This window comes from Triticum urartu, chromosome 6A, assembly GCF_056163025.1.
Source record: "Triticum urartu cultivar PI428250 chromosome 6A, HENAU_Tu73, whole genome shotgun sequence".
NCBI classification, from domain to species: Eukaryota; Viridiplantae; Streptophyta; class Magnoliopsida; order Poales; family Poaceae; genus Triticum; species Triticum urartu.
In genome coordinates, this window is record NC_141878.1 from 195616993 (window position 1) to 195689081 (window position 72089).

Below are 72089 nucleotides of genomic sequence, written 5' to 3' on the forward strand. Positions count from 1 at the left end.
AACATTGAGATACCTGGTTTTTAAATTCTAGTAAATCGAAAACTCATCTAAAATTCATGAAACTTGCTATGCTATCATGGAGCGGCATCAACATGCCGTGGTAAAATTTTTGTCCCATTTGGGGCAGGTTTGGGTATAAGTTTCTCACAAACCAGAGCTTCTCACAACAAGCCTGATGGTTTCGGTAGGGAACGTCCCATCTTTGGGGACGAAACGATATCCGCTTCCTCTTATTGCTTTCAAAAATTTTCTAGTGTCAACATAGAACAACAGGAGTGTTGTGTTAAAATTTGGAATTTTCCGGGGTTCGTTTGGACATTTTTATACATTAACTGGTCTTTCTAGGCATTTTATGTGCATAATTAAAATTTGAACTACCTGCACATGCTCCAGTGCATATAAATTGGTTGGAAAATCAAACCTGTGTCCTTGGGTGCATGCTTAGGTCACATTAAAGAAATGGGAATGAATTTCAAACACCAGGGCACCGTTGATTGCTGGCAAAATGTTGAGATACTTTGCTTTTAAATTCTAGTAAATCCAAAACTTATCTGAAATTCATGAAACTTGGCATGCTATCATGGAATGGCACCCGACATGCTGTGGTATTTTTTGTGTTCATTTTGAGAGAGCTTCCACTTTAATATCTCAAACGTTTATATAATTCAAATCGTGTGCGTTCTTTTAACCATTCATGTGATGCCACGTGTCTTTGTTTTAATGGCTATAGGAGGTCCCGTGCGGACAGCTGCTTGACTGAACGGGAGGCGTGCGAGTGGAGTCCGGTGCGTAGGCTGACCGAGAGGCATGGAAGCTATCCTCCAATGCGCAGGCTCACCGGGAAGCATGCGAGCTGTCCGCTGCGTAGGCTCACTGGGAAGCGAGCCCATTGACTTCTATGGCCGCCCGCATTCCTCTCCATTAATGGTGCTCGAGCCGTTGTTTAATATGGGCGGCCTTACTATTCGTCTCCCATTCCCCTCCCTCCCGCAGACCTCCACCAATGCCATGGCACAGAATGATCATCTACCACTAGTCTTCAAGTTTGCTGAAGTCGACTCTGAGCCGGAGGAGATAGAAAATAAGGAGGAATGGGGCCCCATGGACGTGGCTCTGAACGAGCTGGCCGCGGTGGTTGCTGCCCCGCTCCCGTCCCAGCTCCCATCCCCGCGCCTGTGCCAGGGACCATCCTCGTAGCATTGGCAGGCTGGTCGCCGAGCACTATCGCAGAGCTGGAAGCTGCAGGCGTCAGGGAGGTCTCCGCGAACCCACGCGAGCTCGTGTACATGCCAGCGCCAGCGCCCGTGCCCGTGCGCGCCCCTCCACCCACCGTGGCGCCGGCCCCCGTGCGTTTGGCTGCACCTGCCACGCCCGTGCCCCTGCCCGTGCGGGCCCCTCCACTCACCGCAGCGCCAGTCCCCATGCTTTTGGCTGCACCCGCCGCGCCCGTGCCTGTGCGCATGCCCCCCTCAGCGGCATGGGACGCTACCATCAACCGCTACCTCTCAGCGGCGCCAGTTGTCGTCCTTCCGCGCCCCACCCGTCTATCGCACGACGACATGATGTTTGATTTACAAGTGAAGAACATTTTGTGCTACCTTGAAGACTTCAACAACGGTGTCTTGGAGGACGACAACGATAACGACGGCGCGCACGCCGCCTCCCTCGCCGCCGGAAATAGTTTTTTTGGCTTTTAATAATGTATCTCGAATTATCTATCATATGAATATAAATTCGCAGTGTGACTGAATGAAAGATATGGTTTGAATGAACTTGTGTTTTTCTCTCTTAATGTACAGACTTATCAAACAATTTTCTTTTGAAAATAATGTTAATGGTTTTTAAATATAAAACACTCATCGCGAACGTTTTAGTTAGAACACCCGTATGAAAACTGACAGCTTCCCCAGGAAGCCAAGGGAAAATGTGCCGTGCAGGATTTGTGCAGCTCTTGACGGTAGCTTCTCATAAATGGTAGTAACGTTGTGTCAACAGCAGCTGGATCGCCTTTCACCATCATTGGATAGTTTTGTCCAAGGATGAGCGAGTTTTCTCCAAGACTATCAATATTGAACCAGGGAGAAAGTGTTGGCGCTAGCACGCTAGTATCCATCCCGAATACCCTACAACGGATGTTGGAATAGGTCCGGAGAGTGCGACCATGCGAGACAACACCTGCTTCCTTAGTAACACCAACAATGCCTTGTATACAGACAAGAAGAGGTGATCTATCGGAATAAGTTGCCAGGCGCCACTGAGTATATGGGTCCTACTTTTCCTCATGCTCGTGATCATCACCATCGTCATCTCCCCCTTGGTTATAAAAAATTTCAAGTATAGGTGGTGGAATGTTCACAGGATCTTGGAAACACAAGAAGTTTAATTAGTAAAGGGAAACTAGCTAGCTAACCCGCATGCATGTGGATGAAACAACTATAATTATGCTGGAAGGCAGAACGTACTGAAACCATAAGGATTCTATGCAAAAATAGTGCCACGAGTGGTGGAAGCAAACACAATACCCTCGTATTGAATCGCATCATAGTACTCATTCGTGTACAAAAATTGATTTTTGAGCAATATCCATCGAGTCGTGGAAGCAAGGACGACAACAAGCTTGTCGGAGATAGCAACAACTTCATAGTTTGTGTAATCCCAAGAGCGGTTGGGAACTCGACAAATTGCTATCTTCCATAGACGACAGTCACCATGACTGTATTTGAACGTACATAGAATACCGGTGTGCTCAACTTTAGGGCAGTCTGAGATTTTTGGAAGTGGAACCCGGTGACGAGTGTACACATTCACACGTTCCTACTCGCAGTTGTACCCAATATAAACAACACAATCTTTGTGCCTGCCCAAGCCTTACGCTCAAGCGATGGCATCTTAACATCACACGTATCATTATCAAGCGGCATCAACTTGAACAAGGCGAGGCTTCTGTCATCCCCGCATCAATGATCAGGGTCACAGCGAAGAAGATAGGGGAGATCAAACTGCTCCTGGACCCTTGGGTTGCTTGTAATGATGTTATTAGTTGAGTCGAGAATGGTCTTGAACGAACCTGCCATGCTAGCCGAGGTGATGACGTCGCCCCGATCAATGAGTTCCTCCACCACGTCATCTTTCAGATCAGGGCAAGAATAACGGGGTCGTTTCCGGCCTGTTCCCTCCATGGAGAAGATGATCGAACGATGGCAGAAGTAAGGGTGAAGGCAAATGGAGGGAGGAAGAGCGTGCGACAATAGTTCCAAATCGAGAGGGAAAGGCGAAGAGGCGATGGACGGTTGCCATGGTACAAGAAAAGGCTAGTGGGGAGCGAACCGTTGCCACAGAGGTCACACATTGATGACAAGGCCAAGTGAACCGCATGTCGTATATCACACACACCTTGATCTGGTTGACCGTTTCTTTTGTGTTGCCTAATCACAAATAGCTCATCCGAGTGAACTGTATGTTGTATATCGCACACACCTTCATCTGGCTGCCCGTTTCTTTTGTGTTGCCTCATTGCAAACAGTTAATTGAACTGAGCCGTATGCCCTGCATCACACACACAACTAAAATCTGAACCGTGTTTGATGCATCCGTCATCGCAGACGTTTTGCAACTTTTTTGATGGTTTTTTACACCACCGTTTGCGATTATTGCATCACACATAGTTTCGTCGAAGGGTCTCTGATCATAGTGTCATTTTAGCAGCATCCTATAGTAGTGTAATGGGAGAATTTCATCCCGGAGTTGAGCTCCAACATGAGGATGTAAATCGGCAAATGGAAATTTGAATCATCATACATTACATTTCCAAATATATAAACTTAATCGATGATGACATCTAGACATTTGTATCCTTCGTGAAGGCCACTATAGCCTAGAAAAAACACATTGTTTTGAATGAAATTGGACCTTATGTTGGTTGTATGGATGAAGATTAGGCCACACCGCACACCCAAAAATTCATTAAAAAAGAATAGTCTAGTTTAGCGTGCAAAAGACGTTCCATTGGTGTTTGGAAACTAATGACCTTGCAAGGGAGTCTATTAATAAGATAGAAAGGAGTAAGAAATGTTTCATCCCAGAATTTAAGTGGCATGCATGCATGCACAAAAAATGACAAAAACAAGTTGAACTATATGACGATGTTTTCGATTAGAAAAACCATTATGTTGATGAGCACAAGGGCATTAAACATGATACGATATACCAATGTGATTCAAAAATTAATCTAACTAACTGTATTCACCTCTAAAATACATGATGCTGAAAATCATGAAATCTCCAAAATACATCAGATTTATTTTTCAACATATATATATATATGTGTGTATAAATTTGTTGAAGTCATTAATAATCTTACATAGAATTTATTTCTACCGACTGAAGGTGTGGCAGGACCCGATGCATCACAGAAAATGAGCTCCAAAGGAGCGCTAGAAACACTTTTGAAATAAACCATAACTTTATTCATTGGAAATAACCAATACATCGTTTATGAGGATCATTACAATTTCATTTAATGGCTCCTTAAACCAATCAGAACTTAAGGAAAATCTAGCTAATCTAGCAAGGTCGTGAGCAACTATATTTGCTTCTCTATTTCAGTGTTCAAACCTAGTAATAATAAAATCATAGGCAAAATGAAAACAATCATAAAAAAATTGCCGCTGCCACACCCGCCGACCATCCTCCATCTTTCATGGCATCAACCACATCCAGATTGTTAATAATAAGGTGATTGCATCTTGTCCTTTGCGCAAGCAAAAGATCAAGTTTGAGGGCCAAAGCTTCAGCTGTTAGGACATCCGCACAACAGTCTATCTTCCCATTCCCCCTAGCGATAAATCTTCCTTTGTCGTCTCTTAGGACTGCCCCCATCGTGCCCTAAGCAGGTCATGGTCAAAAGAAGTATCAACATTAAGTTTAACAAAATCCACTAGAGAGCCAGACCGGCCCCGTCTTTTCATAGAAGGCTTTGGAGAGGAGGCAGTTGAAGGAAATATGCCCTAGAGGCAATAATAAAGTTATTATTTATTTCCTTATATCATGATAAATGTTTATTATTCATGCTAGAATTGTATTAACCGGAAACATAATACATGTGTGAATATATAGACAAACAGTATGTCACTAGTATGCCTCTACTTGACTAGCTCGTTGAATCAAAGATGGTTAAGTTTCCTAGCCATAGACATGAGTTGTCATTTGATTAACGAGATCACATCATTAGAGAATGATGTGATTGACTTGACCCATTCCGTTAGCATAGCACTTGATCGTTTAGTTTGTTGCTATTGCTTTCTTCATGACTTATACATGTTCCTATGACTATGAGATTATGCAACTCCCGTTTACCGGAGGAACACTTTGTGTGCTACCAAATGTCACAACATAACTGGGTGATTATAAAGGTGCTCTACAGGTGTCTCCAAAGGTACTTGTTGGGTTGGCATATTTTGAGATTAGGATTTGTCACTCCGGTTGTCGGAGAGGTATCTCTGGGCCCACTCGGTAATGCACATCACTTAAAGCCTTGCAAGCATTGCAACTAATGAGTTGGTTGCAGAATGATGTATTACGGAACAAGTAAAGAGACTTGCCAGTAACGAGATTGAACTAGGTATTGAGATACCGACGATCGAATCTCGGGCAAGTAACATACCGATGACAAAGGGAACAACGTATGTTGTTATGCGGTCTAACCGATAAAGATCTTCGTAGAATATGTAGGAGCCAATATGAGCATCTAGGTTCCGCTATTGGTTATTGACCGAAGACGTGTCTCGGTCATGTCTACATAGTTCTCGAACCCATAGGGTCCGCACGCTTAAAGTTCAGTGACGATCGTAATTAGGGTTTTTGTGTTTTGATGTACCGAAGGTTGTTCGGAGTCCCGGATGTGATCACGGACATGACGAGGAGTCTCGAAATGGTCGAGACATAAATATTGATATATTGGAAGCCTATATTTGGATATCAGAAACGTTCCGAGTGAAATCGGGATTTTACTGGAGTACCGGGGGGTTACCGGAACCCCCCGGGGGTTATTGGGCCTACATGGGCCATAAGGGAGAAGAGGAGGGCCGGCCAGGGCAGGCCGCGCGCCCCCTTCCCCTAGTCCGAATAGGACAAGGAAGGGGGGGCGCCCCCCTTTCCTCTTTCTCCCTTCCTCCTTCCTTTTCCAACAAGGCAAGAGGGGGGAGTCCTACTCCCGGTTGGAGTAGGACTCCTCCAGGCGCACCCATAGGGCCGGCCGCACCTCTCCCTCCTTTATATACTGAGGCAAGGGGGCACCCCATGACACACAAGTTGATCCTCGTGATTGTTCCTTAGCCGTGTGCGGTGCCCCCTTCCACCATATTCCACCTCGGTCATATCGTAGCGGTGCTTAGGCGAAGCCCTGCGTCGGTATAACATCATCACCGTCATCACGCCGCCATGCTGACGAAACTCTCCCTCAACGTTTTGCTGGATCGGAGCTCGAGGGACGTCACCGAGTTGAACGTGTGCAGAACTCGGAGGTGCCGTACGTTCGGTACTTGGATCGGTCGGATCGGGGAGACGTACGACTACTTCCTCTACGTTGTGTCAACGCTTCCGTTGCCGGTCTACGAGGGTACGTAGACAACAATCTCCCCTCTCGTTGCTATGCATCACCATGATCTTGCGTGTGCGTAGGAAAATTTTGAAATTACTACGTTACCCAATAGTGGCATCCGAGCCAGGTTTTATGCGTTGATGTAATATGCACGAGTAGAACACAAGTGAGTTGTGGGCGATATAAGTCATACTGCTTACCAGCATGTCACACTTTGGTTCGGCGGTATTGTTGGATGAAGCGGCCCGGACCGACATTACGCGTACGCTTACGCGAGACTGGTTTTACCGCCGTGCTATGCACACAGGTGACTAGCGGGTGTCAGTTTCTCCAAATTTAGTTGAACCGAGTGTGGCTACGCCCGGTCCTTGAGAAGGCTAAAACAACACTAACTTGACAAACTATCGTTGTGGTTTTAATGTGTAGGTATGAACGGTTCTTGCTCAGCCCGTAGCAGCCACGTAAAAACTTGCAACAACAAAGTAGAGGACGTCTAACTTGTTTCTGCAGGGCATGTTGTGATGTGATCGATATGGTCAAGACATGATGAGATATAAGTTGTTGTATAAGATGATCATGTTTTGTTGAAGTTATCGGCAACTGGCAGAAGCCTTATGGTTGTCTCTTTATGCATAAGATGCAAGCGCCAAATAATTGCTTTACTTTATCGCTATACGATAGCAATAGTTGCAAGAGCAATAGTTGGCGAGACAACCATGTGACGACACATTGATATAGATCAAGATGATGGAGATCATGGTGTCATGCCGGTGACGATGGAGATCATTACGATGCTTTGGAGATGGAGATCAAAGGCACAAGATGATGATGGCCATATCATGTCACATATTTTGATTGCATGTGATGTTTTCTTTTATACATCTTATTTTGCTTAGTTCGATGGTAGCTTTATAAGATGATCTCTCACTAATTATCAAGGTACAAGTGTTCTCCCTGAGTATGCACCGTTGCGAAAGTTCTTCGTGCTGAGACACCACGTGATGATCGGGTGTGATAGGCTCTACGTTCAAATACAACGGGTGCAAAACAGTTGCACACACGGAATACTCAGGTTAAACTTGATGAGCCTAGCATATAACAGATATGGCCTCGGAACACTGAGACTGAAAGGTTGAGCGTGAATCATATAGTAGATATGATCAACATAGTGATGTTCACCATTGAAACTACTCCATCTCATGTGATGATCAGACATGGTTTAGTTGATTTGGATCACGTGATCACTTAGAGGATTAGAGGGATGTCTACCTAAGTGGGAGTTCTTAAGTAATATGATTAATTGAATTTTAATTTATCATGAACTTAGTCCTGGTAGTATTAGCATATCTATGTTGTAGATCAATAGCTCGTGTTTAGCTCCCCTGTTTTATTTTTGATATGTTCCTAGAGAAAACTAAGTTGAAAGATGTTAGTAGCAATGATGTGGATTGGATCCGTGATCTGAGGTTTATCCTCATTGCTGCACAGAAGAATTATGTCTTTGCTGCACCGCTAGGTGACAAACCTATTGCAGGAGCAAATGCAGATGTTATGAACATTTGGCTAGCTCAAATATGATAACTACTTGATAGTTTAGTGCACCATGCTTTAACAGCTTAGAATCGGGACTTCAAAGACATTTTGAATGTCATGGACCATATGAGATGTTCCAGGAGTTGAAGTTAATATTTCAAGCAAATACCCGAGTTGAGAGATATGAAGTCTCCAACAAGTTCTATAGCTAAAAGATGGAGGAGAATAGCTCAAGCAGTGAGCATGTGCTTAGATTGTCTGGGTACTACAATCACTTAAATCAAGTGGGAGTTAATCTTCCAGATAAGATAGTGATTGACAGAATTCTCTAGTCACCATCATCAAGTTAGTAGAACTTCGTGATGAACTATGATATGCAAGGGATAACGGAAACGATTCCCAAGCTCTTCGTAATGCTGAAATCAACGAAGGTAGAAATCAAGAAAATATCAAGTGTTGATGGTAGACAAGACCACTAGTTTCAAGGAAAGGGCAAAGGGAAGAAAGGGAACTTCAAGAAGAACGGCAAGAAAGTTGCTGCTCAAGTGAAGAAGCCCAAGTCTGGTCCTAAGCCTGAGACTAAGTGCTTCTACTGCAAACGGACTGGTCATTGGAAGCGGAAATGCCCTGGATGTCTAGTGGATAAGAAAGATGGCAAAGTGAACAAGGGTATATTTGATATACAGGTTATTGATGTGTACTTTACTAGTGTTTATAGCAACCCCTCGGTATTTGATACTGGTTCAGTTGCTAAGAATAGTAACTCGAAACGGGAGTTGTAGAATGAACAGAGACTAGTTAAGGGTGAAGTGACGATGTGTGTTGGAAGTGTTTCCAAGATTGATATGATCATCATCGCACACTCCCTATACTTTCGGGATTAGTGTTGAACCTAAATAAGTGTTATTTGGTGTTTGCGTTGAGCATGAATATGATTTGATCATGTTTATTGCAATACGGTTATTCATTTAAGTAAGAGAATAAATTGTTGTTCTGTTTACATGAATAAAACCTTATATGGTTACACACCCAATGAAAATGGTTCGTTGGATCTCGATCGTAGTGATACACATATTCATAATATTGAAACCAAAAGATGCAAAGTTAATAATGATAGTGCAACTTATTTGTGGCACTGCCATTTAGATCATATTGGTGTAAAGCGCATGAAGAAACTCCATGCCGATGGACTTTTGGAATCACTTGATGCTTGCGAACCATGCCTCATGGGCAAGATGACTAAGACTCCGTTCTCCGGAACAATGGAGCGAGCAACTGACTTATTGGAAATAATACATACTGATGTATGTGGTCCGATGAGTGTTAAGGCTCACAGCAAGTATCGTTATTTTCTGATCTTCACAGATGATTTGAGCAGATATGAGTATATCTACTTGATGAAACACAAATCTGAAACATTTGAAAAGTTCAAAGAATTTCAGAGTGAAGTGGAGAATCATCGTAACAAAATAAAAGTTTCTACGATATGATCGCAGAAGTAAAATATTCGAGTTACGAGTTTGGCCTTCAGTTAAAACAATGTGAAATAGTTTCATTACTCAGGCCACCTGGAACACCACAGTGTAATGGTGTGTCTGAACGTCATAACCGTGCTTTATTAGATATGATGCGATCTATGACGTCTCTTACTAATTTACCGCTATCGTTTTGGGGTTATGCATTAGAGACAGCTACATTCACATTAAATAGGGCACCATCTAAATCTGTTGAGACGACACCGTATGAACTATGGTTTGGCAAGAAACCTAAGCTGTTGTTTCTTAAAGTTTGAGGTTGCAATGCTTATGTGAAAAAGTTTCAACCTGATAAGCTCAAACCCAAATCGGAGAAGTGCGTCTTCATAGGATACCCAAAAGAAAATGTTGGGTACACCTTCTGTCACAGATCCGAAGGCAAGATATTCGTTGCTGAGAATGGATCCTTTCTAGAGAAGGAGTTTCTCTCGAAAGAAGTGAGTGGGAGGAAAGTAGAACTTGATGAGGTAAATGTACCTGCTCCCTTATTGGAAAGTAGTTCATCACATAAATATATTCATGTGACTACTACACCAATTAGTGAGGAAGCTAATGATGATGATCATGTAACTTCAGATCAAGTTGCTACCGAACCTCGTAGGTAAACCAGAGTGAGATCCGCACCAGAGTGGTACGGTAATCCTGTTCTGGAGGTCATGTTACTTGACCATGACGAGCCTACGAACTATGAGGAAGCGATGATGGGCCCAGATTCCGCGAAATGGCTTGAGGCCATGAAATATGAGATGAGATCCATGTATGAGAACAAAGTATGGACTTTAATTGACTTGCCCATTGATCGGCGAGCCATTGAGATTAAATGGATCTTCAAGAGGAAGACGGACGCTAATAGTAGTGTTACTATCTACAAAGCTAGAATTGTCGCAAAAAGGTTTTCGACAAGTTCAAGGTGTTGACTACGATGAGAGTTTCTCACTCGTATCTATGCTTAAGTCTGTCCGAATCATGTTAGCAATTGCCGCATTTTATGAAATCTGGCAAATGGATAAACAAAACTGCATTCCTTAATGGATTTATTAAAGAAGAGTTGTATATGATGCAACCAGGAGGTTTTGTCAATCCTAAAGGTACTAACAAAATATGCAAGCTCCAGCGATCCATCTATGGACTGGTGCAAGCATCTCGGAGTTGGAATATACGCTTTGATAAGTTGATCAAAGCATATAGTTTTATACAGACTTGCGGTGAAGCCTGTATTTACAAGAAAGTGAGTGGGAGCACTACAGCATTTCTGATAAGTATATGTGAATGACATATTGTTGATCAGAGATAATGTAGAATTATTCTGCAAAGCATAAAGGAATGTTTGAAAGGAGTTTTTCAAAGAAAGACCTCGGTGAAGCTGCTTACATATTGAGCATCAAGATCTATAGAGATAGATCAATACGCTTGATAAGTTTTTTCAATGAGTACATACCTTGACAAGATTTTAAAGTAGTTCAAAATGGAACAGTCAAAGAAGGAGTTCTTGCCTGTGTTACAAGGTGTGAAGTTGAGTAAGACTCAAAACCCGACCACGGCAGATGATAGAGAGAGAATGAAAGTCATTCCCTATGCCTCAGCCATAGGTTCTATAAAGTATGCCATGCTGTGTACCAGACCTATTGTATACCCTACCCTGAGTTTGGCAAGGGAGTACAATAGTGATCTAGGAGTAGATCACTGGACATTGGTCAAAATTATCCTTAGTGGAATAAGGATATGTTTCTCGATTATGGAGGTGACAAAAGGTTTCTCGTAAAGGGTTACGTCGATGCAAGTTTTGACACTGATCCAGATGACTCAAAGTCTTAATATGGATACATATTGAAAGTTGGAGCAATTAGCTAGAGTAGCTCCGTGCAGAGCATTATTGACATAGAAAATTGAAAAATACTTACGGATCTGAATTTGACAGGCCCGTTGACTAAACTTCTCTCACAAGCAAAACATGATCACACCTTAGTACTCTTTGGGTGTTAATCACATAACGATGTGAACTAGATTATTGACTCTAGTAAAGCCTTTGGGTGTTGGTCACATGTCGATATGAACTATGGGTGTTAATCACATGGTGATGTGAACTATTGGTATTAAATCACATGGCGATGTGAACTAGATTATTGACTCTAGTGCAAGTGGGAGACTGAAGGAAATATGCCCTAGAGGCAATAATAAAGTTATTATTTATTTCCTTATATCATGATAAATGTTTATTATTCATGCTAGAATTGTATTAACCGGAAACATAATACATGTGTGAATATATAGACAAACAATATGTCACTAGTATGCCTCTACTTGACTAGCTCGTTGAATCAAAGATGGTTAAGTTTCCTAGCCATAGACATGAGTTGTCATTTGATTAACGGGATCACATCATTAGAGAATGATGTGATTGACTTGACCCATTCCGTTAGCATAGCACTTGATCATTTAGTTTGTTGCTATTGCTTTCTTCATGACTTATACATGTTCCTATGACTATGAGATTATGCAACTCCCGTTTATCGGAGGAACATTTGTGTGCTACCAAACGTCACAACGTAACTGGGTGATTATAAAGGTGCTCTACAGGTGTCTCCAAAGGTACATGTTGGGTTGGCGTATTTCGAGATTAGGTTTTGTCACTCCGATTGTCGGAGAGGTATCTCTGGGCCCTCTCGGTAATGCACATCACTTAAGCCTTGCAAGCATTACAACTAAATGAGTTAGTTGCAGAATGATGTATTAAGGAACGAGTAAAGAGACTTGCCAGTAAAGAGATTGAACTAGGTATTGAGATACCGACGATCGAATCTCGGGCAAGTAACATACCGATGACAAAGGGAACAACGTATGTTGTTATGCGATCTGACCGATAAAGATCTTCGTAGAATATGTAGGAGCCAATATGAGCATCCAAGTTCCGCTATTGGTTATTGACCGGAGACGTGTCTCGGTCATGTCTACATAGTTCTCAAACCCGTAGGGTCCGCACGCTTAAAGTTCGGTGACGATCGTAATTAGGGTTTTTGTGTTTTGATGTACCGAAGGTTGTTCGGAGTCCCGGATGTGATCACGGACATGACGAGGATTCTCGAAATGGTCGAGACATAAAGATTGATATATTGGAAGCCTATATTTGGATATCGGAAATGTTCCGGGTGAAATCGGGATTTTACCGGAGTACCGGGGGGTTACCGGACCCCCCCCCGGGGGGGGGGGGGTTATTGGGCCTACACGGGCCATAAGGGAGAAGAGGAGGGCCGGCCAGGGCAGGCCGCGCGCCCCCTCCCCCTAGTCCGAATAGGACAAGGAAGGGGGCGGCGCCCCCCTTTCCTCTTTCTCCCTTCCTCCTTCCTTTTCCAACAAGGCAAGAGGGGGGAGTCCTACTCCCGGTTGGAGTAGGACTCCTCCAGGCGCACCCATAGGGTCGGCCGCACCTCCCCCTCTCCCTCCTTTATATACTGAGGCAAGGGGGCACCCCCATGACACACAAGTTGATCCTCGTGATCGTTCCTTAGCCGTGTGCGGTGCCCCCTTCCACCATATTCCACCTCGGTCATATCGTAGCGTTGCTTAGGTGAAGCCCTGCGTCGGTAGAACATCATCACCGCCATCATGCCGTCGTGCTGACAAAACTCTCCCTCAATGTTTTGCTGGATCGGAGCTCGAGGGACGTCACCGAGTTGAACGTGTGCAGAACTCGGAGGTGCCGTACGTTCGGTACTTGGATCGGTCGGATCGGGAAGACGTACGACTACTTCCTCTACGTTGTGTCAACGCTTCCGTTGCCGGTCTACGAGGGTACGTAGACAACACTCTCCCCTCTCGTTGCTATGCATCACCATGATCTTGCGTGTGCGTAGGAAAATTTTGAAATTACTACGTTACCCAACAGCAGTAACAAAGTTGGCCGTAGGAGCTAGTATCCTTGTAGATATGTGGCACTCATTCTGAGTTGTCTTCTTGTGCACCAATTTTCTTCTTTCCAACCACAAATACCAGGCTGAGATGCCAATCATTTCACACACATTCTGATGATTCATAATACACAATTCTTGTTCTGGCAGAAGAAGTAAATACTCCAACACCGCCTCACCAGCACCATCAACTTCATAGGCTTTATCAATAATATCATCCATCCCTAACCTTTTCCAAACCTCCCTTGCTTTGTTGCAGAGAAATAGCAGGTGCTTTCGTATCTTCTAGACCAACTGAGCATGAAGGACAAATGGGCGAGATTTTCATATGTCTATTTGCAAGCGTAACACGACATGGCAGAGTGCCATGTAGCTTACGCCAGATAAATATTTTAACCTTTATCAGGCAATATAATTTCCATATCATAGAGTACAATAAACACTAGTTGAAATAGTATAAGGGAACTGATGACTCTTTGCCTTTTTACAGGCATCACAAACTGACTCCTAACTTTTATTGAAGACTGGGAGACCGTTTTCTCTAAGAACTTTGTCTACCACCATATACGAGGGATGCCCTAGACGCCTATGCCACCACCGAGAGGAAGATGGTTTGCTTGCTTAAAGAGCTTGCCGCCCATGAACAGACGGATTACATTATAGGGGATATAGTCCACCCCCTACTCTGAGCGTGTAGCAACACCTTCCCCATTGACGGTGTCCTGGACTAGGGGGTACTCACCACGTCATCTCCCGAACTATTAGATTGGGCCGAGGACCCCCATGGCCGTATACTCATGGGCCAGTTCGGACAGCTGCCGCATACATGGAAGATTCCACAAGACTTGGTGATCAAGACAAGGACTCCTCCCCACCGGCGTATTCGGCTAGGGCTCTTGTTATCCTAGGCCTCTGGTGTATTATATAAACCGAGGCAATCCTAGTCGATAGATATATACAACAATCATATCATAGGCTAGCTTCTAGGGTTTAGCCTCTACGATCTTGTGGTAGATTAACTCTTGTAATGCTCATATCATCAAGAACAATCAAGCAGGACGTAGGGTATTACCTCCATCAAGAGGGCCCAAACTTGGGTAAACATCGTGTCCCCCGCTTCCTGTTATCATCGATCCTAGACGCACAGTTCGGGATTCCCTACCCGAGATCCGCCGGTTTTGACAGCGACATTGGTGCTTTCATTGAGAGTTCCGCTGTGTGATCGGCAAAAGGATCAATGGCTCGCCCGCAGGTCAACTGCGACACCGGCTTCTTCGTCACCGGCTCGGCCGGTCACCTTGGCTGGACCGAGGACTGTGTCCTACCTCCGATCGTCATGTTCGGATGAGGGACTTCATCAACATCAACTCCGATCTCTATCAAGATCATGGAGGAATCATCCAGGGAGCCCGGGGGCTCAACGTCAACATTGCCCTCGGGCGACCGTGCTGTTTTTCTGGACAGCGAACTCGTATCCGCCGTCACTGCCTCCTTGAGCGTCGGTTTGATGATTGCTTTGGTGAAATAGTGCGGAAATACGTCTACAACAGCCATGCAAAATTTCGTCGAGTTCCAATGGAGGAATCTCCAACAATCTACGATATACCGGAGCCCTGTCAAATCTGGACGGGAATCAGGACGAGTTTAGGGCGTGGTCTCCAGAGCCCAGCTCGAAGGTCCTTTGGAAGATCCACCCGTTCATCTACTACGGAATTCCCATATCTACCACCCCTCCAAATTTCAGCTCAATCCGACGGTTCAAACTCTGGGAACCTTCCGATGAGTGGACCAATTTTCGGACCTATTTTCTGCGTGAATACGGATCCGACCCGAATTCATGTTTCTTTATGAACGTGATATTGGACAACCTTTTTAGAGGAATTCTCTTCTAGGGTATTGTGCGTCGTTTTTAAACACGTGCCCGTAAAATTTTAAGCCTTCCCTGAGGTCATCTTCATCATCATGCTGGTGTCAAACCAGTCCAGCAATATTGCTCCAAGCCTGTCGACCTGCGCTAGACACGTCATCACTTTGTTGAGCCAAGCTCAACTTCTTCGGATCATCATCTCGGCAAGCTGAACAAGAGTTTGCATCACGAAGGATAAATCATCACCAACATCGCCTCCCCACGGATTACACGGAGCAAGCACACCGACATCGCCGCACGGTCACTTCATCAAGCCGGCATTGACCACGTCACGACCTGCATCGGCAGGGCCGTACTGTTGCTTCTTCAAGCCGGTGTCCATCATGCCGACCTACTTCGATTCATCGGCTGACATCGAGGCTTCGACATCTCGGCTGGACCGGGGGCTTCGCCATCTCTTCATCAACCTACTCAGGAGACTTCGGCGTCACTAGCCGACCAGCTCCGTCACGTTAGCTCGACCGAGGGCTTTGCCTCGGCAAGCCAACCTTTGCCAGCATCGTCATGCCGTCGCTTTATTGCCCATCAGGCAATGGGTGTGCGGATCGAGTCCCAATTTTGGGAATCACCTTTCTTCGGATTGCTACAACAAATAAACCATGTGCTATTAATCCTAGTATTTTTTTGCTTGTTTGGGTTTATTTTTCCCAAGGAATTATTACTCCGGTTTGTCCATCATATGTACACAGGTCTATCAAATGGTGGCCACGGCATTAACGACGGTCGCACGGTGGTTCGGTCAGTTTCCGTACATAGTCCGGCGAACGCCGCATCCGGAACTCGGACCGACCTATGAATTCAGGCTTTGCCACGCCTTTACCGCATCACGCCGACGCCCTGCATCGACATTGACTTCGGCGCCAGGTCATATTTCTTTTATTACTCACTTTGCATAAATTATTCATTATGCAATGATTTTTTTTAAAAAAATATTATTATTACTATTATCTCCGGTTTGCACTATTTTTTGTGCACAGGAAAATGATCTGGATTGGGCAGTATCGTCAACTCGACATACTTACATACCACGTCACCTCGGCTGGACGGGGGGCTTCATCAACACTTCATTACCCCATGCCGGGGACTTCGGCATCACTCTTCCAGCCTGCATTGACCGTGCTATGTCACCACTTTGGAGTGCCGAGCTCTTTGCTCCGCCACCTCGGGACCGGCTTGGGGGATGGAACCTTGTCCCACATCAAGCTCGGATCACGTCATCAATACCAAACAGATTAACCAGCTAAGTTGCCTTCATGCTCAAAGTTTTAAATTTTTAACTTGTGTTCGGTTCGACCAAGCATTATACTTTTTTGGGAAAAAGTTGCTTGTAAAAAATTTCCTTGTCAAAACTTTGTTTGTGACACACAAATTCAAACACCCCATTTACTTGGGGGCTTCCTTTATGAAGACTTTCCTCTTGCAAATGATTGCACTTGTACGGCTTCGTTCCTTGTTCATGTATTACGCCACAATATGCACCATGTTGACTTAAGCGATTTGCAAGCTGGGTTGCCTCGCTCCTGTATTTACCCCTACGTTCCCGATTGTTCGGCTAGGGAGTAAAGGGAGCACCTCTGCGATTGTCACGATCGGGTCATCCGAGACGGACCTCGGGCTAGGTGAAGCTGAAAGCTAGCGCTCTTATTGTTTTCAATTATGGTCGGCACACAACGGAACTCATGAGTACAAAAAATCTATTGCACAAGTCTCATAGTAGCAATGAGCAATTGAAGAAAGGTATCGGTGGGGGTACTATTTTCTTCAAAGATGCTTCTTACACTTCGTCAGTAATATAGTATAAGTTCCCTGAGCGCGCTTTGTCTGTTACAGCCTTATGGCCTGATTGCCTAGTCATTGGAAACACCATCGATATTCTCGACATGTGGAGTACATAACACTCTTCGGCCCTTGACCGAAGAGGGAGAAGCCGACGGTCGGTTAAGACGCGTTTAAAGTTCGGGTGAACACAGATATGATATAAGTACTTTGATACATAGAATCATTATACATAAAATTCTTTTACCCAAGTCACTTGGGGGATCTTAAATTTATATGAGTCGTTTTATAATAAGTGTTCTTCTTCTTAGTCATTGCAAAGTTTTATTATTATTATTATTATTATTATTATTTATCACTCCTTTTTTCGACACGAGTGTGTGGTCACTAGTCGGGGAGCCTAATTTCTCTCTCAAAGCCGCTAGAGTTTAGTTTGCCAAACTGGCCTAATGAGAAGTACTCCGTCTTCGGGATAGGAGGTTGAAGCCGTAGGCTAACCCGCTTGAAGTCTTGAGATAGGATGTGTCATGTTAAAGCATGACAGAAACACTTTTTTCTACAGTCCAATTTTCGGATTGGCACCAGACACTTCATCTTGTTCGGACGTCAAGTTTTTACTGACGTTTTTTGGTTTTCCAAGCTTATGGCACTTTCAAACTATTAGTGTGCTTTCAGCACAAGTCTCGCAGTGCAACGCCGGACACCTTTAGAGATTCGGCAAAAACACTCTCGAATATTGCCATATATGCATCGGTTTCAAATTGTGTCTTCGGTCAATAGTTGGGTTGCCCGGCTCCTGTGCTTACCTCCTACATTCCGCTTTGTTCGGCTAGGTGTGCAAAGGGAGAACCACTGCGATTGTGCTTCCAGCTCGCATGGTTAAGCATCTCAGTGGAGAAAGTCGAAAACTGACTGTCACAATAGGCGTAAACTGGTCAGCGATCCGATGACTATGTTAAATGAGGGGCCATTCATAATATTGGCCGAAGTGTTTACGGCTGGACCTCGGATGTCGCCGAACACTAACCGGGGTTCATAGCTAGCTTCCCCGGTTTAAAGCTCCTATGACTAAGCGAAAGTTATAAATCCCGCATATTTGATTGCCTCATTTCCGCTAACACAACCGCCTTCGGGCACCGAGACGTCTGCTAAGGGTTGTTTTGTTATTGTGGAAACACCCTGCGTAGTATCTACCAAGGGGTAGAGGCCGACGATGGGCCACTTTCAACTGATAAACGGTCGCAATGGAGTCAAAATAATGATGTAAATTACTTGGATACATAGAATCATTACACATAATCTGTGATTTTACTCTGGATATTGATCCTTAATTCGACCACCCGTGCCCACATTAAGGCTCGGGGCTATTGGGCTTTGCGCTCATTATTTACAAATATTAAAGGGGCACATCGATCCTCTGATCTGGTGTTGCCACCCGACCAATGTCTCGGGGGCTACTGCATTGCCTATTCAATGCAGAAAATTCAAAGGGCTCAGTGTTCGGCTTGATCGAACTATGGGAAAGCGCGTCTTCGGACAACAATAAGTACCATCTGGACCTATCTGGCATCAAGCTAATATATCACGGCGACTTCTCACGACCCTCTCTCAGAGGCCTGTTCGCCGATCACTATTATCTCTAATATATTACACTGCGTTTTTATTCCTATGTATGCTGCCGAGCTAGGAGCTGATCCTCAGGCCGATTTCGCGCATCGACCTGAGTCTCACGGGCTACTGGGAACAGCGGTTTTATGCTTGCCTTCAGGTGCATCTCGGGTTTTAGACTGATACACACCTTGAGGGCTACTGGATATACATCGGTAGAGAATAAACTGCACCGGTTAAAAATATTCACAAAAAATCAGCCCGCGGTCGGGGTGGTGCACCACCTTGGAAGTAGTCCGACATAAAGCTCGGGTGCTAGCGGCTAGCTCCATAGAGGGCATTTCCGGCATTAAGCTCGGCTAAACTCCTTCAACTTTTTTGGACCAAGATGATCTATGACATCTTGGATATAGTACGGCGTTGGAGCTTGGACACAGTCCAGCGTTGGAGCTCAGATACATTTGGTGTTGGAACTCGGAAGCAGTTCGACATTGGTGCTCGGCTGCAAAAGCTACCTCGAATATAGTCCGGCGTTAGAGCTCGGACGCAAGAGGACACTGCCTCCAGGGAACAACTTCAAACCCGAGGTGTGGCATAAAAATAACAAGGCATTGATAAAGGCCGAAACTTAAAGGGGCTCCTCGGATACCCGACGTGTAAACTCGTCGAATGCATTTCGGCGATCCTCAAGATCGAAGATGAGAAGATTTGTTGAACCAGTTTTCAAGACCGACAACCGAAGATGAAGAACAGTTCAGAAGAATCGAGGAGCGTCCCTGACTTGAAGACCGGTTCAGGGGGCTACTGACAGTGTCCTGGACTAGGGGGTACTCACCACGTCATCTCCTGATCTGTTAGATTGGGCCGAGGACCCCCATGGCCGTATACTCATGGGCCAGTTCGGACAACTGCCGCATACATGGAAGATTCCACAAGACTTGGTGATCAAGACAAGGACTCCTCCCCACTGGCGTATTCGGCTAGGGCTCTTGTTATCCTAGGCCTCTGGTGCATTATATAAACCAAGGCCAGGCTAGTCGATAGATATATACAACAATCATACCATAGGCTAGCTTCTAGGGTTTAGCCTCTACGATCTTGTGGTAGATTAACTCTTGTAATGCTCATATCATCAAGAACAATCAAGCAGGACGTAGGGTATTACCTCCATCAAGAGGGCCCGAACCTGGGTAAACATCGTGTCCCCCGCCTCCTATTACCATCTATTCTAGAAGCACAGTTCGGGACCCCCTACCCGAGATCCGCCGGTTTTGACACCGACACCCATCACTTGATCTTTAACAGAAATAAATTCTGGCCAAAAATCTAGGTAAGTGAGGTTATCTTGGGTAAGTTTATGGTTATAAATAAGATTATTTTGGATGTGGATGAAACATGTAAGACATTCTTGAGATATAAAGGATGATCCTGCATAGGAAAATGTGTTTAGCCAACATTAGATATTTCCATACCTGCTCCGTTAACCACATGGACTTGATCATTGCCTGTGTATTGATCATGTATTATGAGCTATCTTTGTTCACCCGCGATGTTGCTGCTTGCCCCGGTGTTGGCATACCAATTAGTATCCACAACATAGGATTTTGCCACTGTGTCCGTCGTCTTCTTCAAGGTTACTGGTGGTGTTAGAAAGAGGTTATCATCCTTCTCTAGTAGTGGTACGCTTTGTGGCCTTCTTTGCGACAAATCTGGCACTTCTCTTCAGTATCACCCCCGTTGTTGCCTTGACATTCGCCTCCAACATGATAGCCGCTCCCACCCTGGTAGCCACCACCAGGATGACCACCGCTAGGATAGGAACCGTTGTTGCCTTGCTTCATTTTGGATTGGTAGCTGCTACTGCTACCACCATCAGGATCATCATAGTCACTGCCATTATTCCAGTGTGGACCCCAGTAGACGCCCGCCCCCCTTTGTTGGCATGATTGGTAGATTATTTGCCCGCCTAATTTTAGGCTTCAGGGTGCCCTTTTGCTACAATAAGTTTCCCGTACAAATTGCCAAGGGACAAGGACAACTAATTTGCATGACTAGTCATTGCAGAGATGGTGAAGACAGAAGGATTATAGTTGTTGTCCAGCCCCGCAAGGATTTGTGAGATCAGATCATCTTCATCCACCTTGTTCCCGATGGTTTCCATCTCATCTGCTATTCTTTTCATCTTGGTGAAGTATGCAGTCGCCGTCATCTTCCCCTTCTTTGTATTTGCGAGCAAGGTGCGAAGTTGAATTTCTCAGGCACGAGATTGAGACGAAAGCATCACTATAAGGAGCTTCCAAAGTGGTGTAGAAAATGTGATATGGGAGACTTGAGCGAGGATCTCTCGGGAGAGGGATCTTGATAAATCCAAATTTCATGCAACGGATTTGATACCTTCTTTGTGCCAGATTTATCCGGCTCCTGGACCTCCACCTCGTTCCGGTGGTGTCGTCGAGGTAACCAAACATCCTTGTGCCTCTGCTCTGCGGGGTACCTAAGCTTTCCAGAGAAGGAAATTATTTGGGTGAGGCACTCCATGACCTACTAACTCAAGGGATTGGTATATAACAGGAGAGATTTACGGAGGTCGGTTCAAGTTGTGCGAGACTTGATCCCTACGATAACTTACAAGAGATAGGATCAATTTGTACAACAACGTGAACTGGATTACATCAATTCCAAGATGAATACAACAACGTACACACATGGAAATACTGTATAGGTATTTCAACATCACATTTGCAACACTCTGAACATTTGTATGTTGTAGGATGAGATTATCCGACACGGTAATGGCCAAGTTGTAGGATAAATATTTGGCCTTCAACATTATTAGAATGTGTTGGAAAGCAACGACAAGTGGAAATCGAGGAATGATGACGCTCCTCCAATGCATGGGAAGTCATGGAACATTTTTCTTCCGAGATGGACGATGGTGAGGAAGATGGTGGTGATGGAGAGGAAAGAGTACCTAGAAGTCCCACTCCATCATCTAGGATGGGTTGGCTTAATGGAAGGAAGGTGTCAATGGAGATGCTCAAGAGATAAGGAGAGGTTGAGGCAATGAAAAATAAGATCGATGAGTTTATGAAGTCGGGGAATAAGTTACTGGATATACGACCCTTAGCTCGTTTGGCTGCAGTGTAATTAATGATTTAATTTGTTATGGCTTATCTTCCTATTATTCACTTGTTTCTTTCTTTCTACCACTAGGCCACAAGATTAAGATGCAAATATAATCCTTAATCTGATTAAATGCAATAGAGAAGTAAGAGACAATGTACTTTGATAATTATCTAAAAAATCCACTATCTATGACATGTCAAGTTAAGAACCAGTACATTAGAGTAGTGTCGGTGCTACATGTTGTATATGATGTCAAGTGACATCACAAAAGTTGGATTAGCAGCACTAATACACCTATGCCTACGTATATGCATGTGTACAGGGAACATATCCAGTGATACAGATGTTTCCCATGCTACGATGCAATGACAACCAATGAATTCATATCGGACGAACAAGATTGGTGTGGAAGCACCCCTTATCTAATGTTTAGGAACCACCCTGAGAAAGTGAAATATTGCGAAGGGATGTTCTAGTCCATGGCACATTTATATTTGCATTCTTATATTTGGTCTTCTTCTCATTCCAGGTCCTTCCCCATTCTAGTTCCTTCTACCAAATCGCTTTCCTATGGAAACATGGAAGACGAGGAAGAGCGACCAAAAAGCACATGTACAATTTGAGCTATCTATTTCTGTTTTAGTCCAAGTTGATGTCCGTTTCTCCTTTTGTTTCTCAATCTTGCTCTTCAATGTCCATGTTACTCAAATGAAGGCGTGCATGCAACATAGATTTCAAATTCACATATTATGTAGTTGCTCCACTCGATGCGGTGATAGATCACGAGGACCTATGCGGGGACTGTGATATTGGTGTTGAATCTGTTTTGTCCAGGGCTAATAGGGATGCCTCTAGATTTTTTTGTTTTCATCTAATTTTGACCAAATTTTAGGTATTGTTGGTATCCATGCCATAAAGTAAAAAAAATCTGAGAAGTGAAGCATCTTTTAAGGGACTGTATAGAAAAGAACATCAAACGTTGCATCCTATCCCTTCATTTATGCTTTAACGGGTGCCATTGTTCCATGGCATGGTAGCATGGGCAGATCGGTAGCACCTGATATGCTCTTCACATATACATAGCTTTGACATCACTTGCTTTGACTCCTAGTAGCACCGCCACTGCATTAGAGTGATTCAAATCATGCGGTGTAAGGAACGGGTGGAAGGCAAACGAGGCGTCTGACGCCAACGAGTTAGGGCATGTATAATGGTGCTATCTTAGGAGTGCCATGTAGAATAAATAATGAGGTGGAGGAGAGAGAACTCATAAGAAAAGACTTATCTTCTCTTATTTAAGATAAGACAAGAAATGATATCTTAGCATAATATCTGTCACCACGTTTTTAGGTTAAGAAATGACTCATTGTAGACATCTTTTTTGTCATCTCTTAATTACATGCAAGACCTAAGATAAGAATATCTTATCAACCATTGTACATGCCCTCCCACGGAGTTGGAACGAAACATGTGCAATTTATCCCAAAAGGAAATGGGGCTGTAAAAAAAAACCTCCCACGGGGGCTCGCGCGGATTCCAAGGCACCCTGCGGACTAGGAGCGGCGGCCGCCGGAGCCCGCAGGGGGGAGCCGGGTAGGGCCGGAAGGGGGAGCTTTCCTCTGAAGCAGACGAGGTTGAGGTGCTGCTGCGCCCGTGATGGAGGCAGGAGGATTCGATGTCGGTGGGATCGATTGGGTTGCAGGGGACCGCGACACTCCTTCAGGTAGTCCGTACTTAAATCTGCAGAATCTGGCGGACTTCAGTGGATGCCTGTTCTCAGAGTTGATTACCTAGTGTCGATTCTACCAGCATTAGTCTTATGCTACTATTTCGAATTCTTAGGGCTATGATGAAATCATGTTTGCTGCTCCAAAATTATCGAGTTTTAGTAAACAAAACAATTTGAGACACAATAGCCTGTTAGTTGTCGAAACAAGATAGTAACTGGATTTGAGAACCTCAACGATTGAAAATGTGAATACATTCAGCCAGATAGCAGCACCCTGTTAGTCGTTGAAATGCGAGTTTCTTCTTTTTAAGTTTCATTAAGGCTCTATTTTCTAAGTGCTATGATGATATTTAAACTGCCAAAACGTCTTACATTTGTTTACAGAGGGAGTACTTGTGAACGAGTAATTTGTATGCTGAACACAAACACACCGCATCACCATTCACAAATCTTGATTATACCAGCAGTTTCCGAAGCTAGTTTTCACTGGAAATTTGTTTAGTTTCCCACAATATTCTTCGGAATTATATAAGCCAAGTCATCTTTTAGGCCATGTTAGTCGGTAATGGGCTTTTCGTAGGGAACATGTATCAACTGAACCAAAGATAGACAATCTTGCATAAAATATTTGAACTGTTGAACTTTACAAAATTACAACGGGCCCTTCTCTGATAGTTACAATATACAGTATATATACATAATTGAACTACTGATCTAAGAAATACGTTAATTGCCTAAGAAACGGATACCGAATATTCCGTCTCTAAACTTACTTTCCTGTGTTCCCTACTGCCAAGTGCCAACACTCTATTAGCTATAGCGAGATCTGAAGCTGTTTTCAGATAGCCTCTCTATCTTCTTTGGAAGTTCAAGACTTTGATGGAGAAGGCAAAAACGAAAGCGAAGAGAACAGTGAATCCTACAACACCGGCAGCCATAAAACCTACGTAATCATGCCTGAATCCAAAGAATCTGTGGATGAAAGCGTTCACTTGTTCCCCATCCTCCAGCGTAACGTCTGCAATGTCTCCATATTGTGAGGCAACAAGCCCGTAGAGTGTCCATGCCACCGGGCATGCCCATGAGTACCACCTCCACCATATTGGTATCCTCTGCAAGCCAGACAAGACACATATAGTTTAGCATCGGCAGTATGGAGAAAATGTACAGGTTGGTTCACTACAAATAAACCAGTCATGGGACACTTACTGGTCGGGGGACTAGGAAACCGGCAAAGATATTCCATACTGCATAGAATGCAGTTGCGACTATGGCAGCAATGTCGCTGTTTGGCGTCATGGCGACTGCCATCATCCCATAAAATGTGAAGTACAGGAAAGTGAAGAACATGAAGAAGATGTACCAAAAGAATTTGATAAATGCCCAGTCCAAGCCAATCAAGCTGTAAACAATCAGACCATAAATAATGGTCTGTAGGAAGACATGTGGGATCTCAATGAAAACCTGTTGAATGGTTAACATCATTAGATTTTGTAAAAAAAAAGTTGAAGGAGCAAAAGTTCAATCTTTTCGTTTCAAATATTCTGCAACGACCATTACCTGTGCAAAAGCATAGGGTAGAGCAGAGTACATGCCAGCAGCTTTTTCTCGGTAAAAAACTGTTCGCTCGACATCGACAATAGGTTGAACGCATTGGCCATTCTGAATTCCAATGAAAATAACTGCTGCATACATGGAACCCAAAGAATTGAACAGGTCCTGCCTCTTGCCGCTGAAAGTAAAGATGAAGTACATATAAGTTTCTTTCTCACGCTGTGTCATTATGGATCAGTGTCAGCTGGAGTTGTTAGCGAAGGTACTTACATTTTCTGTCCTAGGTTCAAAAAGATGGTGCCAAAGATGAGAGCGATAACCGTCGTGAAGAATATTCTAGTTGCAGTGTATGATGGATTTCTCCAATAGGACTTATGCTGCTTCCACAGGCAAGCAATGCATTGTGTGAAGAAGGACTGTGCATACTGTTTTGGGAAGTACAGGTCCGTCGATCCACGTGGAGGTGTGCTTAGGTCACTTATCAAAGCTTTGTTCCTCCTGACATGATGCATTTGAATCAGTGAAATGATGGAGAAGTATACAAACATACAGAAACAACGCTCTGAGACTGCAACATACCGGTATAGGTCAGAATTCATGTATACTTCGGCAAAGTTGACACCCAAGGCATCTTCCTGAGCTAGGGTGGTCACTTCTAACATCCAGGTTGCAGGGTTGTATCCATCCTTGATTTTCTTCACACCTTGTATTCCCTACAGTTGGGGCACCAAGCAAGGTTATCATGCATGCCATAAGCTGGAAATCGGGTGCTCTGTTCACCAGATCAGTAAGGAGCCTCACCTCAAAGTAATCGATCAGATGGCATGAGTTGTGCCCCAAGGGGCCGACATAAATTTCTTCTCCTCCCCGTTTCATCAGGAACAGCTGTAAATATTCAAGAATAACATGTGAGTTCTCACATGAGACAATCAATACTTCTACAGATCACACAATTTCCTTGTCCTTACTGCAATTTACCTCATCAAAAGCTTCAAATATGTCGATGCTGGGCTGGTGGATGGTGCAGACAACTGTTCTTCCTGTGTCTACTGTGTTTCTGACCGCCCTCATCACGATGGCAGCTGCCCTTGCGTCCAGTCCAGAAGTTGGTTCATCCATGAATATGATGGAGGGGTTGGCAACAAGCTCAACAGCAATGGTGAGCCTTTTACGCTGTTCGGTGGATAAACCATTCACTCCTGGCAGTCCCACCAATGCTCCCCTCAGTGATGTCAGCTCGACGAGTTCCATGACTTGTTCCACAAACATCTGAATTCATGAAATGGACTCCAGAGATCAGTTGCAGTGTGCATATTAGATGAGCTACTTATGAACTAGCAGAATAAAGGTCATTCAACTTACTTGTCTTGCTTCTGAGTCTACATCAGGGGACAACCGGAGCCACGCCGAGTACACGAGGGATTCATAAACGGTGACATGTGGAGAATGGATATCATTTTGCTCACAGTAACCAGCAATCCGGGCAAAAGTGTCTTGGTTCTTCGGGTATCCAGAGATGCTGATGTCTCCTTCAATGTAACCGCCAGTTTTCCGTCCCGCCAACACATCCATCAGAGTGGTCTTTCCCGCCCCGCTGACGCCCATCAATGCTGTAAGAACTCCTGGCCTGAAAGCTCCACTAACACCTTTCAGGAGCACTAGCCGGTCTTCAGTAATACCTTTGTCTTTCATTTCCTGTCAAAGATTTGTGCATCACAATTAGTATCTGTCATTAGTGCCAGCTGCCGCTGCGTTGAACCCGGGATAGAACTTCTTGGTTATGCTTACCTGAGGCATGTCCACAGAATATCTGATATTGTCGAAGGTGATTGACAAGGGAGTAAATGGAAGTGCCATTCCCCTCTCCCTGGTGTCAGCGCCAGTGATTTCTCCTCCTCCTGCATTTGTTACACTTGTCACAATGATGCAACGGTGGAAATGTGTTCCTTGATGCAGTCTATGCAAGAATTTCTACTGACCGTTGGAAGGTGAATTCTGGGAATTGTTTCCAAGAAGCAGCAACTCTACATTTTCTCCGGTGCGGTTCACATGCTTCTCCATCAGTTCCTCTTCAGAAACAACATTTTGGCCCTTTCCAAGTGCTGTGGATAGAAGAAGGATGTCAGCGCCAACGTAAGATGTTAACGATGCGCGAATCAATGCATTTTACGGCTGGGGAGAAGGTACTCACGGTCAAGCAAGTCGAGGAACACAATGAAGAGTACATTGAAGAGCATGATGTACCCAAGTAAGGCACCAACACCGATCCAGTACCAGTTTGGATCGACAAAGATGCCGCGCGACTTCAAGACTTGTACGCCTAGCGTGTCATTGCTGTCTGTCGGATCAACAACCTGTGCAAAGATTGGCATTTTTTTTTATTATCTGTCTGAAATTCGACTGATCAAGGGTCCAGGAGACGCTGCATTACCATCCTCCAGCTATGCCCAAGGAACTCGTTCACCGCTATGGCGTTCTGGGCATACATCAGAGGGGAGCACCAGTAGCCCCAAATCCACCATGCCTTGATGTTATCTGCAGAAATGGAACTCACAACTCAGCATGATCTTCTTGACAGTTGAAACTGCATGAACAGAGGCTGAATGGAGGGAGATTCGACATACCTCTAGCTATCAAGAAGCCGCCGAGAACCAGAAGAACAAGCTGAGCAAACGACCCAAACGTGTCTGCAACAACCATATCCCTTCCTAATGCAGCAAGAACCCGGAATAGACCCGATGCCATCTGGCTGATCAGCACAAGCAGCAGGTAATGGCGGAAGAACCTTTCGATGTTTGGATCGAAGCCAATGACATAGTAAGTCATGCAGATCCACACGGCACATTCCAGGAATGATATCGGGATCTTGAGCAGCCATGTAGGCAATCCATACGCCCATGATGGATAGAAGAGCAGGTCCCTCTGCTTGTAGAATATAGGCAGCTTTGCAATGCTCATGGCGAGCTCGGCGAATCCATTGAACAAATGCGTGACCAGGCCGAGGAACATCGCGCCCATGTAGATCACTCCATCCTCGACTGAGTCCCGGTGCATCTCCGTACGCAGGAAGACAGTCATTGCGATGGTCCCAAGGATTATGAGCTGGTACAAACACATAACATTCATCAGACATCACTATCCGAATTCAGAATTGAGGAAAATTTCAACAAGCGGGATGCATACCTGAACTATTTTAAAGATGTAAACAAACGAGTTCCTCTTCATCAGCAGCCACTCCCTAGAGACGCATGCCTTCAGAAGCTCCATCTTGCTGATACCGAACTTGGAAGTCGTGAGCGCAGCAGGGTGGTTCCTGGTTCGATCGAACGGCACCCTGAGCTCCGAGCCCATCTTACGGCCAACATGGAATGCTTTGAATGCCTCCGTGAAGTCGTTGACCGAGATGTATCGGTATGGCTCGTCACTTCGGCACCAGTACTGGTGCTGATCCTTCCTAGATGTTACCTGTGAATTCATGATAAACACGGTCAAATTTTGAGTTCCTAGTCCCAACGTGCAGCACAGAGAGCTCTTGTGTATCACATACTTCTTGCAAGAAGTCTGCAACACCCTTCCTCTCAGGGCATCTGAATCCGACGGCCTCAAAGAACTCAAGGACGCTTTCTCGAGGACCCTGGTACACGATTTTCCCCTCGGTGAGCAGAACAATGTCATCAAAGAGCTCGTATGTTTCAGGCGCAGGCTGAAGCAACGCGATCAATGCCGTGCCACCGAGGATGTGGACAGATTGCCTGAGGGAGTTGATGATCTGGTACGTTGTGGAGCTGTCCAAACCGGTGGAGATTTCATCCATAAACAGTGCCTTTGCTGGCCCGACAAGCATCTCGCCTATTTAAATTTCAATGATGTTAGAGATCTGATTTCACTGTCATGATCAAAAGGGCATCATTATGCGCATTTATTCCTTCACTGCATATTGCATATACCTGTGGTGACACGCTTCTTTTGTCCTCCTGAGATGCCTCTGATCATACCGTCCCCAACCATTGTATCTGCACAGATTTCCAGACCCAAAATCTGAACGAAAAATGCAAGTGTGTCAGCGGCATATGCATTTTTTTGGCTTATTTTTCATGTTATGTATGGTGCTCACTTTGAGGATGTAATCTGTGATCACGCTCTCTTGACCTTCCACAGAGATGGCCTGTTTGGATAGAGGAGCAGAATAACTTAGTAACTGTAGTTTGTTTCTATTTACTTCAGAAAGGCAATACCGTTTACTTCTAAATAAATAAGGTTCTTGATTCACAGTGTATATGCAATAACTGCTCACCTTCATGTAGACATCAATGTCAGGATCTGGCTTGATGTTGGCTTCTTTCTCCCTTCTTGAGAGTTCAGTAAGCATGTCTGCAATTTGAAACCACGATAAGAATCACTTTGCAATTTGTGAATAGCAAGATATCCCTTTTTCCAGCTCCCATGTCACTTACCGTAACGGGTTCCGACTCCTTGACATCTCGCAGAGAAGGCCAGTGTCTCCCTCACCGTCATTTCGCCGATGTGAAGGTCATGCTGCCCGATGTACGCTGATGTCCTCTGGGGGACAAATTCATGCATGTCATGCCCGTTGTAAGTCACTCTCCCTGACACCTGAACATTTCCAATTTTAAATTCATCATGTTACAACTTACATCTCTATATCTTCCCTGATCATATTGCAAATTTCTGTATCGAACGAAAAACAGAGTACTCAGAATCACGAAAGGATGTGAAGATGGGGTACCTTGAGAGTTGAGTCCAGCTTCCCTGCCAGGGCCAGGAGTAGACTAGTTTTTCCGGACCCAGGGGGGCCAAGCAACAAGGACATTCTGAAGAAACTCCACACGATTAAAACATGGAAAGAACTGTGAGATGATGCAAAACAAACAGGCCCGTGACCTCTCGCTCACCTGCCGGGTCTTACGATTCCGCTGATGTCATGGATGATAGAGATGGGCCTCTTCCCGCTTGACACGATGCGCAGAGCACTCAGCACATTCTGAAGGATTGAAACAAACAAGGATCAGAAGCTGAAGTCGGAACCACTCGGCGTGAACTTTGTTGGGTTCTCCCATTCCATGACACTGAAGGATCATGAAGCTGCTGCGCCGAAGATGCATACCATGATTTTGTTGGAGAAGAAGTTGATGAACGTCGGGATTCCCCGGTTGCCGACGTAGGCCTCGGCGTCGATGTTGAGGTTCTGGAACCGCACCTCGATCGTCGGGTTCTCGATCCCAACCCTGCCAAGCACATCAAACATCAGCGCCCGTCGTGCCGAGAGAGAAATGGATGGACAGAGCTACAGAAGCGAGGTGATGAGCTGAGCTGAGACGCACCGCTCCATCCGGTCGCGGAGCTTGAGGAGGAAGCGCTCGTTGTCCTCCTCGGCGGTGCGTATGAGGCGCTCGATGAGGTTCTTCCTCTCGTTGAGGCCGAGCCCCTGGATGTCCACCTCCTGCCCGGCGCCGCCGACGCCGGCGACGGCGCCCGGGAGCAGGATGCCCTTGCGCATGCGGTCGTACGTGGGGAGCTTCTCGATGGCCGCCCAGCGCAGCGCCTCCTCGTCGTCCTCCTCCCTGGCCGACCGCCCGAAGGCGTCGCTCCTCCCGGACGTCCCCCGCCACGACGACGCCGTCCGCCGCACGCCGCTCCCGCCCCCCGCCGAGCTCCCCATCCTCACGATCTCCATCGGCCCCTCCTTCAGCCGCTAGCCGCCGTTGTTCGTGCTGCTAGCTGCCTTTATTCTTGCTTTGCTGATGCTCTCGTGGAAGATGCGCACGAGAGGGTTGGAAATGGCTCCTCAGTGGCTGATGACTGACTGACGGACTGTCTGAGGAGAAGGTGCCGGGGCACGAGCTATATATGCCCGCGCCCCCGCGCCGTCGGCTTGCCGGCGAACGCGCGGTTTGCTGGCGCGATTAGGGCGTCGTGATCGAGAGTACGACTACGTACCAGGGTGGCGGGCGTGGAATCGCATGGGTCCTTGTCGTTCGGCTCTAGTCTCTAGTCGGTCTAGGCTCGAGCGTGCATGGTTTGACCCGCCCAGCGCATGAACGGCTTGACCCGTTCAGGTCGCCTCTGTCGGACGGAGGCTGCCGTCCAGCCCGGACGCGGCGTCCACCCGTGGCTGTCCATCGGTGGATCGGAGGGATTCTGTACGGAGATCAGGGAACTGGACTTTCAAGCCGGCGGGCCGGCCGGCTGTGTGGCGGTGGCTGCTGCAGGTAAACGTCGGTTAGGGGATGCTTGTTTGTGACGTTGGCTAGCCACTCTCTTGATTTCACATTACTAGAACGAAATGATTCTCAAACATGTATTATCACCAAAGTTAATTTTCACAAAAGTGACCTTCACACTATTCATGTAGATGATGATGTAGCTACTAGTTGCTTTGCTTAGGTTTTCTGTTGTCAACTTGGCTCCTTCCCTTTTAAGAATTTGGGTGTGCCCCTCCATTTAAAAAAAAAAACTTAAAAAGGAGACATACAACCTATTATTGACAGAATTATTGAAGACATCTCTGGTTGGTTAGACAGGAATCTTTCCTATAGGGGTAAACTTATCCTCCTCGACACGTGCATTGCTAGTATTCCTACTTACCTTATGTCTATCATGAAGTTTCGTAAGTGGGCCACTGATGCCATCACTTCCCAAATGTCTCATTTCTTCTAGGGCAAATTGGGCAATCATCATAAGTACCATCTTGCTTGTTAGGGTTTAATCTCCAGAAGAAGAAAAAAAGAATTTGGGGGTATGGGTGTCCCTAATCTTAGGGATTTTAATTTGGCAATGTTGGCCTTTTGGAGTAAGAGATTGTTTGATGGTAGACCCAGTGATTGATAAAACTTCTGGAGTATAAGTATGCTACTGACAAACCACATTTTGTCGGACAAACCTAGACAGGGGTCTCCTTTTTGGAAAAGTATCTCTTGGGTTTTTGCTTCTGCAAAAAAGCTTTTACAAGTGGAAGATTGGTGATGGGCAAAGTATCTCCTTTTGGCATGACATTTGGCTTGTTAATGCTTCTTTGGAAACCCAATTTTGGGATCTATTTGCGATTTTTCAACAATAAAATGCTTCTGTTGCCCAAGTGTGGGATGGTACTTCTCATAAGATATCCTTTAGGAGATGTGTTGATGAAGTACTCATGGGTCAGTGGTTTGATTTGCTTAATTTGGTCAAAATTGTAGCTCTTACTTCTGGTAGTGATGCTCCCATTTAGTTGCTTCAACCTTCTGGTTCCTACTCAATTAGATTCCGAAATTGGGTTCCTCTTCCGAACTGAGAGATGCTATATGGAAGATTAAGGTTCCTTATAATATACTTCCTCTGTTCCAAAATTCTTGTCTTAGATTCGTCTAGATACGGATGTATCAAAATTCTTGTCTTAGATTCGTCTAGATACGGATGTATCAAAATTCTTGTCTTAGATTCGTCTAGATACGGATGTATCAAAATTCTTGTCTTAGATTCGTCTAGATACGGATGTAGATGTATGATACATCCGTATCTGGACAAATCTAAGACAAGAATTTTGGGACAGAGGGAGTACATGTTTTGTTGTAGCTCATTATTAATAACAAGAGTCTACTCGAGACAACTTGGCTAAACATAGACATGTTGATGATCTGACATGTGTCTTTTGTAATGAGCTAGAATCGATCCATCATCTACTTTTTTGTTTGCATTGTTGCAAAAAAATATTTGGAATGTGATTGCTGATACTCCCAATATCTCAATTTCAATTCCTAGTCTTTTGATGACCTAGTTCCTTTCTGGAAACAAAGAAAAACACTATGAAGTTGTTAACATCTTTACTGTTGCTACCTTGTGGGCTTATGGCGTTTTCGTGATAATTTTGTCTTTCAGAGTCGAAGGTGGCGAAGTATGAAATGCATCCTGGCTTCGGTAGGCGCACTGGTTTGACTTTGGAAGGTGCTCTACGTCGGTGCCCAAGCTACGCGGCTTCTTGAGTGTCTCCGGCTGCCTGGTCATCGCTGTAGGGAGCTGCTTAGGATAGCTTGGCACTGATCCATCTATCTTAGCCCAAGACTTTAAATTCCTCCATGTTTGCAATAATTTGTCATAGCTACTTTGTGTTGTGACCGAGTGAAATGTTTATGATGTTGGATACTTGGCCTTGAATTTTTTAATAAAAAATTGGGGCAGACGGAAATGCCCTTTTTTATTAAAAAATGCATTGTGGCGGGACATTGAGGTGTAACCGAATATTTCATTGCGTTTCAATAAATTTGAAAAAAATTGTTATAGAATGCAACATATATATAATGTTTGAGAAAGTCGCAAATGCACGTGTTGCAAATGCATTTGGAGCTGCATTCTACTCCATTGGTCAGCGGCTCGTCGTTGCCGCGACGGACCGGCTCACTCGCACCACGTCCTGTCCCGTCATGCACCCTGGTTCCGTCGCTAGGAAGTAAGTAGTGCGCGCGTACGTACGAGGAGTCTAACAGGTCACGTCTCCACTGCCGTCCCCCTCGGTGCACCGCGCCGCGTCAGCAGTTCACGAGCGGCCGGTCAACAAGGGCCTGCGCTTCTCGACGCCACGAACAGGACAATCAGGGCGGCAGACGTATGCATGGTCCGCCAAGGTAGATCAAGTCACGGCGCCTCACTTTCAAAAAAAAAAAAAAAGTCACGGCGCCTCCGGTCCAGTCAAGGATGGATAGCCCGCCGGCTCTCGGATAATTGGATGTAGTGCTGCTGCTGGTGTGATTCTTCGAACGAGAGTGGTACACCGAGATATCCGGGTACTGGTTGCAGTGGACCTCGACGGTCATTTCGCTTGACGAGAAAAACTTGTCTCTCCCGCCCGCCAGACTTGTACTACTCGTACTATCATCCTCGTTTACTTACTTCCGCCAAGAAATGATTTATTTTTTGGCGGGAAGAGAAATGACATTGCATGGAATATAATATACTCCCCCTAAAGAAATACTCCCTCCGTTTTTAAATATAAGTCTTTTTAGACATTTTAAATAGACTACAACATACAGATGTATGTAGACATATTTTAGAGTGGAGATTCACTCAATTTACTTTCTATGTAGTCACTTGTAGGAATCTCTAGAAAGACTTATATTTGGGAACAGATGAGTATAATATAGAGAGTGTACCATGCATTGATCCACCAATCAGTGTTGTGTTTGAGATCCGTGTTTTTTAGGTTTGGTAAATTGTAAACCACACAAAACAGAATATAAAAGGACAGATGCTTTCTAAAATTTCGTTGTGTATCAATAAGTTCAGTCTCAGACAACCACATGGTATGTGTGGTAAGAGCATATCCAGCCGCGCCCCTAATAGTCCTCTCTCAGGCGTTTTTTCGGTGCTGGCGAAAATCGATCCAGTCGCGTCCTCATGAACCCGTTTTTCGTCGGTTTGGGCCGAAATTGGCGCCGGCGGACCCAGGCCGAACCGGCGCGCTGGGGGCGCCTGGGGCCGAACGCGTTTTTGGCGCTAACGGGGATGGGCCTGTCGCGTCAGTGAGACGCCGCTTCATCGTCCTCATCGCCTCGGTTCCCGCGGGAATCAATGTCAAGGCTGGCCAAGCCTGCCGCGCTGCTGCGCCGGTCAGCCTCCATTGATGTCTCACGGGCGGCGCAGTGAAGGCGCCATCGACACGTGTCCCGCCCGCTCCCACCACGCGTCGCTCGGCATGCAGGTTCTCGCCGCCCGGACCCGGCTATAAAAGCCGATCCTCCGCCAGTGAACGCCACAACTGCCACATTTCACCTCGCATCGTCACACAAAGCAGCACACTCCCTCCTTCCCGCGGACGAGCAAATGGCTAAGAGGTTCCCAAGCGACGGCGCGACGGCATACGGCTTCGGCCCCCGCCATCTCCAAGAGTCGGAGGCACGCCTCCTCTACGAGGCCGAGTATCCGGCGCCCCCGGATATGCGTGTGCCGGGGTCGTGGAAGCTGAGCGCCGGCGGCGTCCCGGTGCCAGTGGTGCCCGAAGGGGCGGCACGGCGGGCCGAGATCGCCCGCATCCGCTCGTCGCTGATGGAGGAGCAGCGGAATGAGTCAAGGTACGCCGCCGACAGCCACACGCTGTGGATGATGTACTTCAAACGCCGCCGTGAAGACCAGATCGCCTCCACCAATGGCATCATCCACCACGGACGCCTCAACGCCGACGGGCGGCGTGACTGGTGGGGCGTGCCCGGACGCACCCTCAAGGCCGTCCTCGACCACATCGAGACCGGCAACACGCCGCGCCTCGAGTACCCGCCGCGGTCGTCCTTCTCTCGCCTTTGTGGCAGCTCCTGGACGCCGCGGCGAATGGAGCCGGGGACGTCCTCGTCGTCGGGCTGCGGCTCGCCGGCGCTCCGCCCCGTCAAGCCAAAGCCGGAGGGTGCGCCACTCCGGCGCCGCACCCGCAGCGGCGCCCTCGTCATCAACGAGGGTGCCCTCCCCTCCCCGCGCTCCCTCTGCCTGGTCTGGCCGAAGCCCGAGCCGGGGCTGCTCCCCGTGAAGCCGGAGCACGCGTACATGGTGGCCCCCGACGACGACGACGCCCTCAAGTGGGTGAGGGAGGATTACGTCCGCAAGCAGGTGCTCCGCCAGCGTCGGGCATACGCGGAGCTCCAGGCCCGTCGCCTCGGGCGCGAGGAGGGTGGCGTCATCGTCCTCGACGGCGACGATGAGGACGAGGCCGGGCCATCCAACCCCCCACCGCGCGCCGGCGACCCTGGCCAGGGGTGCAGTAGGGACGGCGGTGGCTCAGGCGGGGCGTGCGACGACGACAACGGCGGCGGCTACTACACCCGTTTCTACAGGCTTCTCGGCATGTAGATGGCGAGCGGCGACCGCGGCGAGCAAGGCTAGGCGTAGTTTGACGTAGTAGTAGGCGTAGTTTGCATGTTTTATCTGTTTTTGTACAAATTTCAATGAAGTTTCACCGGGTTTGTGCCAGATCGCTGAGTTTGTACAATTTTGTATGAAATATCGCCGAGTTCGCGCGATTTTGGCGGCGATCTAGGGGCGTCGACTGGGAATGCAATCGCCCCCACACGTCAAGCAAGCGTCGGTTCGCCTTCAGACGGCTCTTTTTCGGTGTCCTAAGGGGCCGAACGGCTGAAGATGCTCTAAGCAACTTCATGTTTGTGAAATTGATGCATGCTGCTTTAATTTTGGTGGTGAGAGAATAGATAATAGATAAAATACAAAAGGCGAAAAAAAGTTCAGTCTCAAACAGATGTATTTGTTTTTGTTGGTACACTTTAAAATAATAAAACTTTGTGTACCCGGAAACAAGATTAATTTTATCAAAAAATAAAAATATAGCACGGAACTCAAAGTAAAGGTGAACTGTAGATAAATGCATGGTACTCCCTCCATTTTTATTTACTTCGGATATTAGCTTTCGTCAAAGTCAAACTTTGTAAACTTTGAAAGTGTTTATAGTAAAAAAAAATTAACATATGCAATAACAAATCAATACGTCCAAGGCGTCGAAAGCATTACGTCCCCTGGCAACTGCATCCGCTCCCAACCCCTGCGTCGCCCCGCTAGGGCGACTCGGGCGGCGCCCAAACCCTAGCCGCCGGGGGCGCGCACGCCCGCCTCCCCTTCCTCCGTCACCGTCGGGCCACGCCTGGGGGCCGACGATGGTGGTGAGGGACTCCCTCTCTCCCGCGTCCCAAGGGTGTTGCGGGGCCCCTACATGTGTGAAGGCGCGTCCAATCCAGCGGAGCGACGGCGGTGGCCAGCCCAGCCTCGTGCTACGGCGGCTACAGGCGCGTCGGGCAGCTCGGTCACGGGCGGCGGCGTGCGGCGGCTGGTCCGGTTCGAGCGGCGGCGCGATGCGGCCGGCAGCGATGGCTGGCTATGTTGCGGTGGCGTGCCATCTGGCTTCGGATCGACGGTGGCGTGAAGGGCATGGTGGACTGCTCGGCGGCACCTCTGGTCAGATCTGTTTTGGCCGGTGCAGCCGGCGGTGGTGGTTATCTCCTCCGTCGGAGGTGGTCGGCCTGAGATTGTGTGGTCGGATCTCGAGATCCATCATCCAGTCCTGGTTGTGAGTCGGGCAGACATGGTTGCCGATGAAAACGAGCCGGCGGTAGGTGACGGCGGCGTTCTGCGTCGTTACCTTGATGAAGCCGTCGTCGTGTAACTATTGTTGACCCACTCACGCTACTCCGGGGGAAACCCTAGGATCTAGTTTTTCAGATCAGACGATAACAGTACTACGGCGTCGTTTCTCTCTTGGGGCATTGTTTGTGGAGTAGCGCTAGAAGACAGAAGCAAGAGGTGGAGCGGCTTCGTCTTGAACGGAGCTTCGGTGAAGATGTCAAGTCATGCTTGGCCGACAGGTGCTACGCTGTGTCATGCCTGTTCGGCAGGTGCTATGCACGACAGATCTTCCGGAGTCTCCGCGTTGGGTTGGACGAGCGCAGGGCGGTGGCGCCGACGGATGGCCGGACTGGCAAGGATGATACAGATCTCTCTCTCTCTCTCCTGAAGATGGGACAACAGTTCGATGATGATGACGACTTTATAAAACGTGTGCATGTGGTGTATGGTTTAGGTATGTTGCACCAGTTGTTGGTTTCGATACATTATATGGATGGATCGGCGACGACTCAGTTTTAAATATAGAGGGTGAGAGCACTCCACATTATCAAGTTTGTAGGTGTGAGTGGTGGCTTCGGGTGGCTTGATGTATGTTCTTGTCAGACGTATGTGGAATAATTAATAAAAATGGTTGTATGCATTGATTGATGTAGAGACTGGGGGTTTAACCTCCTTCTCTACAAAAACAAATCAATACCATTAGATTCATTATTGAATATACTTACACGTCATATAGATTTGTTATTGTAAATGTTCATATTTTTTCTATAAACTTGTTCAAACTTTGTGAAGTTTGATTTCAATCAAATCTAATATGCAGAGTAAATAAAAATGGAGAGAGTATTTCTTAGCATGGTAAAAGAATCAGTATTTCCTTCTGCTATGTCTTTCACTCCAATGCTCCATCGCTAAGAGGACATCTCTACCGCAGTTACATCCAAAGATCATGCAACTACACCTGCTCAGCTACAAGAAAGACAAGAGCCGAAGAGTACATCATCCTCAAGTCACTCCTCCTCCTCCAAGAAAGAAAGCTAGGGTTCCTACCTCTCGCCGACGCCGACGCAGGTATGCCTCCTCTCCGGTTGCCCTAGGGCCATGGAGGCGCGTTGGGTCATGTCAAGGGCCAGCGGAGGGCTCCGTTTTTAGTCGCTTTTTCGTGTTTTTTTAGGGTTTGTGTCCTGCTCAAGAAGGCGAGACGGCGACGGCTCCCTGAAGAAGGAATAAAGGTCTCCCCGCCTAACTCCCGTTCTGGCAGTGCGTCTAGCATCGTTGGTGGGCGTGTGGAGGTGTGTCTCCGGCGGATCTCGAAGGAAATATGCCCTAGAGGCAATAATAAAGTTGTTAGTTATATTTTCTTGTATCATGATAAATGTTAATTATTCATGCTAGAATTGTATTAACCGGAAACTTAGTACATGTGTGAATACATAGACAAAACATAGTGTCCCTAGTATGCCTCTACTTGACTAGCTCGTTAATCAAATATTGTTAAGTTTCCTGACCATAGACATGTCTTGTTACTTGATGAACAGGATCACGTCATTAGAGAGTGATGTGATGGACAAGACCCATCCGTTAGCTTAGCATAATGATTGTTTAGTTTTATTGCTATTGTTTTCTTCATAACTTATACATATTCCTCTGACTATGAGATTATGCAACTCTCGAATACCGGAGGAACACCTTGTGTGCTATCAAATGTCACAACATAACTGGGTGATTATAAAGATGATCTATAGGTGTCACCGAAGGTGTTTGTTGGGTTGTCATAGATCGAGATTAGGATTTGTCACTCCGAGTATCGAAGAGGTATCTCTGGGCCCTCTCGGTAATGCACATCACTATAAGTCTTGCAAGCAATGTGACTAATGAGTTAGTTACGGGATGATGCACTACATAACGAGTAAAGAGACTTGCCAATAACAAGATTGAACTAGGTATGATGATACCGACGATCGAATCTTGAGCAAGTAACATATCGATGACAAAGGGAATGACGTATGTTGTTATGCGATTTGACCGATAAAGATCTTCATAGAATACGTAGGAACCAATATGAGCATCCAGGTTCCGCTATTGGTTATTGACCAGAGATGTGTCTCGGTCATGTCTACATAGTTCTCGAACCCGTAGGATCCCCACGCTTAACGTTCGATGACGATTTGTATTATGAGTTATGTGTTTTGATGACCAAAGTTTGTTCGGAGTCCCGGATGAGATCTGATACGTCTCTGACGTATCTACTTTTCCAAACAATTTTGCCCTTGTTTTGGACTCTAACTTGCATGATTTGAATGGAACTAACCCGGACTGACGTTGTTTTCGGCAGAATTGCCATGGTGTTATTTTTGTGTAGAAATAAAAGTTCTCGGAATGACCTGAAAATCAACGGAGATTATTTTTGGAATATATAAAACATACTGGAAGAAAGATCCACGTCAGGGGGCCCACACCCTGTCCACGAGGGTGGGGGCGCGCCCTACCCCCCTGGGCACGCCCCCTGCCTCGTGGGCCCCCTGATGCTCCACCGACCTCAACCTTGACTCCATATATTCACTTTCGGGGAGAAAAAATCAGAGAGAAGGATTCATCGTGTTTTACGATATGGAGCCGCCGCCAAGCCCTAAACTCTCTCGGGAGGGATGATCTAGAGTCCGTTCGGGGCTCCGGAGAGGGGAATCTGTCGACATCGTCATCATCAACCTTCCTCCATCACCAATTTCATGATGCTCACCGCCGTGCGTGAGTAATTCCATCGTAGGCTTGCTGCACGGTGATGGGTTGAATGAGATTTATCATGTAATCGAGTTAGTTTTGTTAGGTTTGATCCCCAGTATCCACTATGTTCTGAGATTGATGTTGCTATGACTTTGCTATGCTTAATGCTTGTCACTAGGGCCCGAGTGCCATGATTTCAGATCTGAACCTATTATGTTTTCATCAATATATGAGAGTTCTTGATCCTATCTTGCAAGTCTATAGTCACCTATTATGTGTTATGATCCGTTAATCCCGAAGTGACAATAATCAGGATACTTACCGGTGATGACCGTAGTTTGAGGAGTTCATGTATTCACTATGTGTTAATGCTTTGGTCCGATACTCTATTAAAAGGAGGCCTTAATATCCCTTAGTTTCCAATAGGACCCCACTGCCACAGGAGGGTAGGACAAAAGATGTCATGCAAGTTCTTTTCCATAAGCACGTATGACTATATTCGGATTACATGCCTACATTACATTGATGAACTGGAGCTAGTTCTGTGTCACCCTAGGTTATGACTGTTACATGATCGATCGCATCCGGCATAATTCTCCATCACCGATCCAATGCCTACGAGTTTTTACTATATTGTTCTTCGCTTATTTACTTTTCCGTTGCTACTTTTACAATCACTAGAAAATCCAAAAATATTACTTTTGCTATCGTTACCTTTTGCCACCGTTACCACTACTATCATATTACTTTGCTACTAAACACTTTGCTGCAGATATTAAGTTTCCAGGTGTGGTTGAATTGACAACTCAGCTGCTAATACTTGAGAATATTCTTTGACTCCCCTTGTGTCGAATCAATAAATTTGGGTTGAATACTCTACCCTCGAAAACTGTTGTGATCCCCTATACTTGTGGGTTATCAAGAACATTTTCTGGCGCTGTTGCCAGGGAGCATAGCTCTATTCTTTGAGTCACATGGGATTTATATATGTTTATCATTATGAAGAACTTGAAAGATCAAAGAACCAAAAAAATTTCCTCAACTACGAGGGGAGGTAAGGAACTGCCATCTAGCTCTGCACTTGATTCACCTTCTGTTTTGAGTAAGCTTGCGACACCTAAACCTGCTTCTGCTATTAATTCTGATATGTCGCAGGTTATTGATGATGCCACTTCTGCTATGCATGATACTTATGATGGAACTACTTCTATGCTTGATACTACTGTGCCACTTGGTGAATTTCTTGATGAACAACTTGCTAGGACTAGGGAGAATGAAATTATTGAAATTGATAATGTTGGTGAAAGTGATGACGAAGATTCTCCCCCTAGATATGAATTGCCTGTTGTGCTTGAAGGTTATGTTATGGATGAAGAAACTGCTAGAGACTTTCTTGCTTGCAATGATAGAAGTGATCTTAAGAAATTATTAGCTAAGCTTAAAGAAAAATCTCTGAATGCTAGAATGAAATATGATCCTGCTTATGCTACTTCACCTATCTTTATTACTGATAAGGATTATGATTTCTCAGTTGATCCTGATATAATTACTTTAGTTGAATCCGATCCTTTAATGGCTATGAATCTGAAACTGTTGTGGCACATCTTACTAAATTAAATGATATAGCTACCCTATTCACTAAGGATGAGAAAACTCGCTACTATTATATCCTTAAATTATTTGCGTTCTCATTAAAGGGTGATGCTAAGATATGGTTTAATTCTCTTGATCCTGGTTGTGTGCGTAGTCCCCAGGATATGATTTACTACTTCTCTGCTAAATATTTCCCCGCTCATAAGAAACAAGCCGCTTTAAGGGAAATATATAATTTTCTGCAAATTGAAGAAGAGAGTCTCCCACAAGCTTGGGGGAGGCTTCTCCAATTACTTAATGCTTTGCGTGATCATCCTCTCAAGAAAAATGAAATACTTGATATCTTTTATAATGGACTAGCCGATGCTTCCAGAGATTACCTGGATAGTTGTGTTGGTTGTGTTTTCAGGGAAATAACAGTTGATCAAGCTGAAATTCTATTGAATAATATGTTGACCAATGAAAATAATTGGACACTTCCTGAACCACTCCTAAGCCAACTCCGAAGAAAAGGGGTATTCCATTTCTCAGTCCTGAAGATATGCAAGAGGCAAAGAAATCGATGAAAGAAAAAGGTATAAAAGCTAAAGATGTTAAGAATTTACCGCCTGTTGAAGAAATACATGGTCTTAATTCATCACCTATTGAAGAAACACATGGTCTCGATAACCCGACACAGGTAGTAAAGGTAAATTCTCTCTATAGATATGATAAAGCTGAAATCCCTCCTGCTAAGTTTGCTAGCCAATGTTTGGATGAATTTGATAACTTTATGGTTAAGCAAGAAGATTTTAATGCTTATGTTGGTAGACAATTAAAACATAATGCTTATATGATTGAACACTTGAGTGATTATATGGCTAGTGTTAAAGGTGAACTTAAACTCATTAGTAAACATGCTTCTATGGTTACCACTCAAGTAGAACAAGTACTTAAATCTCAGAATGATTTGCTCAATGAATTGAATAGTAAGAATAATGACTTTGTTGTTAGAGTTGCAACTAGGGGAGGTAAAGTGACTCAGGAACCTTTGTATCCTGAGGGCCACCCTAAGAGAATTGAGCAGGATTCTTAGAGAAATAATGTTGATGCACCTAGTCCTTCTAAAAGGAAGAAGAAGAAAAATGATAGGACTTTGCATGCTTCTAGTGAACCTGTTGTAGACACACCTGAGAATCCCAATGATATTTCTATTTCTGATGCTGAAACACAATCTGGTAATGAACATGAACCTAGTGGTAATGTTAATAATGATGTTCCTGTTGATGCTCAACCTAGCAATAATAATGATGTAGAAATCAAACCTGCCGTTGATCTTGATAACCCACAATCAAAGAATCAACGTTATGGTAAGAGAGACTTTGTTGCTAGGAAGCACGGTAAAGAAAGAGAACCATGGGTTCAGAAACCCATGCATTTTCCTCCTAAACCATCCAAGAAAAAGGATGATGAGGATTTTGAGCGCTTTGCTGAAATGATTAGACCTATCTATTTGTGTATGCGTTTGACTGACATGCTTAAAATGAATCCTTATGCTAAATATATGAAGGAAATTGTTACTAGTAAAAGAAAGATACCGGATGCTGAAATTTCCACCATGCTTGCTAATTATACTTTCAAGGGTGGAATACCAAAGAAACTTGGAGATCCAGGAGTACCAACTATACCATGCTCCATTAAAAGAAATTATGTTAAAACTGCTTTATGTGATCTTGGAGCCGGTGTTAGTGTTACGCCTCTCTCTTTATATCGTAGACTTGATTTGAATAAGCTGACACCTACTGAAATATCTTTGCAAATGGCTGACAAATCAACTGCTATACCTGTCGGTATTTGTGAGGATGTGCCTGTTGTGGTTGCAAACGTTACTATTTTAACGGACTTTGTTGTTCTTGATATTCTCGAGGACGATAGTATGTCTATTATTCTTGGAAGACCCTTTTTGAACACTGCAGGGGCTGTTATTGATTGCACCAAAGGCAATGTCACCTTTCATGTTAATGGTAATGAGCATACGATACACTTTCCAAGGAAACAACCTCAAGTCCACAGTATCAATTCTATTGGAAAATTTTCAACAATTACCATTGGAGGTTTTGAATTTTCTCTTCCTACTGTCAAGAAGAAATATGATATTCTTATTGTTGGGGACATGCATATCCCTGTTGAGGTAACATAGTGTTATTCGAAATTTCTCCGGTTTCATGCAATTCGAAATGAGTTTGTTAACAAGACTTGATCAAGCTTGTTAGTGTATTCCTTTTGATGAGCATGAGATGGATGAAGTTAGAAGGCACAACCTTCTGCACCCTCTTTTTACTTTCTTTTATTTATATTCAATAAAGCAAAAATAGTACTTTCATGTCTGTTTCTGAATTATCTATGCAATAAAATACCCCGAAAATAAAAGTTCTCCAAATGCCCTGAAAATTAAATATGATTTTTTTCTAGAATATTTGAGAATATCTGGCACTGAAAACACAGTAGGGGAGCAGCCACGTGCCCATGAGGGTGGAGGGCGCGCCCACCCCACCTGGGCGCACCCCCCTGCCTCATGGACCCCACGTGGGTCCCCTCCACTTATTCCAGCCACCACACACTCCTTCTTCCTCCCAAAAAAATTACCAACCAGCTCAAACCCGAGTTCTAGCTCATCTTGCTGCCATTTTTGATCTCCTAGCTCAAAGCTCCATTCACAAAACTGCTTTGGGGGATTGTTCTTTGGTATGTGACTCCTCCAATGGTCCAATTAGTTTTTGTTCTAGTGCTTCATTCATTGCAAATTTTCGCTGCTTAGGTGACCCTGTTCTTGAGCTTGCATGTCAAATTTATGTGGTCAAAAGTAGTTTTAATGCATGATATTGCCTCTAGGCACTTATAGGAGTAGTTGCTATCAATATTGTTGAGTTTGGTTCACTTTTATTTTAAGTTACTAAAAATTTTAGAAATTTTCAGAAAAAGATGAAGAGATTTTTGAGAGGCTCATCGAGCTGAAGCTCGAAGGATAAACAAAGTGAAGAGAACAAGAAGCCCAAGTATAATCTCCCTCGCACCGCGGAGGTTCGGCCGTGTGAATGGTCTTGTGATGATTTCTTGAGAGCAGTCGGGATTTGTGATGATTTCTATGAGTTGGCTGAGAATGCAGGCCTCACCGCCTTCCTCCACGACCAACGCGAACAGTATCTATTACTCACAAATATCTTTGTGCAAAACTTTCATTTCCATGCTAGGAGCTCACCACCTAAGGTGGAATTTTATTTATATGATGAGCATAAGGAGATGTCACTTCGTGATTTTTGTCGGGTTTTTTGATCCCTTTTGAGGGTAGTGTAGAGGAACCACATCGTAACGATGTGGAAGGGTTTATTGATACAATTGCTGTAGGGGAAACAAGGAAAATTTCTGATGCAAGAATTACTAGCATACATTTTCCTGTTTTACGTTACTTCACAATATTTGCTAGTAGATGCTTAATTGGTCGTGGAAACTGTGGCAACCTTAGTGCCCCTGATATTGTTATTTTGTGTCATGCCTTGTTCCGTGATGACACATTTAGTATGGGCGCTATTTTTGCAAAGCGGTTAAATCTTAACCGTACTAAGGGCCCTATCTTGGGAGGTATCTTCGCCTCGCGCCTTGCTGCATATTTTAACATACCTCTTAGGCATTATGAGAAAGAAGAAAAGTTGTTGCCTCCTGTTTTTCTAGACTATAAGAGTATGGTAGCACATGATTTTATCGTTAAGAATAAGGAAAAGATGCTTAAGTACAAGCTGATATTTGATAAAAATCACCCCGGGACTATTACTTTGCCTGCTCCTTCCTTGTTTGACTTATCTGCAGGCAAGTACCTTGTTCTGCCGGAGGCCATTCACGCCTACCGAAACCCCACACCAGCTACAGAGCCAGAGCCGGAACCACAATTTGATCCTCACCGGCAGTCTGTTTATCAGTGGAATCCGGAAGAGATCGCCAACAAGTGGCACCAGGGGGATCCTTCTCAGTACGACCCCAACTATAACTTTGGATATCCGCCAGGCCAGCCGTGGCCATAGACCAACTTAGGCCAAAAGCCTAAGCTTGGGGGAGTACGTATTTCTCACCGGCATTACATTCATGTTCACACACTCATGCTAGTTGTCGATGCTCATACTTTTTTTCATTGTAATATACATGCTAGTTTATTTCCCTTTTTATGCTTTCTTCTTGTGTGTCGTAATAAACCTTAAGAAAAACCAAAAAAATTTAGTTGTAGCTTTTAGTTAGTTTACTTTCCATGCCTGTAGTAGTAGTAATTAAAAAGAAAACCCAAAAAGATTTCCCGTTCTTCTTTTTCTTGTTGGGAGCTTTCCCGTGTAAATAGTTTTATTTCTTTTCTTGTTCTTTGGGGGTCGAGAGGAGAAGACCATAATGAAAATGTTGAGTGGCTCTCATATGCATTATTGTTGATCTAACAAAGAGCCCATATTACCTTGTCTTCTCTCTTGAATTGAATGCTTGCATATTCCAGCTTAGTCCAACGCACATGCACTATTATTATTATCCACACTATTCGGTCGTGCAAGTGAAAGGCAATAATGATGATTATATGATGAACTTATTGGGATGAGAAAAGCTGGTATGAACTCGACCTCTCTTGTTTTTGTAAATATGATTAGTTCATTGTTCCTGATTTAGCCTACTATGAATGAACTTGTTTGCAATGACAATTAGAGATTGTAGTTGCTTATGCCATGCTTAATTAGCTAGGAGTTTATAATGGTTTACCTTGCATGCCAACATGCTATTAAAATGGTTATGATGTGGTATGATAGGGTGGTATCCTCTTTTGAACGATTCGAGTGGCCTGACTTGGCACATGTTCATGCATGTAGTTGAAACAAAATCAACATAGCCTCTACGATATTTATGTTCATGGTGCATTATATCCTACTCATGCTTGCATTCGGTGTCGATTAATTTTAATGCATGTTCATGACTGTTGTCGCTCTCTAGCTGGTCGCTTCCCAGTCTTTTTCTAGCCTTCACTTGTACTAAGCGGGAATACTGCTTGTGCATCCAATTCCATAAACCCCAAAGTTGTTCCATATGAGTCCACCATACCTACCTATATACGGTATCTACCTGCCGTTCCAAGTAAATTTGTATGTGCCAAACTCTAAACCTTCAAATAAACATTCTGTTTTGTATGCTCGAATAGCTCATGTATCAACTAGGGTTGTCTGTATCCTCCATGCTAGGCGGGTTATTCTCAAGTGGAGTGCACTCCGCTCCTCACTCACGAGAAAATGGCTGGTCACCGGGATGCTCAGTCCCACGCTTTATGCAAATCAAATCAAAATAACTGCAAACAAAACTCCCCCGGGACTCTTGTTAGTTGGAGGCACTCGTTGTTTCGAGCAAGACATGGATTGATGCATGTTGGTGGAGGGGGAGTATAAACTTTACCATTCTGTTTGGGAACCGCCTATAATGTGTGTATCATGGAAGATATCGAGATCTCTCAGTTGTTATGTTGACAATGAAAGCATAGCGCTCAAAATATTATTCATATATATTTCAAAACCGAGCTCTGGCACCTCTACAAATCCATGCTTCCCTCTGGGAAGGGCCTATCTATTTACTTTTATGTTGAGGCATCATCCTCTTATTAAAAAGCACCAGTTGGAGAGCACCATTGTCATTTGCATCCATTACTATTAGTTTACATTGAGTATGACTTGAGTGGACCTCTTTTACCATGAATTACAATGTCTAGTCAGTCCTTGATCTTTAAAGGTGCTCTGGATTTATGTTTTGCGGTCTCAGAAAGGGCTAGCAAGATACCATCTTGTCATATCATATCATGATTATTTTGAGAAAGTGTTGTCATCCGGGATTTATTATTATTGCTCGCTAGTTGATTATGTCATTTATATGAGTAAACATGAGACCTAAGTGTTATTGTGAATATGGTTAGTTCATAAACTTTGCAGAAAGCCTAAATGCTGGATTTACATATTTACAACAACAAGAGCAAACAGAGTTTGTAAAAGTTTTTCTTTATCACTTTCAGTTTATCAACTGAATTGCTTGAGGACAAGCAAAGGTTTAAGCTTGGGGGAGTTGATACGTCTCTGACGTATCTACTTTTCCAAACACTTTTGCCCTTGTTTTGGACTCTAACTTGCATGATTTGAATGGAACTAACCCGGACTGACGTTGTTTTCAGCAGAATTGCCATGGTGTTATTTTTGTGCAAAAATAAAAGTTCTCAGAATGACCTGAAAATCAACGGAGATTATTTTTGGAATATATAAAAAATACTGGAAGAAAGATCCACATCAGGGGGCCCACACCCTGTCCACGAGGGTGGGGGCGCCCTTGCCTCGTGGGCCCCCTGATCCTCCACCGACCTCAACCTTGACTCCATATATTCACTTTCGGGTAGAAAAAAATTAGAGAGAAGGATTCATCATGTTTTACGATACAGAGCTGCCGCCAAGCCCTAAACTCTCTCGAGAAGGCTGATCTGAAGTCCGTTCGGGGCTCCGGAGAGGGGAATTCGTCGCCATCGTCATCATGAAATGCTCACCGCCATGCGTGAGTAATTCCATCATAGGCTTGCTGGACGGTGATGGGCTGGATGAGATTTATCATGTAATCGAGTTAGTTTTGTTAGGGTTTGATCCCTAGTATCCACTATGTTCTGAGATTGATGTTGCTATGACTTTGCTATGCTTAATGCTTGTCACTAGGGCCCGAGTGCCATGATTTCAGATCTGAACCTATTATGTTTTCATGAATATATGTGAGTTCTTGATCCTATCTTGCAAATCTATAGTCACCTACTATGTGTTATGATCCGGCAACCCTGAAGTGACAATAATCGGGACCACTCCCGGTGATGACCGTAGTTTGAGGAGTTCATGTATTCACTAAGTGTTAATGCTTTGGTCCGGTACTGTATTAAAAGGAGGCCTTAATATCCCTTAGTTTCCAATAGGACCCCGCTGCCACGAGAGGGTAGGACAAAAGATGTCATGCAAGTTCTTTTCCATAAGCACGTATGACTATATTCAGAATACATGCCTACATTACATTGATGAACTGGAGCTAGTTCTGTGTCACCCTAGGTTATGACTGTTACATGATCGATCGCATCCGGCATAATTCTCCATCACCGGTCCAATGCCTACGAGTTTTTCCTATATTGTTCTTCGCGTATTTACTTTTCCGTTGCTACTGTTACAATCACTACGAAATCCAAAAATATTACTTTTGCTACCGTTACCTTTTGCCACCGTTATCACTACTATCATATTACTTTGCTACTAAACACTTTGCTGCAGATATTAAGTTTCCAGGTGTGGTTGAATTGACAACTCAACTGCTAATACTTGAGAATATTATTTTGGCTCCCCTTGTGTCGAATCAATAAATTTGGGTTGAATACTCTACCCTTGAAAACTATTGTGATCCCCTACACTTGTGGGTTATCAAGATCACGAACATGATGAGGAGTCTCTAAATGGTCGATAGGTAAAGATTCATATATTGGAAGGTTATATTTGGACATCGGAATGGTTCCGAGTGATTCAGTTATTTTTTCGGAGTACCGAGGGGTTACCGGAACCCCCCGGGGGAAGTGTTGGGCCTACATGGGCCTAAAGGGAGAGAGAGGGAAGCCCGCGAGGGGTGGCGTGTGCCCCCCTCCTAGGGAGTCCGAATAGGACAAGGAGGAGGGGCCGTGGCCCCCCTTCCCTTTCCCTCTCCCTCTCCTTCCTATTCCCTCCGATGGAGAAAGGAAAAGGTGGGACTCCCCCCTTGGCGCGCCCCTCCTGGCTGCCGGCCTCCACCTCCCCCCCTTTATATACGGGGGTGGGGGCACCCCAAAGACACATTAATAATTCCCTTAGCCGTGTGTGGTGCCCCCCTCCACAATTTACTCCTCCGGTCATAGCGTCGTAGTGCTTAGGCAAAGCCCTGCGCGGATCACATAACCATCACCGTCAACACGCCATCGTGCTATCGGAACTCTCCCTCGACCATCTACTGGATCAAGATCTCGAGGGACGTCATCGAGTTGAACGTGTGCTGAACACGGAGGTGTCGTACGTTCGGTACTTGGATCGGTTGGATCGTGAAGATTTTCGACTACATTAACCGTGTTAACATAACGCTTCCGCTTTTGGTCTACGAGGGTACGTGGACACACTCCCCCCCCTCTCGTTGCTATGCATCTCCTAGATAGATCTTGCATGATCGTAGGAAATTTTTTGAAATTGCATGCTACGTTCCCCAACAGTGGTATCCGAGCCAGGTCTATGCATAGATGATATGCACAAGTAGAACACAAAGAGTTGTGGGCGATAATAGTCATACTGCTTACCACTAACGTCTTACTTTGATTCAGCGACATTGTTGGATGAAGCGGCCCGAACCAACATTACATGACCACGTTCATGAGACCGGTTCTATCAACGTGCTTTGCACACAGGTGGCTAGCGGGTGTCTGTTTCTCCAACTTTAGTTGAATCGAGTTTGACTATGGCCGGTCCTTGTTGAAGGTTAAAACAGCACACTTGACGAAAAAATCGTTGTGGTTTTGATGCGTAGGTAAGAACGGTTCTTGCTAGAAGACCGTAGCAGCCACGTAAAACTTGCAACAACAAAGTAGAGGATGTCTAACTTGTTTTTGCAGGGCATGTTGTGATATGATATGGTCAAGACGTGATGAGATATAAATTGTTGTATGAGATGATCATGTTTTGTAAAAGTTATTGGCAACTGGCAGGAGCCTTATGTTTGTCTCTTTATTGTGTGAAATGAAATCACTATGTAATTGCTTTACTTTATCACTAAGTGATAGCGATAGTCGTGGAAGCAATAGGTGGTGAGACGACAACGACACTACGATGAAGATCAAGGTGTGGAGCCGGTGACGATGGAGATCATAACGGTGCTTTGGAGATGGAGATCAATGTCACAAGATGATGATGGCCATATCATGTCACATATTTTGATTGCATGTGATGTTTATCCTTTATGCATCTTATTTTTCTTAGTACAGCGGTAGTATTATAAGATGATCCCTCACTAAATTTCAAGGTATAAGTGTTCTCCCTGAGTATGCACCGTTGCTACAGTTTGTCGTGCCGAGACACCACATGATGATCGGGTGTGATAAGCTCTATGTTCACAAACAACGGGTGCAAGCCAGTTTTGCACGTGCAGAATACTCGGGTTAAACTTGACAAGCCTAGCATATGCAGATATGGCCTCGGAACACTGAGACCAAAAGGTCGAACGTGAATCATATAGTAGATATGATCAACATAGTGATGTTCACCATTGAAAACTACTCCATCTCACATGATGATCGGACATGGTTTAGTTGATATGGATCATGTGATCATTTAGATGACTAGAGGGATGTCTATCTAAGTGGGAGTTCTTAAGTAATATGATTAATTGAACTTTAATTTATTATGAACTTAGTCCTGATAGTTTTTGCATATCTATGTTGTTGTAGATCAATGGCTCGTGCTACCGTTCCCTTGAATTTTAATGCGTTCCTAGAGAAAGCTAAGTTGAAAGATGATGGTAGCAACTACAAAGACTGGGTCCGTAACTTGAGGGTTATCCTCATTGCTGCATAGAAGAATTATGTCCTGGAAGCACCACTAGGTGCAAGACCCGCTGCAGGAGCAACTCCAGACGTTATGAACGTCTGGCAGAGCAAAGCTGATGACTAATCGATAGTTTAGTGTGCCATGCTTTATGACTTAGAATCGGGACTTCAAAGACGTTTTGAACGTCATGGAGCATATGAGATGTTCCAGGAGTTGAAGTTAATATTTCAAGCAAATGCCTGAGTTGAAGATATGAAGTCTCCAACAAGTTCTATAGCTGCAAGATGGAGGAGATTAGTTCTGTCAGTGAACATATACTCAAAATGTCTGGGTATCATAACCACTTGACTAGGCTGGGAGTTAATCTTCCTGATGATAGTATCATTGACAGAGTTCTTCAATCACTGCCACCAAGCTATAAAGCTTCATGTTGAACTATAATATGCAAGGGTTGGAAAAGACAATTCCCGAGCTCTTCGCGATGCTAAAGGCTGCAGAGGTAGAAATCAAGAAGGAGTATCAAGTGTTGATGGTTAACAAGACCACTAGTTTAAACAAAAAGGGCAAAGGGAAGAAGGGGAACTTCAAGAAGAACAGCAAACAAGTTGCTGCTCAAGGGAAGAAGCCCAAGTATGGACCTAAGCCTGAAACTGAGTGCTTCTACTGCAAAGGGCAGGTCACTAGAAGCGGAACTGCCCCAAGTACTTGGCGGATAAGAAGGATGGCAAAGTGAAAGGTATATTTGATATACATGTCATTGATGTGTACCTTACTAATGCTCGTAGTAGCGCCTAGGTATTTGATACTGGTTCTGTTGCTCATATTTGCAACTCGAAACAGGGGCTCCGGATTAAACGAATATTGGCAAAGTACGAGGTGACAATGCGCGTCGGAAATGGTTCCAAGGTTGATGTGATCGCCGTCGGCACGCTATCTCTACATCTACCATCGGGATTAGTTTTAGGCCTGAATAATTGTTATTTGGTGCCAGCATTGAGCATGAACATTATATATGGATCTTGTTTGATGCGAGACGGTTATTCATTAGAGAATAATGGTTGTTCTATTTATATGAGTAATATCTTTTATGGTCATGCACCCTTGATGAGTGGTCTATTTTTGTTAAATCTTGATTGTAGTGATACACATATTCATAATATTGAAGCCAAAAGATGCAAAGTTAATAATGATAGTGCAACTTATTTGTCGCACTGCCGTTTAGGTCATATTGGTGTAAAGCTCATGAAGAAACTCCATGCTGATGGACTTTTGGAATCACTTGATGCTTGCGAACCATGCCTCATGGGCAACATGACTAAGACTCCGTTCTCCGAAACAATGGAGCGAGCCACTGACTTATTGGAAATAATACATACTGATGTATGCGGTCCAATGAGTGTTCAGGTTCGCGGCGGGTATCGTTATTTTCTGACCTTCACAGATGATTTGAGCAGATATGGGTATATCTACTTAATGAAACATAAGTATGAAACATTTCAAAAGTTCAAAGAATTTCAGAGTGAAGTGGAAAATCATCATAACAAGAAAATAAAGTTTCTATGATCTGATCGTGGAGGTGAATATTTGAGTTATGATTTTGGTCTTCATTTGAAACAATGTGGAATGGTTTCGCAACTCACGCCACCTGGAACACCACAGCGTAATGGTGTGTCCGAACATCGTAACCGTACTTTATTAGATATAGTGCGATCTATGATGTCTGTTACCAATTTACCGCTATTGTTTTGGGGTTATGCTTTAGACATGGCTGCATTCACGTTAAATAGCGCACCATCTAAATCTGTTGAGACGGCACCATATGAACTGTGGTTTAGCAAGAGACCTAAGCTGTCGTTTCTTAAAGTTTGGGTTGCGATGCTTATGTGAAAAAGCTTCAACCTCATAAGCTCGAACCCAAATCGGAGAAATGTGTCTTCATAGGATACCCAAAGGAGACTATTGGGTACACCTTCTATCACATATCCGAAGGTAAGATATTCGTTGCTAAGAATGGATCCTTTCTAGAGAAGGAGTTTCTCTCGAAAGAAGTGAGTGGGAGGAAAGTAGAACTTGATGAGGTAATTGTACCTTCTCCCGAATTGGAAAGTAGTTCATCACAGAAATCAGTTCCAGTGATTCCTACACCAATTAGTGAGGAAGTTAATGATGATGATCATGAAACTTTAGATCAAGTTACTGCTGAACCTCATAGATCAACCAGAGTATGGTCCACACTAGAGTGGTACGGTAATCCTGTTCTGGAAGTCATGTTACTAGACCATGACGAACCTACGAACTAGGAGGAAGAGATGATGAGCCCAGATTCCGCGAAATGGCTTGAAGCCATGAAATCTGAGATGGGATCCATGTATGAGAACAAAGTGTGGACTTTGGTTGACTTGCCCGATGATCGGCAAGCCATAGAAAATAAATGGATCTTCAAGAAGAAGACTAATGTTGACGGTAATGTTACTATCTACAAAGCTCGACTTGTTGTGAAAGGTTTTTGACAAGTTCAAGGAGTTGACTATGATGAGACCTTCTCACCCGTAGCGATGCTTAAGTCTGTCTGAATCATGTTAGCAATTATCGTATTTTATGATTATGAAATTTGGCAAATGGATGTCAAAACTGAATTCCTTAATGTATTTCTTAAAGAAGAGTTGGATATGATGCAACCAGAAGGTTTCGTCGATCCTAAAGGTGCTAACAAAGTGTGCAAGCTCCAGCGATCCATTTATGGACTGGTGCAAGCCTCTCGGAGTTGGAATATACGCTTTGATAGTGTGATCAAAGCATATGGTTTTATACAGACTTTTGGAGAAGCATGTATTTACAAGAAAATGAGTGGGAGCTCTGTAGCATTTCTAATATTATATGTGGATGACATATTGTTGATTGGAAATAATACAGAATTTCTGGATAGGGTAGAAGGATACTTTAATAAGAATTTTTCAATGAAAGACCTCGGTGAAGCTGCTTATATATTGGGCATCAAAATCTATAGAGATAGATCAAGACTCTTAATTGGACTTTCACAAAGCACATACCTTGATAAAGTTTTGAAGAAGTTCAAAATGGATCAGTCAAAGAAAGGGTTCTTGCCTGTGTTACAAGGTGTGAAGTTGAGTCAGACTCAATGCCTGACCACTGCAGAAGATAGAGAGAAAATGAAAGTAATTCTCTATGCCTCACCCATAGGTTCTATCATGTATGCAATGTTGTGTACGAGACTTGATGTGTGCCTTGCTATAAGTTTAGCAGGGAGGTACCAAAGTAATCCAGGAGTGGATCACTGAACAGCGGTCAAGAACATCCTGAAATACCTAAAAAGGACTAAGGATATATTTCTCGTTTATGGAGGTGACAAAGAGCTTGTCGTAAAGGGTTACGTCGATGCAAAGCTTTGACACTGATCCGGATGACTCTAAGTCACAAACCGAATACATATTTATATTGAATGGTGGAGTTGTAAGTTGGTGCAGTTCCAAGCAGAGCGTCGTGGCGGGATCTACCTGTGAGGTGGAGTACATAGCTGCTTTGGAAGCAGCAAATGAAGGAGTCTGGATGGAGGAGTTCATATCTGATCTAGGTGTAATACCTAGTGCATTGGGTGCAATGAAAATCTTTTGTGACAATACTAGAGCAATTGTCTTGGCGAAGGAATCCAGATTTCACAAGAGAACCAAACACATCAAGAGACGCTACAATTCCATCCGTGGTCAAGTCAAGGAGGGAGACATAGAGATTTGCAAAATACATACGGATCTGAATGTTGCAGGCCGTTGACTAGGCCTCTCTCACGAGCAAAACATGATCAGCACCAAGACTCCATGGGTGTTAGAACCATTACTATGTAATCTAGATTATTGACTCTAGTGCAAGTGGGAGACTGAAGGAAACATGCCCTAGAGGCAATAATGAAGTTGTTATTTATATTTCCTTGTATCATGGTAAATGTTTATTATTCATGCTAGAACTGTATTAACCGGAAACTTAGTACATGTGTGAATACATAGACAAAATAGAGTGTCCCTAGTATGCCTCTACTTGACTAGCTCGTTAATCAAATATGGTTAAGTTTCCTGACCATAGACATGTGTTGTCATTTAATGAACGGGATCACATCATTAGAGAATGATGTGATGGACAAGACCCATCCATTGGCTTAGCATAATGATCGTTTAGTTTTATTGCTATTGCTTTCTTCATAACTTATACATATTCCTATGACTATGAGATTATGCAACTCCCGAATACCAGAGGAACACCTTGTGTGCTATCAAACGTCACAACATGCTTGGGTGATAATAAAGATGCTCTACAGGTGTCTCCGAAGGTGTTTGTTGGGTTGGCATAGATCGAGATTAGGATTTGTCACTCCAAGTATCTAAGAGGTATCTCTAGGCCCTCTCAGTAATGCACAACACTATAAGCCTTGCAAGGAATGTGACTAATGAGTTAGTTACGGGATGATGCACTACGGAACGAGTAAAGAGACTTGCCGGTAACAAGATTGAACTAGATATGATGATACCGACGATCGAATCTCGGACAAGTAACATACTGATGACAAAGGACGTATGTTGTTACGCGGTTTGACCGATAAAGATCTTCGTAGAATATGTAGGAACCAATATGAGCATCTAGATTCCGCTATTGGTTATTGACCGGAGATGTGTCTCGGTCATGTCTACATAGTTCCCGAACCCGTAGGGTCCGCACGCTTAACGTTCGATGACGATTTATATTATGAGTTATGTGTTTTGATGACCGAAGTTTGTTCGGAGTCCCGGATGAGATCACAGACATGACGAGGAGTCTCGAAATGGTCGAGAGGTAGCAATTCATATATTGGAAGGTTATATTCGGACATCGGAATGGTTCTGAGTGATTCGGGTATTTTTTCGGAGTACCCAGGGGTTACCAGAACCCCCCGGGGAAGTGTTGGGCCTACATGGGCCTAAAGGGAGAGAGGGGGGAAGCCCGCGAGGGGTGGTGCGCGCCCCCCCTCCTAGGGAGACCGAATAGGATAAGGAGGAGGGGGCGCGGCCCTGAGGGAGTCATGGATTAGGGGGTCCTCGGACAGCCGGACTATATACTTTGGCCGGACTGTTGGACTATGAAGATACAAGATTGAAGACTTCGTCTCGTATCCGGGTGGGACTCTCCTTTGCGTGGAAGGCAAGCTTGGCGATTCGGATATGTAGATATCCTCCCTTGTAACCGACTCTGTGTAACCCTAGCCCCCTCCGGTGTCTATATAAACCGGAGGGTTTAGTCCGTAGGACAACAACAATCATAATAATAGGCTAGCTTCTAGGGTTTAGCCTCTATGATCTTGTGGTAGATCAACTCTTGTAATACTCATATCACCAAGATCAATCAAGCAGGAAGTAGGGTATTACCTCCATCGAGAGGGCTCGAACCTGGGTAAACATTGTGTCCCCCGCCTCATGTTACCATCCGCCTTAGACGCACAGTTCGGGACCCCCTACCCGAGATCCGCCGGTTTTGACACCGACATTGGTGCTTTCATTGAGAGTTCCACTTTGCCATCACCATAAGTCTTGATGGCTCCTTCGATCATCGGCAACGATGCGATCCAGGGTGAGATTTTTCTCCCCGGACAGATCTTCGTATTCGGCGGCTTCGCACTGCGGGCCAACTCGCTTGGCCATCTGGAGCAGATCGAGAGCTATGCCCCTGGCCATCAGGTCAGGCTTGGAAGCTTGAACTATACTGCCGACATCCGCGGAGACTTCATCTTCGACGGATTCGAGCCCATGTCAGGTGCGTCGCACAGTCGCGACGAGCATGACTTAGCTCTGCCGCCGGACGGTGTTCCGGAGATCACACCTGTGGCTACTTCGGCCTTCAATCCGGAGCAGATCGTGCCGTCCGAGGACGGGTGGATGGACCCCACCATGGAGGCCGCACACCCAGTGGCGATAGAGCCGAATACCGACTTCACCTCCGATGAGACCTGTGTTTCCTGACCCTTGGATTCGTCCCCGGCCACAGGCTCCGAACCGCCTGCGTCCGTGCCTATCGAATCTGATTGGGCGCCGATCATGGAGTTTTCCTCCGCGGATATCTTTTAGCACTCGCCCTTGGGCGATGTGCTAAATTCATTAAGGTCTCTCTCCTTGTCAGGAGGCCCTTGGCCGAACTATGACCGGCTGGAGTGGGAAGCGGACGACGAAGAAATTTGTTCCCCACCCACCACCCACTTAATAGCCACTGTCGACGACTTAACCGACATGATTGATTTTGACTCCAAAGGCATCGACGGTATGGACGACGATGCAGGAGAGGAACAAGAACCACCGCCTACAGGGCCCTGGACAGCCACTTCATCACACGATATATACATGGTGGATACACCCAAAGAAAACAACGACGAGGAACGGAAGGATGCAACGAAGGATAATCCCCTCGAGAAGCAACCAAAGCGACGACGTAGGCGCCACTCCAAATCCCGCCTCGGCAAAAACAGCGATAACAACGCAAGGAAGAATAATACCCCGGTTGACTCCAAAGCAAACGACGACCACATGGACCCAGCGACAAAGCAGGATGAACCAGCGGACGGCGAACATAGTACGGAGCCGCTGTCCCATCACGGTGACGCCGAGGGTAAAGCTCATCAACCTATCTCCGGAGAGGAGAACAGTCCGGACGATGATGCACACATCATCACGGAAAGGCACTTGGAGCAAGAGGACCTCCACAGAAGGCTTATTGCCACCGCGAGGAGTCTGAAGAAGCAGAAGCAAAGGCTTAAGGCTGTGCAAAATACACTCAACAGTAGATGGAACAAAGTGCTCGACACTGAAGAAAAGTACGGTGGCAGCCGCCACACAAAGAGCTATCCAAAGCGCAAGCTGCTGCCTGAATTCGATGACGAGGCTTTAGAGCCTATACAGCCGAAAAATAAAATGGCCGATCAGCCGGATCGACCACCCTGTGGCCGCGATAGGGCGGCTAACGATGTCGCACATAAGTCAGCACACGATTTACGTGAGGACTTGCACCAAAAAGCCAGTATGACCAGGTCCATCTACGGATCTAGGAAGCGCGCTCCGACATAGAATCAAAACCGAACACTACAACCGTCAGAATGCCATGACACATCCAAATACAGGGGTGCCGCGCACCCCCTATGCTTCACCGATGAGGTTCTGGATCACGAATTTCTAGAAGGATTCAAACCCGTGAACATAGAGGCATACGACAGAACGACAGGCCCTGGGGTCTGGATTGAGGACTTTATCCTTCATATCCACATGGCTCGCGGATATGATCTCCATGCCATCAAATACTTGCCCCTCAAGTTGAAAGGACCAGCTCGGCACTGGCGGGAGAGCCTCCCTAAAAACTCAATTGGAAGTTGGGAAGAGCTTGAAGATGCTTTTAGGGCTAATTTTCAAGGGACCTATGTCCGACCTCCGGATGCAGACGATTTAAGTCATATAATTCAACAGCCCGGAGAGTCAGCCCGAAAGCTTTGGAACAGATTCCTCACTAAGAAGAATCAAATTGTCGACTTTCCGGACGCCGAAGCCTTAGCGGCTTTCAAACACAGTGTCCGGGACGAATTGCTCGCCAGACACCTCGGCCAGGAAAAACCGAGGACAATGGCAGCCCTAACAAGCCTTATGACCCGCTTTTGCGTGGGCGAAGACAGCTGGCTGGCCCGTAGCGGCACCAGCAACCCGGGCACATCCGAAGTCAGGGATGGCAACGGGAAACCACGACGCAATACAAGCAAGCGCCGAAACAACGAAGACAGCCCAGACAACACGGCGGTAAACGCCGGATTCAGGAGCTCTCGACCCGGTCAACGGAAAAAGCCATTTAAAGGCAGCAGAGATGGACCGTCCAGCCTAAACAAGATTCTAGACAGATTATGTCAGATTCATGGCACCTCCGACAAACCCGCAAATCACACCAACAGACAATGCTGGGCTTCAAGCAGGCCGGCAAGCTAAACGCCGAACACAAGGGGAGGGAGACACCAAGCGAAGACGAGGATGAGCCTCGCCAGCCGAACACTGGGGGACAGAAAAAAATCCCACCAGATGTCAAAACAGTGAACATGATTTACGCAACTCACATACCGAAGAGGAGGCGCCAGCGTGCACCCCAAGACGTATACACCGTGGAGCACGTCACCCCCAAGTTCAACCCTTGGTCGGCCCGCCTGATCACTTTTGATCGCAGGGATCACCCGACTAGTATCCGGCACGGAGGATGGGCTGCCTTGGTGCTAGACCCAATAATTGACGGATACCACCTCACCCGAGTCCTTATGGACGGCGGCAGTAGTCTTAATCTGATATAGCAGGACACCGTCCGCAAAATGGGGATAGACCCGACAAGAATAAGCCAAAGCAATACTACCTTTAAAGGAGTAATACCAGGCCCAGAGGCCCGCTGCACGGGCTCTCTAGTACTATAGGTTGTATTCGGTTCTCTCGACAACTTCCGAAGTGAAAATTTAACCTTCGACATCGCTCCATTCCGAAGCGGCTATCAAGCACTACTCGGAAGAACGGCCTTCGCCCGTTTTAATGCAATACCGCATTACGCTTATCTTAAGCTTAAGATGCCTGGTCCACGTGGCATCATCATAGTTAGCGGAAACACAGAGCGTTCCTTACGTGCGAAAGAATGTGTGGCGGCTTTAGCAACCGAACACTAAACGGCCTCTCCAAACCAGAATAAATGATCAGTCGTCAAGACCGCGGACACGGCTAGACGAGTCCGGCGCACCACTAGCTGTAACAGCTCAGATAAACCTAAGACTGGGTCGATGGATATACCCCCATAGGTGGTGCTAGGGGCTTCCCGCATGTAAAAAGGACTACGATCATCGTGCTACACCCTTCCAGGATACGGCACAACGGAGACACGGGCGCAGACGTGCAGCAGGGCCCCGTTCAAAGGTTTCTTTTTAGATTAAGACCCTGTGTAAACCTTTTTTACTGTCTCTTGTTGCTTCACACCCTCCGGATACTCAACATTACCAAGAGGGATGCTGGCGTTATTGGCATTTTGTCACGTCAGACTAATGCACGTACCTGGAAATTCAGGGCTCATTATCGAGGGCGTTACTCAGCCTAGTATATGTTGTAAAGTCCGAATACCTTAGGGAGTGTTCGGCGTCGCGAGTTTGGCCTTATATGCATCAGCTCTGAATCATGTCTTTGGTCAATAGTTGGGTTTGCCCGGCTCCCGTGTTTTGCTACCTTACGTTCCGCTCTATCGGCTAAGATGGCACCGGGAGAACTACTGCGATTGTGCCCTGGTTCATCTGGATGAGCACCTCAGTAGAGAAAGCCGAAAACTGACTGTCATGATAAAGCGCGAGACTGGTCAACCACTCGATGACTCAGTGGAATCTTCGCGATTCCTCCGCATTAACAAAGGGCCGGTTTCCTGGTCATGTATGTACGCGCACCGTGTTCGGATGAGCGCGGAAGTACCAGGGGCTATATCATAGCCCCACCGTCAAACTCCTATGGCTAAGTGAAAGTGTTAAAGCTATATAGTCCGATTGCCTTGTTCGTCGCGCTGTCACCTCCTTAAAGGACCAAGACGTTGGGTCAAGTGTGAATACGTGCTTTTCCGAACACCCCCGCATTATGTGCGTGGGGGCTGAAGCCGACAACTGCAAACTTTAAGGTTATATACATACATAAACGGCTGCACAGGAGGCATCATAGTACTTCCAGGCAAAAGTATAAACATAGCCTTTATAATCCAAATAGCATTGTTTTTACAATTGGGATACATGTCACTCGAACATGATACTCTTCGAGCATTGAGCCTCTATTAAACGAGTGCCTTCTAGGACTTCTTCAAAATAGTGCTCGGCCGAGACCTGGCCTACGGCCGGACCCCGGGTTGCAATAGCGGTGGCATCCATCTCTCCCCAGTATGTCTTAACACAGTAAGAGCCATCCGTGCACCCTCTATGCACGCCGACCTCTTTACAGCGTCGATATGCGGCATAGCACCAAGGAATCGTCGCACTAAACCAAAATAACTATTCGGCCTTGGCCCTTCCGGCCAAAGATGATCCACAATAGACCTCATGGCAAGCCCGGACAACCTATGGAGCTCAGCCCACTCGGCCATTTGCTCATTTAACAGCAGCGGATGCGTTGGAGCACTGAACTGCGACCAGAACAACTTTTCCACTTCGTGATCTTTTTGATCTTTGAAAAACGCAGTCGCATCAGCAGCACTCATTGCCAAGTCCGAATACGCGTCTGCAGCACTCCATAATTGATCTAGAGGGGCATACTTCGGATCTCCGAACTTCGTCCGCAACAAAAAGGGCTTCCCAGCCATGATATCTCTGGCTTGACAAAGCTCCTCCTTCGCCGCTCTGATTTTAGAACGGGTTTCCTTGGCTGATTCTACAGCTTTCTTCAGGCCAGCCGCTCTCGCTTGGCTTTCCTTTTCAAGAAGGTCATATCGGCCGGCGGCATCTTTCAGCTCAACAGCCATCTTGGCTATTTTATCTTCGCTCTTGCGATGAGCAGCCTGTTCGGCTCTTAAGTCTTCGGACGCCTTTAGGGAGGCCGCATCACTCCTCCTGGCTTGTTCCTTGGCTCGGGCAAGTTCCGCCCGAAGGATCTCCACGGCGGTAGCTCCATCTGTAGTCATAGCATATTATAGATACTAGCATCATGCTCCTCTTAATATTTGTTGACCACCCAAAAATACATACCCTGTGCCTCGTCAAGCCGCTTGTTCACAAGCACAATGTCAGCATCTGCCACGTCAAGTTGCCGGCTCAGTCCGGCAAACTCAGCAGTCCGGCCAGCCACCGGACCGTCAGCCGCCTGCACATGAAAGCAGCGCGATCATTACCTGGGACTACAATCCTCTGTTTGCCACCTTTGGACAGCAACCAGAGTCTCAGGGGCTACTATCTGTATAGAGCACACCTAGCGTGTGCGGTACCGTCAAAAAAATTTATATTACTTTGCGTACCTCAAAGCCTCTTAGCAGGCTCGTAAAAGCTTCATGCAACCCACTTTTGGCAGATGAGATCCTCTCAACCACTGTACCCATTAAAGTACGATGCTCCTCTGAGATAGCCGCTTGCTCCAAAAGACCCATCAGTACGTCTGGTTGTGCACCGGACAATCCCAGACTCTTTCTGTTGCTCTCATTAGGAGCCGAATACTCCGAACTTCAGGTGGCCGAAGGGTTACCTTCTGGCCTTGGTGGATCAGGAGAAATCCTCCGTGATGACACCTCAGGGTCGTCCGCCCCAGGAGGCTGGGAGACAGGGGGAGGCATTTCGCTCTCCATCATCTCCGGAAGAAGATCCCCCGAAGACGAACTCTGTCGAGAAGGGCTATGATCCGGACTGCAAGACATATGTCTCGGTTATTGTCCTCGAAGATAAAGCAGGATATATTTACCAAAAGTACTCTGGTTCACTTACAGCTCGGTGGAGGGCTGACCCCTTTGCGGGCACTCGTGCGGTAAGGATGCCCTCCGGGGCAGGGCCCACTGGCGAAGGTTTCTTCCCTCGTTTGGAAACCCTCGTTTCCAAGTCTTCAGAGGCGGTCCTTTTCCTTCCTTGTGGAGAGGGGATTCTAGATTCTTCTCCCCGATTATCCTCCTTCGCGAAGACACTAATTCCCCCGGTTTGGATGAGTAATGCGTGAGGCCCGCTTTCGGCTTCTTTATTCCTCCCTTTATCTTCCCCTGATGGCACTTGATAAGGTGCATGCTCAAGCATCCTGGCTAGTATAGGAATCGGTGAGCCTTCGGGAAGGGGGGCGAACACCTGATCATCTTCGTCTTTCTTATCCAGTCCTGGCCAAGAGCGATTTTTTGAGAATGATGTTGTGACAAATAAAAAGACAGCATGTTCGGCCGCAGAATTACTTACCTGGGTATCTAGACGGTTGCAGTTGAGACCCGCATCCTCGGTAGTGTCCGGACACTTTATTCGTGATCCGAAGAACAATTCATGATCCGAAGAACAATCCATACATCTCTTCGAGCGTCACGCCAAAGAACTGCTGAATAGTTCGTGATCCTTCCGGGTTGAACTCCCACATACGGAGAGATCGACGTTGGCGTGACAGGACCCGATGAACTAGCATGACTTGCATTACCTTGACAAGGCTGACATCTCTCTTGAGGAGATCTCGGATGCGACTCTGCAATGTCGGCATGTCATTAACTGGCCCCCAGTCCAGCCCCTTGTTGACCCATGATACTAGTTGTGGCGGGGGGCCAGGCGGAAGGCGGGGGCAACTGCCCACTTCGTACTTCGGGGAGTTGTGATGTAAAACCACTCCCGCTGCCATGAGTTGGACACCTCCGGGAAGGAACCCTTTGGCCATGGAGCATCAGCGCCTTTGCTTATTATGGCACCTCCGCATTCTGCATGTCGCCCATCGATCATCTTCGGCTTCACATTGAAGGTCTTGAGCCATAATCCGAAGTGTGGGGTGATCCGGAGGAAGGCCTCACACACGACGATAAACGACGAGATGTGAAGGATGGAATCTGGAGCTAGATCGTGGAAGTCGAGCCCGTAATAGAACATAAGCCCTCTAATAAAGGGATCAAGATTAAAGCCTAGCCCTCGGAGGAAGTGGGAAACAAATACGACACTCCCGTTGGGTTCGGGAGTGGGGATGACCTACCCTTGAGCAGGCAGCCTGTGCGAGATTTCGGCGGTCAGATACCTGGCTTCCCTTAGCTTCTTGATGTCCTCATCTGTGACAGAGGAAGCCATCCACCGGCCTTGAAGGTTGGATCCGGACATGTTTGAAGGTCCGAAGCGCTTAGCCTGAGCCTTGGGTGTTGGAACTCGGGGTGGGGAAGGGAAGGATTGAGCGCGAGAAGAAAAGGACAGGCCTTGGCCCCTTTATAAAGAGGGCGAATATCAAGCGTCCTCCGCGTGGCCGTTTTGGAACTTGCCTAAAATCGAGGAGTCATATTAACAAGCACGATTGGGTTACCCACACCCATATTGATGAGACTCCCGTGATAAGGGGAACACGATCTCTGCTTCGACAAGACGTGCCAATAAAACCGCCTCGCAACACGTGCAGTGGCAGGCAGGGGAAAACGGTTCATAATGACCGCGCCACCGTAGGACGTCATGTTATGAAAAGTTGTCAGCAGATTAGATTTGTGGAATAGTATACTCTCTACGGTGGTATGTGGAATTTGTTTTGCAGAGCCAGACACGATCCTTGTGTTCAAAATCTTCTATGGAGTATTCGAAGAAGGAACCCGCCTTGCAATGCCGAAGACAATCTGCGTGCCGGACTCATCGTCATTGAAGCCTGGTTCAGGGGCTACTAAGGGAGTCCTGGATTAGGGGGTCCTCGGACAGCCGGACTATATACTTTGGCCGGATTGTTGGACTATGAAGATACAAGATTGAAGACTTCATCCCGTGTCCGGGTGGGACTCTCCTTTGCATGGAAGGCAAGCTTGGTGATTCGGATATGTAGATATCCTCCCTTGTAACCGACTCTGTGTAACCCTAGCCCCCTCCGGTGTCTATATAAACCGGAGGGTTTAGTCCGTAGGACAACAACAATCATAATCATAGGCTAGCTTCTAGGGTTTAGCCTCTACAATCTCGTGGTAGATCAACTCTTGTAATACTCATATCATCAAGATCAATCAAGTAGGAAGTAGGGTATTACCTCCATTGAGAGGGCTCAAACCTGGGTAAACATTGTGTCCCCCGCCTCCTGTTACCATCCGTCTTAGATGCATAGTTCGGGACCCCCTACCCGAGATCCGCCGGTTTTGACATCGACAGGCCCCCCTTCCCTTTCCCTCTCCCTCTCCTTCCTATTCCCTCCGGTCGAGAAAGGAAAAGGAAAGGGGCAAATCCTACTTGGACTAGGAGTCCAAGTAGGACTCCCCCCCCCTTGGCGTGCCCCTCCTGGCCGCCGGCCTCCTCCTCCCCCCTTTATATACGGGGGCGAGGGGCACCCCAAAGGCACATCAAGAATTCTCTTAGCCGTGTGCGGTGCCCCCCTCCACAGTTTACTCCTCCAGTCATAGTGCTTAGGCGAAGCCCTGCGCGGATCACATCACCATCACCGTCGTGCTGTCGGAACTCTCCCTCGACCCTCTACTGGATCAAGAGCTCGAGGGATGTCATTGAGCTGAACGTGTGCTGAACACGGAGGTGCCGTACGTTTGGTACTTCGATCGGTTGGATCGTGAAGACGTTTGACTACATCAACCGCGTTAACATAACGCTTCCGCTTTCGGCCTACGAGGGTACATGGACACACTCTCCCCCTCTCGTTGCTATGCATCTCCTAGATAGCTCTTGCGTGATCGTAGGAAACGTTTTCAAATTGCATGCTACGTTCCCCAACAGATCTAATTTTGGTGGATTTGCTCGGATCTCGTTGTTGTTCGTCTACGTTCGTGTGTCTTCTGGTTGAATCCTTCCAACCTACGTTATTCTTCACCAGTGGCGCTTGCTATTCTGGTGTTTTGGTCCTATGGGGCCTTAGCACGACGACTTCCTGATTGTCTAATACAACAAGTTGTGCGTGACTCCGACGATGGAGGGGTGATGACGGCGGCGGGCCTTCGGCTCGCTTCAGTGCTTGTAGTCATCTCTAGATGGTCTATGGATCTGGATGTAATTTTTTTCCCGGTGTTCTTTGTACTGCCAATATTGAAGATTAAGAGATTGGAAGTTTTTCAATAAAAAAAAGACAAGAACCGGTCTTTGGAGCTCGCGCGTCAACTAACATATAAGGTATGATACTTCAAAAGCCAAATGAGTGTACATTACTAAGAGCATCTACAACCGGACCCATCCCTCCACCCCACCCCTCCAGACGTCAAGGCGGAACTCTCGGACACCGTCCGGACTAAAAAACACCACCCAATCAGATCCCTCAAACATATCTCAAAAGTCTATGTTGTCTGACACCCCTCATCTACGACCGGGACGGTCTAGATGCGCTGGCCATATACAATCCGACGCACTTTAGCCCACCTTGACCCCGAAAAAATCTCACCCAGACCAAACCCTGGCCACTTTCACTTTCCTCACCCTCCTCGTCCACTCCCCTTCCAATGTCCTCTTCCCATCTGCTCCCCACCCCTCGCTGGAGCACGGTCGGATTCGGCAGCAGCTCCTCGTCTGAAATCGACCCGGTCGACTGAGACACCTTCACGATAGAGTCGAACGAGGAGCTCACAATCTGGGTTGCCATCGATCGGCCGTGTGTGGGTAACTACTCCTCGTCCTCGTCCTTTGTGCATACTTCGGTCGCCCGATGGATCTCCTCCTCCACACACACCGGCGCTGGTTATTCCCAATCCACCTACCCCGGTGTCCTGGTGGGGCTCTTTGTGACGCCCCCAATTTGACGTACACTAATCATACATGCAAACGTGTACGATCAAGATTAGGGACTCACGGGAAGATATCACAACACAACTCTACAAATAAAATAAGTCATACAAGCATCATATTACAAGACAGGGGCCTCGAGGGCTCAAATACAAGAGCTCGATCATAGACGAGTCAGCGGAAGCAACAATATCTGAGTACAGACATAAGTTAAACAAGTTTGCCTTAAGAAGGCTAGCACAAACTAGGATACAGATCGAAAGAGGCGCAGGCCTCCTGCCTGGGATCCTCCTAAACTACTCCTGGTCATCGTTAGCGGACTGCACGTAGTAGTAGGCACCTCCTGGGAGTAGTAGTCATCATCGACAGTGGCGTCTGGCTCCTGGGCTCCAGCGTCTGGTCGCAGCAATCGAGTATAGAAAGGAGGAAAAGAGGGAGCAAATCAACCGTGAGTACTCATCCAAAGTACTCGCAAGCAAGGAGCTACACTACATATGTATTCATTGGTATCAAATGGATTAAGGGTATCATATGTGGACTGAACTGCAGAAAGCCGGAATAAGAGGGGGATAGCTAGTCCTGTCGAAGACTACGTTTCTGGCCACCTCCATCTTGCAGAATGTAGAAGAGAGTAGATGGTAAGTTCACCAAGTACCATCGTGTAGCATAATCCTAACCGATGATCCTCCCCTTGTCGCCCTGTGAGAGAGCGACCACCGGTTGTATCTGGCACTTGGAAGGGTGTGTTTTATTAAGTATCTGGTTCTAGTTGTCATAAGGTCAAGGTACAACTCCAAGTCGTCCTGTTACCGAAGATCACGGCTATTCGAATAGATTAACTTCCCTGCAGGGGTGCACCACATAACCCAACACGCTTGATCCCCTTTGTCCGGACACACTTTTCTGGGTCATGCCCGGCCTCGGAAGATCAACACGTCGCAGCCCTACCTAGGCTCAACAGAGAGGTCAGCACGCCGGTCTAAATCCTATGGCGCAGGGGTCCGGGCCCATCGCCCATTGCACACCTGCATGTTGCGAGGGCGGCCGGAAGCAGACCTAGCCTAGCAGGCGTTCCAGTCCAATCCGGCGCGCGCCGCTCAGTCGCTGATGTTACGAAGGCTTCGGCTGATACCACGACGTCGAGTGCCCATAACTTTCCCCGCGTAGATGGTTAGTGCGTATAGGCCAGTAGCCAGACTCAGATCAAATACCAAGATCTCATTAAACGTGTTAAGTATCCGCGAACGCCGACCAGGGTCAGGCCCACCTCTCTCCCAGGTGGTCTCAACCTGCCATGTCGCTCCGCCACAAAGTATCAGTCGGGGGCTGTCGGGAACCCAGGCCCACCTCTACCGGGATGGAGCCACCTACCCCTTCAGCCCCCATCTCCGAACAGTATCATAAGTAATGTAACAGTATAAAGTATATATCATACGCCCGTGATCACCTCCCGAAGTGATCACGGCCCAGTATTATAGCATGACAGATGGACAAGAGTGTAGGGCCACTGATGAAACACTAGCATCCTATACTAAGCATTTAGGATTGCAGGTAAAGGTAACCACTGTAGTAGCAAGGACAGGCTATGCATCAGGATAGGATAACGGAAAGCAGTAACATGCTACACTACTCTAATGCAAGCAGTATAGGGAAGAGTAGGCGATATCTGGTGATCAAGGGGGGGCTTGCCTGGTTGCTCTGGCAAGAAGGAGGGGTCATCAACATCGTAGTCGAACTGGGGTTCGCCGGCAGTCTCGACGTCTACCGGAAAGAAGTAATGGAGGGGGAACATAATGAATAACAAAGCAGTCAAATCATCACAAAGTGTAACATGGCATTACGCGGTGCTAGAGGTGACCTAACATAGTAGTAGGTGATACCGGCGAAGGGGGGAAACATCCGGGAAAGTATTCCCGGTGTTTCGCGTTTTCGAACAGATTAACCAGAGGGGGAAAGTTGCGTGTTTGCTATGCTAGGGATGTGTGGCGGACGAACGGGCTGCGTATCCGAATTCGTCTCGTCGTTCTGAACAACTTTCATATATATAACTTTTTCATCCGAGTTACGGTTTATTTACTATTAATTTTCTAAGTTTTAATCATTTTCTAGAATTTCTGAATTTACTTTAATTCAAATGAATAAACAGATAAATTGCTATGGGTACACAGGAGTGTACCCAGCAACATGTGCATGTGTATGAGATGTGGGGCCCTGTTGACTGCCCAGTCAGCAGTCAACAGTCAAAGATGAGAGGGTTGACTGGTCCAACTGACATAATGGGCCCACATGTCATTGAAAGGTGTGTTTGACCTTATCCACAGAACTAGTAAAAAGGGGCGGTCCCACCTGTCATAGGGACATTTTACTTTAACAGATTATTTTAATGGATTAGTTAGTAGATGGGGCCCGTTCATCATAGTCTCAGGCTAATTAAACATGGTTAATTTGCTTTAACTAAACGATTAGGTTAATCTAATCCATATTAATTAAGTTAATTAATTCTTTAATTAATTAATATTTTAATTATTATATTTTTTAATTCTTTTTCTTTCTTTTTTTAAACGTTCTGGTGGTGGGGGCCCCATGTCAGTGGCCCAGAGGGGCCATAGCGGGTGACGGGTAGGTGGGCAGCGGGCATAACCCACACGGGGTCGAGCCCGTCCGAGCGGTAACGGGGCAAGGCCACCGTGGCACACGCAGCCGTCGGCGAGTGGCGCGGTGGAGGCACGACAACGGCCAGAGGGAGCGGCGGGCGCCGGTGCCAGGGAAGCGGCCAGGGGCGGTGAGGGGCGCTGTGGCGGGAGGCGCGGCCGGATGGACGAGCGCGCGCAGCGGGATGCAGGGAGTGGCGTGGCGCGGCGGCAGGAGCCGAGGATGGCGAGCGCGCGGGAGCGAGGCGACGACAGAGGCGGGGCGCGCGCGTAGGCAGGCGAGCTGCAGGCGCGGGGGCCAGGGAGTGGCAGCAACAGTGGCTGAAGGCAGCAGCAGGACGAGGCTACGCGGGCGCGGCTGCAGCAAGGGAAGCGGCGGCAGGGCGGAGCGGGGCGCCGCTAGCGCGGGCGCAGGACGTCGACGAGCAACAGAGAGGGGGAGAAGAGGAGAGGGAGGCCATGGCCTCACCGGGGACCATAGGGCATGAGGCAGTGGGCGCGGGGAGGAGGTCAGTGACGGCGAGCGACGAGCGGCGCCTGCGATGGGCGCTGGGGACGACGAGGCGACGTTGTGTCGACGACGAGTTGGTGCCGGCGACTCGAGCGGCGGGGCGGTCAGTGAGGTGAGGTGACGGCGGCGGAGACCGTTCCCCCGATCTAGATCGCGCGGGGACGGGAGAAGGGGATCGTGGGGGAGAGAGGAGCGAGGGGATCGGGAGGAGTGCGGGCGTTTAGGGTTTGCGGGGTGGTTGGACTAGGATATGTAGGCCGGGGGAGTGGGTGGGCCAAACAGCCCAGGGAGGGTTCTTCTCCTTTTTGTTTTATTACTAGTTTTACTTTTTGTTATTTTTCTTTTCTATTTTATTTTAGTTACACACTAATTTTAGTTTAGTAAAATATGACTAGCCCCTAAAATAATGTTTCAGAACAATCCACTACTATAAAAAGTTTTACCCCAAAGCAATTTAGTTTAGTATTTTGTTAATTATAAAAGCATTTATATATTGGTTTTTGCTACTGTTTTATTCACCTAAGGGTATTTAAACATTTTATAAAAATGGGGTTTCTTAACCATAATTACCTATGCATTATTTGGCATAGCTAGAGCATTTTAGTTTTAATGTTTGGAAACTTTTATTGTTTGACTTTATTTTTAAAATTTTGAACTGGGTTTCAAACTGACGCGAGATTAGCAACAGTAATCATGATGACATGGAATCATTACCAGAGGTTATTGTAGCTTGATTATCCGGGCGTCACAATTCTCCTCCACTACAGGAAATCTCGTCCCGAGATTTAGGAGGGGAGTAAGGGGGAGAGATTGGTTACGAAATTCTAACGGGTCTTCTCGGTGCTGGTTGCTCTTCTCGAAGAGGTCAATCCAATATATTGATGCCTTCATACTTCTGCTTCAGGTCAAAATGATGAAGTCGTCATCCTTTCTTCGGGATCTTCATCGTACTTACGAAAAGGATATGGGGGAAGACTCGGGAAGGGCGGGCCTTACCAGGTTGACTATCTAGTACATAACTCAGGGAATGGGGTAGAAAGTAACTCTCGAATTGAACTTAAGAAAACATCAAGAGTTAAGTTAGAATATACCATAAGAAATTTCAAGCGGGAGGCAATCATTCGATGCCCGAGACAAAGGGTGAAAGGCGTTCAGAGCAACGGGAATAAGTATTGCGTATAATACCAGAATAGATGATCTCTCGGAAGGTGGCTCGTGAAGTACTTACGAAACCACACGTGAGGAATAACTTTGGAAACAGGGTGTACATGAGAGTCAGGTTTCGATCCTGTGGAATTGTGGGTTATGGGCCCACCATGTGGTTAAAAGTAGGAAAGACATTGATATCTTGCATGGTCATGATAGCAAGACAAGTCAGAGGGTAGCCTATCAGTTATGTTGGCAACAATGTCGATACCAAGGGCGAGGGACGAAGAGAACCATTTTCCTGCTCGTTGAACGAGGCGGACCATTAGGCAAAGTTCTCGTCCATCGGTGGCTACCGAAATGTCATCAATTATAGTAATAGGGTCTTACTGGCAGAGTTGTACCATGAGGTGCTTACCTAAGCAGTGAATTACCATTGCTCAGTTAAGTATATTATAAGAAAGTTTGAACAAAACAACGGAAAGGAAAATGTGTTTAGACACATATATCAGGGGTATATCCTTCCCAAAGTCAAGCAGAGGATTATATCCAAGACAGGATATAAAGTAGAAAACCCTCTAAGTAAGGGGAGAGAAATTTCATGACATTACCCAAACAACAATGTTTGAATAATTGATAAAGAAAATTTAGTATTGACCTTCAAATGTCCTTATTGAAGATCGGAGTGCCATAGACATGCTTCGAGATAGCATTGACATGGTCATCAAGTAAGGGTCAGAATTTGGATGCACAAAGGATCCATCAGGAACAACTTATAGAATAAGTCTTACGATTTCCTCATGGAAGAATTGCTAACCTTGCTAAAAAGGGAACTATATCAATAGGTTCTCCGGCCAGGTGCGCTAGGCATGACATCACCTTAGCGGGTCATATAAAGACCAATGTTATAACTCTTGGAAATATGTTCCAACCATCACATCTGACCAAGGTTCAGATTCGACTGGCATTAGGATACCTCAGACTCATGATGTCTAAGAAGGAAGGGGTGCAACACAATTTGACGAGATGGCATTGCAAGATCCTCGGGAAATGAATTATGGAA

The 72089-nt window shown here is 45.9% G+C and overlaps 1 protein-coding gene, 1 long non-coding RNA gene and 1 pseudogene across 2 annotated transcripts; 1 reads left to right on the plus strand and 2 right to left on the minus strand.

The window, feature by feature from the left end:
• Positions 1 to 20950: 20950 nt before the first annotated feature.
• Positions 20951 to 21025, minus strand: LOC125517766 (small nucleolar RNA Z247; annotated as a pseudogene).
• A 2431-nt stretch (positions 21026 to 23456) lies between these two features.
• Positions 23457 to 33531, plus strand: LOC147964728 (uncharacterized). The gene is made up of 3 exons (XR_015607905.1): positions 23457 to 23731; positions 29779 to 29884; positions 33167 to 33531. It is a non-coding gene; the product is annotated as an uncharacterized LOC147964728 (long non-coding RNA).
• LOC125512309 (ABC transporter G family member 39) lies at positions 24333 to 31496 on the minus strand. The gene is made up of 23 exons (XM_048677403.2): positions 30634 to 31496; positions 30417 to 30537; positions 30205 to 30293; positions 30039 to 30123; positions 29746 to 29905; positions 29586 to 29662; positions 29406 to 29456; positions 29239 to 29329; positions 28839 to 29140; positions 28475 to 28756; positions 27916 to 28393; positions 27723 to 27826; positions 27483 to 27645; positions 27271 to 27393; positions 27080 to 27189; positions 26654 to 26986; positions 26270 to 26560; positions 26093 to 26176; positions 25871 to 26004; positions 25562 to 25789; positions 25298 to 25469; positions 24947 to 25201; positions 24333 to 24849 (listed from the first exon to the last, which is right to left on the minus strand). Exons 1-23 carry the CDS (start codon positions 30984 to 30986, stop codon positions 24589 to 24591), a joined length of 4347 nt encoding a protein of 1448 aa, XP_048533360.2. The 5' UTR covers positions 30987 to 31496; the 3' UTR covers positions 24333 to 24588.
• Positions 33532 to 72089: the final 38558 nt, after the last annotated feature.

What these genes read in the sequence shown, in the direction of transcription:
- LOC125512309 (XM_048677403.2), bottom strand. Translation starts at nt 30,986, where the DNA reads ATGGAGATCGTGAGGATGGGGAGCTCGGCGGGGGGCGGGAGCGGCGTG. An exon ending in TTGGGCATAGCTGGAGGATG is followed by an intron (nt 27,646 to 27,722) that starts GTAATGCAGCGT and finishes ATCTTTGCACAG; the next exon opens with GTTGTTGATCCGACAGACAG. An exon ending in CCAGAATTCACCTTCCAACG is followed by an intron (nt 27,190 to 27,270) that starts GTCAGTAGAAAT and finishes TAACAAATGCAG; the next exon opens with GAGGAGGAGAAATCACTGGC.